This window comes from Pteronotus mesoamericanus, unplaced genomic scaffold (assembly GCF_021234165.1).
Source record: "Pteronotus mesoamericanus isolate MK-2021 breed Mesoamerican mustached bat unplaced genomic scaffold, CSHL_Meso_final contig_221, whole genome shotgun sequence".
NCBI lineage: Eukaryota > Metazoa > Chordata > Mammalia > Chiroptera > Mormoopidae > Pteronotus > Pteronotus mesoamericanus.
Window position 1 is genome coordinate 6,969,630 of NW_026555092.1, and position 72,089 is coordinate 7,041,718.

General features: G+C 39.1%; 2 protein-coding genes across 6 annotated transcripts; both read left to right on the forward strand.

The window, feature by feature from the left end:
• The first annotated feature begins 263 nt into the window (after positions 1–263).
• Positions 264–26,485, forward strand: GMEB1 (glucocorticoid modulatory element binding protein 1). 5 transcript variants are annotated; one of them, XM_054571853.1, is made up of 10 exons: positions 264–329; positions 7,491–7,648; positions 11,723–11,835; positions 12,551–12,675; positions 13,557–13,660; positions 16,915–17,072; positions 18,967–19,098; positions 20,081–20,218; positions 20,690–20,812; positions 24,241–26,485. In XM_054571853.1, the coding sequence occupies exons 2-10, from the start codon at positions 7,521–7,523 to the stop codon at positions 24,939–24,941; spliced, it is 1,722 nt and encodes a 573-aa protein (XP_054427828.1). In that variant the 5' UTR covers positions 264–329; positions 7,491–7,520; the 3' UTR covers positions 24,942–26,485. The 5 variants fall into 5 exon arrangements, with proteins under 5 accessions (XP_054427828.1, XP_054427833.1, XP_054427829.1 ...); XM_054571858.1 differs by having other exon boundaries at positions 11,753–11,835; XM_054571854.1 differs by having other exon boundaries at positions 7,494–7,648.
• Positions 26,486–42,590: 16,105 nt separating this feature from the next.
• YTHDF2 (YTH N6-methyladenosine RNA binding protein F2) lies at positions 42,591–48,980 on the forward strand. The gene is made up of 4 exons (XM_054571859.1): positions 42,591–42,799; positions 43,303–43,327; positions 43,881–43,960; positions 47,046–48,980. The coding sequence occupies exons 1-4, from the start codon at positions 42,773–42,775 to the stop codon at positions 48,702–48,704; spliced, it is 1,791 nt and encodes a 596-aa protein (XP_054427834.1). The 5' UTR covers positions 42,591–42,772; the 3' UTR covers positions 48,705–48,980.
• Positions 48,981–72,089: the final 23,109 nt, after the last annotated feature.

Consider the following 72,089-nt stretch of genomic DNA (forward strand, 5'->3'; position numbering starts at 1 on the left):
ATTAATTTAGGCCTCACTTCCTCATCCATGAAATAAAGGGAGAAGAGTTATTACGGTCTCTAGAGTCCTTCCCAACACTGACATTCCAGAGCAGAAGACCCCTACTCAGGTAAATGTTCACTCAAATCCCTCCGGTTGAGCTTCATCCTCCGCGGGCTCGGCAATAAGGACGCGTCCCCTTTAAGGCGCCAGCTCGCCAGAGGCGGCGGCCGGAAGTGTTGAAGTCCGGCCTGGCGGCGGCGGTGGCGGTAGCAGCCGTGGCGGCCTCTGCGCATGCTCCGTCGCCCGCCCGCCCTGGCCGCTCGCCGCCCGCCCGCCCGACGGAGACGGTGAGGAGGGGGAGGGGTGGGCGCGCGGGCGCGGGCGCGGGGTGGGGTGGGGGCGGGGGGGCGGACGCGGGGGCCGCGCGGCGGCCGGCGAGGGCGGGCGGGCGCACAGGGGGCGGGGGGCTGCTGCCTCCGCGGGCGCCTCCCCACGCCCTGTGCGTGCCGCCGCCGCCGCCGGGGAGCGAGCGGACGTCGCGGCGCCGCGGGGGGGGTGGGGGGACGCTGCCGCTGGGTCCGCCCGAGCAGCCGGGCCGCCCCCAGCGCGGCCGGCTGCGCCTCCCGAGCTCGGCCCCCGACCGAGGGCGGCGGGGGCCAGCGAGCCTAGCACTGGGGGGCCCCGGCGCCCCCGGGCTGAGGGGCCCGGAAGTCCTCGTCTGAGGGGCCAGGAGGGGCAGGAGCGACTCCTGACTGAGGACGCCCCGATGCCCAGGACCCTGGCGAGGGGTCCGGGGATCATGGGGTATCCCCAGAGGCGGGGTCTGGGGAGTGCCAGGCCCTTCAATGAGGAGCTGAGGCGAGGCCTGGGCCGCGCTGGGTTGGGGGACGGTGCGGGAGGGGGCGAAAGGTGAGGGAAGGCTGGATGCCGACCCGGGAGGAGACCCTCGGAGCCTTGGCGGGAGAGAGAGGAGAGAGTGGGTTCTGCTGAGGAAAGGAGGGTCCAAGCTTCACCTCAGGGGTGCGTTAGAGGCCTCGGACTTTGGGTCCAGGGAAAAGAGGCAGGGGCTTTTCCAAAGGCGTGGCGACAGGTTTGGGTGGTGGGAGCAGGGGACAAGGGAGAAGATCTCCAAGGAAAGCAAGCAGGCTCCTGCCTTCCTATAGATGAGGGGGCGGTGGGAACACACCTCAGAGCCTCCTGAAGTAGGAATAAGAGAGGTCCAAATCTGTGAGGAAATGAGAGATTATGAAAACCTAACAACAAGGTAATCTGATGTGTCAGAGGTGGGGACACCAAAGTTTCTGAGGACTGGAGAGAAAATATTTGAGGGGAGGAAGCTTAGAGTACCCTTAATCTCTGAAATGTCAGGGGTTGTTGACCAGGTGTCTTCTAATTGAGGGGCTGGGTAGACGAGGGGAGAATCTGATGTGAGGCGTCCTGGAGAGTAATCCACCAGATTAAGGTGTGTTCAGAGGAAGATGAATTAACCCTCTCGAGATGAGAGAAATCTCAAAACCACTTTATATAGCAGGTACAAAAGGAGCTTTGATTGGGGTATGTTTAGGAGAACCAGGAAGTGGGGTTTTCTCAACTTGGAAGATTAGAGAAAGGGATGAGCAGATAATTCTAGTCTTCTCAGAGGGATTCTTCCCCCCTCCCCCACCCCTTGCGGCTGCTAATGGTTACTGGGGTGCTTTTGGGGGGACTTTTTCATTCAATGTTTGGACAGTCCCCTAATTAACCTTTTATCTGTTATGTGTATTTAATGTCTACTGACGTGATGACTATTTCATTAATCAACCATTTATATTTACTTCAAGAAACATCCAATAGCGAACTTGTACACAACTTCCTTGCTTTAGTTTGGGAGCTATTTTGGTCTTGTCCTAAGCAGAAGTCCCCTAGATTCTAGTAGGATGACTCTTTAAAGAATGCTTTTACTCTGTTGCTTCCCCAAACTTCTGCCTAGTGATCTGCAATAGTGACTTATCCTGAACTTCATTTGCTCTGGCTGTTTCGCTCACAGTGGTCCTGTGTAGTCTTCTTGTTGGTTTCAATCACACCTGGCAGTTCTCTGGATCACCTACTAAATACATGTGAAGGAATAAAGAAGGAAGAAAAAAAGGAGTTTTGGCCTCAAGTTTTAACTTGGAAATTTGTTAACAATAGACTACACAGTCTACAAAAATTACACTACAGTGTGCAATACACAAGTACATTTTGGGATTAGAAAATTTCAGGATATTTTGTTGGTTTTTTTAAAAACATTGGAGAGAGAGGAAGCAAGGGAGTAGGGGGAGAGAAATACCGATTATTTTTTCTTCCACTTACTTATGCATTCATTGGTTGACTCTTTGTGCCCTGAGGATCCAACCCCTCAACCTTGGTGTATCGGGACGGGACGATGCTCCAACCACCTGAGCTACCTGGCCAGGGCAGGATATCTGGTATTTTTGTTATTCCTTATCAGCTACCAACTATCATGTCCCCATGATCATGTGACACTCATGCTTATACTTTGCCTTGTTTTCAGTATTAGTTTTTAGGACCAAAAAATGAATTTAATCCAGAGTAGGTCAGATACCATTTCTTTAGTTTTCCAATAGACTTTGTAAACAGTCATTAATTTGCTTTCAAGGTGTCTTCTTTTTTTGTCTTTGAAAGTAACTACAAAATTATTTTAACTTTTTATATAAATTTGATATCTCTTTTATGTGTATTCCCTTAGAATTACATGGAGTGTTGTGTGATTCCACGATGAATACTCTAAGGCCCTTTCCATAAAAATACCCGAAGGATCAACTAACTCTCTTGCCTCAGGAGTTTTTGTTGATATAAACAAGAGCCACTTTTCAGTTTACACTCAGCTCAAAGAGATGACCTTGCAGTTAGCCAGTGTAGTCTGAAGAGGTGGTTTTGGGTTACTTGCTAGGAATATGGTATTTAGGGTAATAAGAGATTCAACCCAAACTGGCTTCTCTAAAGAATGTCAACGTGGCATTCTTCTCCATGTTGATTGAATCAGACCTGTGTCTCCTGACACTGAGAGACATATTGTGGATAATTATAATTATCCTCTTTGATAAACTCTCAGAAAGTTAGAGAAGCAGCCAGAACATTCCTCTTGGGTGCCAAGATGTGGGAGGGTTGAGGAATAAAATGAGTTTCTATTGAGGAAAGTATTAATCAAGGTGTTAGTCAGCCACTTATTCAGAGTGTTGTAGAGAGGACTCAAATCATAGAGTAGAAGGTTGAAACTAGAAGCATCTTTCTAATTCTGCTTCTCTAACTTGTTAATTCACCTAAACTATTAATTTTTAAACATTTAAACCCCCTTTTGGGATAATAAATTCTGTAAGTTTGATACATGCTAAGTTATTACATCTTTTAAAAAAGATTTTATTTACTTTTAAAGAGAGGGGAGGGGGAGAGGGAGAGAAATATCGATGTGTGAGAGAAACATGGATAGGTTGCCTCTCACAGGCCCCCAAGCTCTCAACCAGGGGCCTGGCCTGCAACCCAGGCAAGTGTCCTGACCAGAAACTGAACTGATGACCTTTCAATTTGCAGGCGATGCCCAATCCACCAAACCACACTAGTCAGGGCAGGTATTAAATCTTTTAAATTTATTAAATATGTAATAGTAAGAGAATAGTGCTTGGGAAAAAAACGTGTCCAACATATACTAGTTTTGATTATTTTAATTTATCCTACATTTTTATAGTTTAAAGATATCTATTGGTTCAATTATTTAAGGACTCAGTGGTATATGTATGCTTCATCATATCCCTTTTTGGCTTTTTCTGGACCACGAGACCTAATTTTTTTTATTCTAGTGCCAGAAGCCAGCCAAACCAGTCCATTTGATTCTCTTTTTTTTCTGTTGTGCAATTACAGTTGTCCCAATTTTTCCTTACATTGCTCTCCCCTGCCTGGCCCCCCCCCGCCCCCCGCCCCATTCTCAGTCAATTCCCACCTAGTCGTCCTTGTCCTTCGGTCCTTTATACACGTGATTCTCTTATTTTTTCTTTCTAGTTTTAAACCTTTAATTTACAGAAGTTTGAATTGTGTACTGTTTTATCTTGCAGTTTTTTCCTCTAGTATGTGACAGTGTCATGCATCTCTTTCCCTTTTGTAGTTCCTTAAGAGCAGATACTGTCCCTTTTCATATCCAAGGATCCTAACTCTGCCAGATATGGATATATTTGTTGAACTAGCCATACTGATGGGCAATAAGCCAGGCAACTTAGCCTATCTACCTAAGCAAATTTATATCCCCTAAGTTAGAAATGTAGAAAATTCTACAAGTCTTAAGGGTAAGCTGAATCATTCATTACACAAAAATTTATTACACATCTGCTATGTGCCAGATTTTCTTAGAAAGTTTTAGATAGAAGTCTGATATTTGAAAGCTATTATACTCCTGTGTCCTGGGCAGTAAGCTAGGCACAGGGAAGCTGTTGACAAAGAAAAGCAATCCTTGCTATCCCAGGATGTTGCCTGGTGGGGAGAGGCTGACAAAATTGGATGATGGTAGTGATAAGGGTGCTGCAGAAACTGAGGGAACAAGGACACATGCTCAAATCTAGTCAAGGAAGTTATCAAAAGCCTTCCCAAGGAAGTGATGTATTAAAAAAGTCACGAAAATTTACTAGCCCAAGAGGAAGAAAAAGAGATTTTAGGCAGAGGAAATAAGTGTGAAGGCTCAGGTGAGAAAATGTGGTATGTTTGAGAAATTGGGAAAAATTCAATGATAGGACCCCACATTGTGAGAGGAAGAACTATGAGAAATGAGGCTAGCAGGAGGGGCAGAGGACAGATTTGGAGGATTTTGTAAGCCATGTTAAGGTGTGTGCATGTTATTCTAACAGCAAAGGTAATCTACTGAAGGATTTTTAAACGGAAATGGCTTGTGGCCTTTAGTGAGATTGCTTTGTAGATAATGAATTGGAGAGCAAGACCAGAGTTTAGGATACTGATGAGGCACACCTGGAAAAGTCCAGGTAACTGGTGGCTCAGAATATGGTGGTGACAGCACAGATGGAGAATGGGAGATGGTTAAAAGAGATGCATAGGTGATAGAATGGATAGGATTTGGTTGTTGATTGGCTTTAGAAAGAGAAAAAATGGGTAAAAAATAACTTCTTCCCTGACTGGCGTGGCTCAGTTGGGTGTCATCCCAAACCGAAAGGTCACCCATTGGATTCCTGGTCAGGGCACACACTTCGGTTGCAGGTTTGGTCCCTGGGTGGTGCATGTACGAAAGGCAATGGGTTAATGTTTCTCTCTAACATTGATGTTTCTGTCCCTCTCTCCGTTCCTTACTCTCACTAAAAAAATAAATAAAATCTTTAAAAAAAAATATAACTCCATTTCTGGCTTGAGAAAATATGTGGAGGCTAGCGCCATTTGCTGAGGCAGGAAATAGGAGCAAGTTTGAGAGGGAACATGAGTTCCATTTAAGGTGCCTACAACATATTTTAAGAGACTCTTGGATATAGAAAGTGTAAATTCAGGTACGAAGATTATGAGAATCATAAAGGGCAGAAGTATAAGTCAGACATGAGGAATTTTCAGTAGGTCAAGTAGAAAAATTGAACTAAGCTATGTAAGTGCCTATGATAAGCAGGCCTGTGACAGGTAAGATTTTTGGATAAGCGCCAATTGTCCTGATGTAGAGTACAGTGTAGTAATAAGGATAGATATCTGTTCAATTAACTACAATACAGGGCACAGAGTTATAAAACACTGGAGGACAGCTACAAACGAAGTAATGAGGTACTGCAGAAAAGAAAATCGTAAGTGGGCCCTAGCTGGTGTGGCTCAGTGGACTGAATGCCAGCCTGCGAACCAAAAGGTTGCCGGTTAGGTTCCCAGTGTAGGGCACATGCCTGGGTTGCAGGCCAGGTCCCCAGCAGTAGGCGCGTGAAAGGCAACCACACGTTGATGTTTTTGTCCCTCTCTTTCTCCCTCTCTTCCCCTCTCTAAAAATAAATAAATAAAATCTTAAAAGAAAAGAAAATCGTAAATGGTTTGGCAATGGCTATGTGGACGAGTGGGCTTTGAGCTGGGCCTGAAGGGAGGAGATGAGGGGGAAAGGAGTTATTTAGGCTTAAGGAATAACAACATACAGAAACCTGAAAGTACATTTTATATGTTCAGAATACAATGGGTGGTGGGTATGGCTGGAGTTTTAGATTCTTGGGGTATTGTAGTTACAGATAAGACTGGAAAAGTATTTTGGGGCCAAATAGGGAGGCTGAGTGCTATGCTTAAAGATATGTATTATAGGCAAACAAGTGCTGTGGCAGAGCTGAGATACAGTTTCAGTCATCTGACTACCAGTTACATATTCAAACTTGCATCCGTTGTGTGCCTATTCCATTCCATTCAGCATAGGCCTAGTCATTTTCACATTCATATCTAAGTAAATATAGTGCTGTTATTTCTGCTCTTTAGTGACTCTCTCCTTCCTTTTCAATTGTGAAGGTTTAACACTGCAGAATATCCTGTGGCTCTCTGAGTTTTCATTAAGATTGGGACAATGCTTTGAGTTACTTTAGAGTTGAGGAGCATGTGGTGCTGGACACTAGTTTCCTCACCAGCTTTGCAAGGGAGATGTCAAGTAAGATCATTTCTCCATTCAGTCTGAAGTAGAAAGGGATTAAGAAATTCTAGAGGTCATTCCTGGCTGGTGTGGCTCAGTGGATTGAGCACCAGCCTATGAACCAAAGGGTCATTGGTTTGATTCCCAGTCAGGCACATGCCTGGGTTGCAGGCCAGGTCCCTGGTAGGGGGCTCGTGAGAGGCAACCACACATTGATGTTTCTTTCCTTCTCTTTCTCTCTCTCTTCCCCTCGTTCTAAAAGTAAATAAAATCTTTTAAAAAGAAGTTCTAAAGGTCATACAATTGGATTCAGCATTTATTAAACAACTACACAGTGCAAGTCACCTTTTTCTTCCCAATCAGCTGAGTTCAGTTAGTCAGCAGGTACTTATTAAGTACTCACAAAGGACTAAGCAGTTGATGAGATGCAATGGCTGATTGCAAAGAAAATGGGTTCCTACTTTCTAGGAGCTCACTCTTTGGGCTGGAACTAGTGGTATGCTGTAAACCCGCTCTCTAGGGAAAAATATACCCTGATTTGTAGTGCTTGCTAATTTCTGTGGTGTATATACTCCCAGCATCAATGATTTTAAGCTAGCAACTTGATGTCACTAAACTTGGAGCTGGGAAGTGACATGCACAATTGGTTTTCAAGAGCTGGTAGAGCACAACACTGGATGAATTACTCATACTAAGAAAACCAACAATAGCAAGTGAATACTGAGGCATTTCTGGAAAGATCAGACCCTTTTTTTAGCCCCATGTCACATTCCCATCCTTTTCAGAGGGCCATAATCTCCAGGGTGCCTTTGGATTTGGTAGTTATTACCTGGTGTTCCTCTCCTATGGTTGCCATCTTTTTAAACCAGATTAAGTTACTGGTGCTTCTTGTTTCTGACAGCAGCTTCAGCTATCTGACTTCATGTGAAAGATGGCTAATGCGGAAGTGAGTGTCCCAGTGGGGGATGTGGTTGTGGTACCCACTGAAGGAAATGAAGGGGAGAACCCTGAAGACACTAAAACCCAAGTGATATTGCAGTTACAGCCTGTGCAACAAGGGTAAGTGACTAAAAATATGGATATTCTGGAAAACTTAGGAGGTTTAAAGAGTGAGGAAATTAAAACTTTATGGTTGCTTATCACAATGGAACACTCAACATTAGTCTCAGAGCTGGCCAAGTTTTCATCTCTATAACAATGTGTTGAGTGCTATATTGGTCATTTCAATACTTATTACAACAATTAGCTGTTTCCTTATATCTTCTCTTCTTCATTGTGAGTTCCTTGAGCATAAGTTACATGGTTCCCTCATTTTATTTATCCACACTATTTAGCACGGAGTCTTGGTATGTGTCAGAAGACAGTATATTTAGAGGTAGGTGAGATTAGGCAAGGCAACTATAAAAGTATTCCTATAGGAAGCTCTCTGGAATGTCATGGGTGGAAAAATGATCAACCCTAGTCTATCAAAAATAATATATAAACTACCTACTATTATACAATGTATTATAAAGATGTTGGAAGAAATATAGCCCATGGTTCCCATTATCATGGAACTTGCAGTCTAGCTGTGCAAACTGAAAAAATGTGTGTGCGTGTGTGTCTGTGTAGAGAGAGAGAGAGAGAGAGATCACTTAAATGGCAAAATCTAACAAGTGCTGAATGATATGGTTAGGAAGTGTTCTCAGTTCAGGTGATCACTATGAATTTGAAAAAAGAGATAAGTTTTAAAAACTGGTCTGTGGTCTTGAAGGTTAAATAAGAATTACATCTACAAAGAGAAAGGAGGGATAGTTTTTTTATCTCGGGGAATGTATCAAAGAGTTTTCATATGATTAGAAATGTTCTTGGGCAAATATATAATCAAATCCCAATCTACTAAATGATGTACCTTGTCTTAAACACCTCTGGAGAAACACAATCAACTTTCTTGGTAATTTTAAAAACATTTTAGCATAGAAAGTTTCAAATTTACACAAAAATAAAGAAAATTATAATGTAAGCACCCATCAGCCAGTTTCAACAATTATCAGCCCATGGCCAATCTTATTTCCTCTCTACATCCACCTACTCCTGAATTTTTTTGAAGCAAATCCCAGACATTAGTATGTATCTCTAAGATAAGGACTTTTTAGTTTTAAAAATATAACCACAGTTTGCTCACATTTCTGAATATTGTTAAGCATGAGGAAATATTCTAAGATCTTTAAGGGAAAGGTGATATATGATAAGTCCTGACATAGAGTTGATAGAGTGATTTAAATTTTTCATTAACTTTTTCATTATTTCTGCTACCTTTCCAAAGTGCTCCAGGGATCTTTTGAGATCTTGCTCCCCAGCATGTTGTCAATTTGGCTCCAATAAATTCTTATAAAAATAAAAATTTTTTAAAAAAAGTACTCCAGTTCTCAGTTGTCTTATCCCTACCAAAGACAGAAAAAGCTCTGTTGCTTAGAGAATTAATTTTTTTGAAGATTTAGTTCCACTTGTTTTTCTTTTGCCTGTCTCTTACTTTCCAAATGATATTGCCTTTTCTGGAAACCTCTCATTGCTTGATCAAAGATAGGCATCTTTGTACAACATATATTAACTCCCCAGTCCACTGTTTACGTTGAATTTAGTATATAAGCTCATGAATGAACATTTTGAAGTACTGCATTTTGAGGTGGCTGCCAATTGGTGCTCAGTTGATATCTCTAATTACTTTTTAATTATTTGAATATTTTATTTCTCATTTTATAAAAATGAGCAGGGAACAAAAACTCTGATACTAGTGAAGTACAGGTCTTACAAGTTTATTTTATTTATTTAGAGAAGAGGAGAGAGAGACAGAGACAAAGAGAGACATCAATTTGTTGTTCTACTTTTTATGCATGCTTTGGTTGATTCTTTTTTCTTAATTAATTAATTTATTTTTCCAACTACATTTGTCTCTGCCTTCCCACCACTCTCCCCTGCCCCCTCCTCCGTCTCCCTCCCTCAATCCTTCCCCACTTCGGTTTTGTACAGGAGTCCTTGCTATATGTTCCTTGACTTGCCCCTTCCCTTCCTTTTCCCCTGCCCACCCTCCCCTCCTTCCCTCTTGTCTCTGTTGGTTTCTTCTTCTTTCGGTGTTGCTGGTCCTATTTTCCTTGCCTCTTTCTTTTGTTGGTTAAGTTCTGCTTATAGGTGAGTTCATATGGTATTTGTCTTTCGCCCCCTGGCTTATTTCGCTTAGCATAATGCTCTAGTTTCATCCATGCTGTCGAGAAGTTTAGTAGTTCTTCTTTCTGTGGTTGATTCTTGTATGTGCTCTGATTGGGGATCAAACTTGCAACCTTGGCGTATTAGGACAACACCCTAACCAACTGAGCTACCCAGCCAGAGCTAGGTCCCATAAGTTTAATACACTTGGGACAAAGATGGAAAGCATCAGGTGTCAGTCTTGAGCCTCAGTCACACTTAACCTAACTGGCTTCAGGTTCAAATATGAAGGAAAGAAACAATCAAAGAACTTGCATGAATTGTTGGGACTATACTGGTAAAGATTATATCCAAAAGGCAAGAAATAGACGCTGGCCGTGTAGCTCAGTTTGTTCGAGCATCAAGCATCATCCCAATACACCAAGGTTGGGAGTCTAGTATAATTCCCAGGTTTCTGTCTTAGGCTTCAGTATTCTGGGTGGTGCCATCAACAAGGATGGAAAATATAGGAAGAAGAGTAGTTTGGGAGTTAAGAAAGGGAAGAGAACTTTCTTATCTTAGACATAATGAATTGAACAGTGTACTACGGGGGCATCCAAATGTCTCTATTTATTTAGCAGTTAACTGTCCTGGTATGAAATTCAGAAGGGAGGTCTGTGCTAGAGGTGTCATATGGGGGTGGATAATCACTGATGCAAGGGAGATTATTCAGGCAGTGCTTTCAAATAACAAGATGCAATAATGAACACATTAGGATTATTATAGGAATTAAAGGACATCATTGTATCATGTTAGGTTATCCGAGCACATTTCTCAGAAGGTGGAAACATTTTAGAGACACTTCCTTAAGTGGTACCTCTAGTTACTGCTAGTTACTTTGGGCATAGTCTATCTCTTATTTTTTTTAGTAAGTTCCATTCATGTCAATAGTTTGGTTATGGTGCCTTAAAAAATGCTATATCATAATGTATATCAATGTAATAGAAAATTTTTAAAAAATAATAAAAAGAAAAAAGTACTTAAAGTCCTGGCTGGTGTAGCTCAGTTGGTTGGAATATCATCCTATAAACTGAAAGGTTGCAGTTTTGATTCCTGGTCAGGGCACATGCCTGGGTTGTGGGTTTGATCCCCAGTTGGGGTGCTTATGGGAGGCAGCCAATTGATGTTTTTCTCACATCCATGTTTCCCTCTCTCTCTTACTCTCTCCCGTCTTCTCTCTCTATAGAATCAATAAATTTTAAAAAATATTTTTAAATACTGAAGTGCTTGCCCTGGCCTTGTGGTTGGGGTGTTGTCCCACACACCAAAAGGTTTGCAGGTTTGATTCCCAGTCAGGGTGTGTACCTGGACTGTGGGTTTAATCCCTGGTCAGGGTGTGTGTGGGAGGTGGCTGATCAATGTTTCTCTCTCACGTTGATGTTTTCCTCTTTTTCTCTCACTCTTTCTCCATCTCTCTCTCTCTAAAATGAGCATATCCTTGGGTAAGGATTAAAAAGTGAAAAATTAAAAAATGCTGAAGTGCTTAAAAATGCTTTAGTGCCTAGATTCCAACAAGGGTTATCAACTTCTGTGGTCATAAATTGCTTCTTGTCTTGAACTGCCCAGCAGTATTACTTTTCAGTCTTGTTAAGGTAATTCTATAATATGACTTAATCTTATACTTGAAGGAATACTTTATGTCATGAACTTTTAAAGTTATGAAGGGAAAAGTCTGATGTAAAATACAGTAGCAAGAGGAACTTTGCATTGAGGTGAGGAAAGTTATTAATTCATTTCCATGGTAGTAGCTGTTAAGCAGTTATGGGTAGCTTAGAGATTAAAAGTAATTGGGAACTAGTCAAAGCACTAACATACAGTTGTGAAGTATATTTATTTTGTTCCTTTTAAGATAAATTAAAATAATTCTTAACCCCCCTGCTGTGAATATTAATTTTTTCATGATTTATGTAGTTTGTTTATCGATGGACACTTTTACAACAGGATTTATGAAGCCGGGTCTGAGAACAATACGGCAGTTGTGGCAGTAGAAACTCACACAATACACAAAATTGAAGAAGGGATTGGTAAGTTTTTTGATACTCTGGTACATTTGACTTTAGTTAGTTTCCTTAGTTGGAATTTCTTGCCTTTGTGCCTTTTTCACCCTACCTAGTGTGCCCTATCAATACTGCAACCATCAATTTGATGATGGCACATCTAGAGACACCCCTGACTAAGGTGCCAGGGCTGTCAGTTGGTTGTTTAACATCAATTTGCTAGGGTTGATGAAAAGATTTTTCATCTATAAAAGTCCCACGAAGAAATTAGAGCCTCAGGGTTGATTGTTGTCATTAGGAAAGTTTTTGATGAAGAGTGATGTGGTGTTCACTGGAAGGCAGTCAGTGGAAAGAAACTCTGAAATTAAATAAACCCGAGTTTAAAGCCTACTTTCCCACTTAGCTATGTGCCCTCGGGGGGTGTGCCTTTAACTTTTGGAGTCCCACATTCAATATATAAAACGTAGAAAACAGTCACTGCCTCCCAGGATTATTACAAGAATAAAATAAGATTAAGCACATCAAAGCATATAGCACAGTGTCTGATGCATAGTGGGAGCTTAGTAAAAGCGGTATCATGCCTAACTTCTTCCAGAGGATTTCTAAACAATATCAGCCAGTGTAAACTGTTAGCCTTTGAGAGAAACCAGGAGACAAAGACATTTGAATTAATCTTTGGTGAAGAGTGTTTGATAAATAACTGGTTTTTTTTTTTTTAATTTTTTTATTTTTTTATTTTTAGATACAAGTACTATAGAAGCAAATGAGGACATGGAAATTGCCTACCCCATAACTTGTGGGGAGAGCAAAGCCATTCTTCTGTGGAAGAAGTTTGTATGTCCTGGAATAAATGTGAAGTGTGTCAAGGTAAATGTCTTTTTCCTTACTGGAACCTATTTTGGGATTCCTTGTTTTCAAAGGGCATGATTTCATTGCCTCTTCTTTTTCTTCCACCGTATCAATAATCTTAATTTTGTGGCTATAGTCCTATTGCATCATAGTAGACAAAAACAGCTTTGGAGTGAAACTGACCTGGATTCAAGTCCCACCAGAATACAAATTTCATGAGAGCTGAGAACCTGTATATTTTGTTCACCAGTATATCTCCAGCACTTAGAATGGTAGTTGGTATATTTATCAAAAAATACTCGTTGAATGAATGAATGGAGTCCCATCTTTGTTACTGGTTAGGTAGGTGACCTTGAGCAAGTTATTCAATCTTTAAGAACCTCATATATTAAAATATGAATAATCATATATGTCCCTATTGTTAACCACAGCTATAGCCATAGATAGTAGTCACCATCAGTGGCATCATCCTAGAATCAGTAAAGATTATGTAGTTTTGACGCTCTGCAGTGTTATTGGTTCTTACTGTATTTATTCCTTCTACCACATCCTGAAACTTATCATTAAGACTGGATACATTACTTCAGTTTATTTAAACAGCCTTTGTAACATTGGATCCAACCACCTGATTCAGAGCATAAATGGATTTTAAATGCTAATTAGTATATAATCTCTGATCTTCCCCATGTCATATGTAGCTTTGTATCAGGATAGGGCACTGTGCTCAGAGAAGGATCATGTTCTCTGGCACAATAGGGCAAGAGGCTGGATAATAAAAGGCTATGACTTAAGATGTCATCTGGGTATTTTTTGTATATAACAAGTAGAGTTATCTCTTTGTTTCCCTCTGCCTGCCTAAATTGACATTAGATTATTTTGGACTTTTCTTTTTACTTTAGTTCAATGATCAGTTGATCAGCCCCAAGCATTTTGTTCATCTGGCTGGCAAGTCCACCCTAAAGGACTGGAAGAGAGCCATTCGTTTGGGTGGAATTATGCTCAGGTGAGCTCTGATACTAAGAACATACCTTTCAACTGACTTTGGGGCACTTAATCATGGTAGAATCCAGAGAATTCAGTCTTTTTTCTTTAATTTGAAAATTATATTCTATCTGAAGGATTAGCCTAAGAAATTTATGTATTAGTTGGCCTTAATTAACTTGTCCTTTAAAAAACTCTGAGAGAAAGAAGAGTGAGTCAAATTTCACTCTTCCCAGCATCTAGGGCAAATGTTTCTGATGTTAGGATGTTGGGTAGGATCCTCTCTGGGCAGAGAAACTTGAGAGCAGATGATAGTCCTGCTTGAGATCACCAAGCATAGGAAGACCTAAGCCTGGTGCTGAGGAAGCATGACAGCCACAGAGAAGTGTAGGCTGACTGACAAATCCTGGGATAATCTGGTAAAAGTATAAGGTCCCTGTTAGGGAAAGTATCAATGATGCACAGTAAATGCAATCCTTGCTATCACTCTACCACAGAAATAAAATTCAGAATGTATAATATCCTCAACTCTCTCTCTTTATGCAGCAAGTTTACTATTGTATTTACTATTGTAATTTTTTCCCTCTGAAAATTAACATTAGTTGATTAAATTAGTACTCATTCTTTGAGCACTCGCCAATTGATAGAAAACTTCTGAGGTGTTTTTTTGTTTTTGTTTTTGTTTTTTAAAGAGAGAGGGGAAGGGAAGGAGAAAAATGAGGGAGAGAAATGTCGATGTGAGAGAAACATCAGTGGGTTGCCTCTCATACACAGCCCAACAGGGAACTGAACCCGCAAGTGAGGCATGTGCCATTACCAGGAATCAAACTGGTGACCTTTTGCTTTGTGGGATGATGCCCTACCAACTGAGCCACACTGGTCAGGTATATAAAATTTTTAAATGTGGTGAGGAATTAAAAGTTCCACAAAGAACATGTTTTGAGAGCCTCAAAAACATCTTATCCTGCCCTGCCTGGTGTGGCTCAGTGGATTAAGTGCTGGCCTGCAAACCAAAGGGTCACCAGTTCGATTCCCAGTTAGGGCACATGCCTGGGCTGCAGGCCAGGTCTCCAGTAAGAGGCAGGCAAGAGGCAATCACACATTGATGTTTCTTTCCCTCTTTTCCCCTCTGTCTAAAAATAAGTAAATAAAATCTTAAAAAAAAAAACAACAAAAAGATTCTTACCCTTTGTCTTCATTTCTTTCTTTTTAAAAAAGATTTATTTATTTTTAGAGAGAGGGGAGGGGAGGGAGAAGGAAAGGGAGAGAAATATCGTTGTGTGAAAGGTGCACTGATCTGTTGCCTCTTGTATGCCCCCACCCAGGGACCTGGCATGCAACCCAGGCATGTGCCCTGACTGGGAACCGAACCTATGACCTCTCAGTCCGCAGGCTGACACTCAACCCACTGAGCCACACCAGCTAGGGCTGTCTTCAATTCTTTTTAAGGAATCTGTCTTAAGAAAAATGTATAGTGCTTGTAGAGATTCAAGCATAAATATGTTGATTACAACGTTATTTATGATGAAAATTTAGTCTAATATACAGTCAAGGTATACTGAAGTAAATTATGGCTCATCTAAATATACGTGAGTATATACTATGGGATATAATGCAGTAATTAAAATATTTCTAGAGAGTTTTTACATGAAAAAATGATGATGATGTGATACAAGAAAGAAAACAAAAATTTTCTATTTAATCAAACTGTTAAATCACACTGTTAAATCAATTAAACAGTGTGATTTTACTTGTGTTAAAATGCACAAGCCGCCCTGGCTGGTGTGGTTCAGTGGATTGAGTGCTGGCCTGTGAACCGAAGGGTTGCAATTCAATTCCCAGCTAGGGGACATGCCTAAGTTGCAGGACTGGTCCCTGGTTGGGGGTGTGCAAGTGGCAACCAATCTATGTTTTTCTCGCACATTGATGTTTCTCTCCTTCTCTTTCTCCCTTCTTTCCTCTCTCTCTAAAAATAAATACATGATATCTTTAAAAACATAAAATATTCAAGCATGCGCACACACACACACATATGTACGTACGTATGTACGTGAAATTTAGTATATGAAAATGTGCCAGCCCTGACTAGTGTGGTTCAGTTGGGCATCAACCTGCACACCAAAAGGTCACCAGTTCTATTCTGAGTTAGGGCACATGCCTGGGTTGCAGCATCAGTCCCAGGTTGGGGTACGTATGAGAAGCGGCCAAAGGATGTTTTTTTCTGACATCAGTGTTTCCCTCTCTTCCTCCTATCTTCCCCTCTTTCTAAAAATAAAATAAAATCTTAAAAAAAGAAAAAAGGAAGAAAATATGCCAAAATGTTGATGTTATCTCTGTGTTGTAGGCTTTTTTTAAAGGCGCAGTTTTCTTTATAGTTTTCTGTATTTTTCACAAAAAAAATATTAATTTTTTTCACCACATATTATCTTTATAGTCAGAGACACATAATTTAAAAAATTTATTCCAGGTGATTCATATGTAGAAATCAGTAGTTGAATGAAATTGGGGAGGAATACCTTTAACTTTTATTTTTGTTGTTCTTGGCCTATTTTATTTGCCAGAAAAATAAGCATATACCAACTTTCCTCAAATTTAAAATGGAACAAGAATACCTACAAACATATTTAGTGAAAGACAAATAACAATATAACACAGTTTACTATAATTAAAATACTGCATGGTTTTGCCCATGGTCCATCATAACAATATCCTGTGAATCCAATTTTAAGTTCATTTTATAGTGGAGGTTTAGTATAATCAGCCTTGCTCTATGTTTATAGGAGAGTTGTTATCAATTTTTTTTTTTTAAGGAAAGAAGTTTTATGTCTCCAGAAGTTACAATAGATCTTGATGGTCTAGGAATACTAAGACATCAGAATCACATCACAAAATTCTAATTCCTTTGTGGCATTTCTTAGTTGTGCTGGGATATGAGGTAGTTTTTTTTCCCTTTTTGGGTTTGGTTTCAATAAGAGTCTATGGGGAAACTTAGCTATTGTCAGGAGTATGTAGCTAAAGCTTAGTGGTAACGGGATAAAAAAGAGAGTATTCATGAGTAGACTAGGGAGGGAGGAAGAGTACTTGTAAATGTCGGCAGGACCAATGAAAATTTTGTAGTCCCAATTAGAATTTTTGCAACCTAATAACTTTTAAAACTATTAGGCTTCACTAATCTACAAAATAGACTCAGCAACTTGTCTCTATTTGTCCCTGAGGCCTAGTTCCTTCTAGATGAAGTGTAGGCTGAACTGGTACTTCTTGTCTCCCTTTGTGCAGGAAAATGATGGACTCTGGACAGATTGATTTTTACCAACATGACAAAGTTTGCTCCAATACCTGCAGAAGCACCAAATTTGATCTCCTTATCAGCAGTGCAAGAGCTCCAGTGCCAGGACAGCAGACAAGTGTGGTGCAGACACCCACTCCGGCCGATGGTAGGGGGTAGGAAACCACCTGAAAACCCACTGTATTTTTCACTAGCACTTTCCCCTCATTTCTCCTTTGTGTTTCTTAATTGTACTTCTCATGAGTGGTGATGTCCCTGAAAGATATAGTAATCATGGGCGAGGTTCCATGCTTTAAAAACAGATCTTTGTTTTCTCCCAAATGATTCCTATTAGCCACCTTCCTTATTTCTTTCTTGCAATGCACGGTAAACATTAGAAAGATGGTTCAGTAACTATAGAGCATACTCAATGATCTTGCTTGGGTGCAACTTGGCATATTTTTGAAATTAGATTGCTTTGAAAATCTTTTGCTCTACTAGCGGTCAAAGCAGGAAGTTGGTTTAGAATGGTGAATGGTTTTTAATTGATAAACTGGGATGTACCAAAGACAATTTACCTTTGACTGGGATGGACTTTGGAGACTCTGCTATAAGGATCAAAGAGCTCTGTCTGGAAGTGTTCCAGATAACCAAGCTGAGGCTTCCTCACAAATAAGACAGAATGGGCAGACACTTAACTTCAGTATTGTTGAGTCTGGGACTAGGGCTTCCTGCCCATTTCTAGGAAAGATATAGCCATGTGAGATTATTAAGGGTTCAGTTAGTCCAGTTGGAGAATTAGTACAGCAAAGATTCTTAGACTATGTATCGGCACTTTGAGAAAACTTAAAAATATGCCTTACAGAATAGGAAAAATGATAAAGGATATAAGGGAAGTAATGTGCTTTAAAAATGCTTTCTTGGGGTTTCTTTTGGTCAGACCTAATATTCTGTAAATAACAACTGGGTGAGTAGAAGCCAAATCTTTTGGAACCTATGCTCCTTTCAGGAAAGTATAAAATATCTAGCAGTTTGAATTTTTGTTCATGTGACTCTTTCGCTTGAAAAGTGAAAAATGCTGTGAAATTGCTTACTTCCTTTTTATTTGTCCAAAACTTGTTTTTGATTACTTATATTGATACTACTTCGTTGCTTGATTATTGAAATCCCCCAGCTTGTAGTGTTCACACTTGTCTTTGTCTCAATCAGTTTGATTTTTTTCAATTCTCTTTGTTTACAGTTGACAGCAAAAGTTTTTTCTTCTGTGAATCTGCTATTGGTGGTCTCCTTATTTGATTTTTGGGGTCTCATTTTTCCTGCTTTCTCTTACATAGGCTGATAAGTTATAGCAAATTCAGATATTCTAGGTGGTTAGTATCAAACAGGCCTGTATTTAGTAGGGCTCTTGGCTAAGCACCATACTTTTCTCTTAAATTATTACTGGTCCTTTTCATCTTCACTAAGTCTGGGGCAGGTAGCCTGGCAGTTATCCCCACCTTCAGTCTCCTTCAAAAACATACCTACTCAAAAAGCAGATGGCTCTTTTAAAAAATATATATATATATTTTTAGAGATAGGGGAAGGGAAGGAGAAAGAAAGGGGAAGAAACATTGATATGTGAGAGATACATCAGTGAGTTGCCTATCATACGCCCCCAACTGGGGACCTGGCCCACAACCCAGGCATGTGCCCTGATTGGGAATGGAACCAGTGATCTTTACATTCTCAGGCTGGCACTCAATCCACTGACCCACACCAGCCAGGGCCAGATTGCTCTTTTGTGATTTTGTAAGTTACCTTTCTCTTTCTATTCAGAGTAAGAAGAAAACACTTTCTTTTGCAAGGCATGTTTTTTGTTTTTTGTTTGTTTGTTTTTTTTTAAGAAAATCCAGCATTCATCCTGGCTTTCTTAGGGTTCTAGTTTTTAATATAGGGATCTTCAGGCAAAAATCCAGAATGTTAAATAAAATAACAGGGCCTCTTTTGGCTGTGGATATGAGATGGAGGATAGCTATGACTTTTTCATAAAATTCACTGGCCTTCCTCTAATGGACTGCTTTTAGGTAACATCACACAGATTGCTATCTCAGAAGAGAGCATGGAAGAAGCAGGGCTGGAATGGAACTCAGCTCTCACTGCTGCTGTCACCATGGCCACAGAGGAGGGAGTGAAGAAAGACTCAGAGGAAATTTCAGGTACTTTTCTCTGGTGCTCAGACATCTTGTGGGGTTTTGTGAACTTATCACCATTATGATTATGGATACAAAAGACCTCTAAATTCTTTTGCTGTTTTTTCTCATACACATTAATACTAACTATAGCTGCAAACCTCTTTAATCCACGCAACAGCCCTTCAAAGTCACATTTACACGTGAAGAAATTGAGATTCAGAAAGTTTCAACAACTTGCCTAATACCACTCCAGCACATAACCCATAAGTATTAAAGCTGAATTCAGCTGAGTTTGACTCTGTTGTCCATGCTTTTCATCCTCTTATACTGCCTCCAACTTTGGTACATTTGTTAGACAAACCAAGCTGCAAGTGTTAGAAGAAAAAATTAGGTAGCAGCTGGTGTAGAAGATGGTGATAAATGATGATTCACTTAGTGGGGACCAGGAGAGGCTTCACATCATCCTCCATTCATTTATTCATTTAACAAATATTTATTGCTCCCTATTTTTAGTTGATACTCTTGCTAGATGCTAGGCAAGTAAATGGAAAGATATAGCCTCTGACTTCAGGGAGCTTATAACACTGCCTGTTCAACTGTTTTACTTTTTTTTTTTAAGTATATGATTAAGGCAAGTATATCTTTATTTTTTTAGTATATCTTTAATATCTTTATTACTTTTAAGATTAAATTATTTAAATAATATCTACTATTTAATTTAATATATTTAGTAGAGGAATGTACCTGTTCCTTGTGGCCAGAGCCATGACAAATTGTGGGCATGACAAACTGAGGCAATTATCCCAAGTTCCCAGTTTGCTAAAGAGGCCAAATAATTAGTTACCAACTTAGAGAAACAGCTACTATTCCAAAAGCTTCTTCCCTCTTCCCAGAAATGTCGTGACCAGGAATCCTTTCAAATTGAAATAATTTTGAATTTAATACATTGTAGAGATAAGTCTATGTAGCATCCCTTGTTTACCCTCTGTTATCTTTCTTGTACCAGAGGACACTTTGATGTTCTGGAAAGGAATAGCTGATGTAGGCCTGATGGAAGAGGTTGTATGCAACATACAGAAGGAAATAGAGGAACTACTCAGGGGGGTTCAGCAGCGGCTCATCCAGGCTCCCTTCCAGGTCACAGGTAAGTGCATTAATCCTAATAATATCAAGTCATTTATTAAACACTAACAACTGCAGGCAGGCAGATCTTATTATTTCACAAAAACACTGAGGGATAGGTATTATCCCCATTTTACAAAATAGTACACTAGAGCTCATAAAATGTAAGTTACTTGTTCAAAGTTCATAACTGGGTTTTGAACTCAGGTCTGGCCATGCTTTTTCCACAGGTAATTTTTGCCTTTATCAATGTGTCAGAAAAGTAATTCTCTCAATTCTCTCTCACTCATATATCTATTTAACATATTAGTATAGATATAACAGTTGAATCAAAATTGTTATACATGTGATCAATCTTTGTTAAAATTGTTTAAAAATACAATTAGAATAGTCCCATCATTTTCTGATTGTTCCATATTTATATATAGCACAATAGGGAGATGGTGGAACCTTTCTGTTTTAACTCAACAGACATGTCTTTTGTTTTAAATAGATGCCGCTGTTCTCAACAATGTGGCACATACGTTTGGCCTAATGGACACAGTTAAGAAGGTTTTGGACAACAGAAGGAACCAAATAGAGCAGGGAGAAGAGCAGTTTCTCTATACTCTGACAGGTATGTATGATTTATGTCTCTTCTTAGGTGATGTACTAATATCCTTAAGTCTTGCCATTTCTTTGTTGACTTCTGTTGGAACTGGCTTGCTTCTTTCTTTTCTTCTTTCTTCCCTCTACCCCAATTCCCTCTCTTTCTCTTTCTTTTTTTCTTTCAACTCACATAGTATCATATTTGGCTTTTTTTATACAAAGCCCCAGGTTGGGTGAAGTGGTGGGAAATAGATGAGGCACACAGGAAAAGAGAAAGGAGCCAGCATCCCAGTACTCCTTCTCTATCTTTTGCAGAATTAGGATGTCTGCTAGAATGCTCCATTAATCCAGAAATATTGATGGCAGAAGAAACAAATTGGCCTTTGTCTTTTTTACATTATTACTACTGAGTCTTTTGACAGATATACATTTAGCATATTCTCCATTATTTGTGGTAATAAATTATGAGCACAGGGATAACGTAATTATTTTTATCAAGTACTTTGTGCTCGTCTCCAAACTAGGTTTTAGATATATAGTATTGGCTTGCGTATTTCTCCACACCATGCTCCTCTCCTTTCTTGGAGAGTGAATAAAAACTTTACTTCCTAAAAAAAAAAGAAAAGAAAGGAAATATAGTGTTGAATACTGAGGGCCATCAAGGAACTCAAGGGAAAACAGACATGGAAATATAGTAAGTGCTAAAAGTAATCAGTTTTGTAACAGAGGCATATAGTGGGTATGGTAGAGAAACAAAAAGAATTATCACTTACACCTGGAAAGAATCAGGAGAGGCTTTTGAAGGAGGTAAAGCAGGTGAAGGATACAAAACAGGTCAGAGGTATGGAGTATCATCAGCATTTGAATGATGTATTGGGTTAGTCAAAAAGTCCATATGATTTTTTCTGTAAAATTACAGATACATTTTTCATTGTTATGACTTTATTGATTTGGATATTTTGAACATGTTAGCTATCTTCCTCATGGTATAACGTTGATTGTTCTCAACTAATATCTCAATTTGATTGCTATCAACTTCAACTGGTCTACCCGACTGTGGGGCATTACCCAGTGAGAAATCTCCAACATGAAACTTCACAAACCACTTTTGAAACATTCAGTCAGTCACAACACTTTCTCCATACTCTGCACAAATCTTTTCTTGTGTTTCAGTTTCATTTCTACCTTTCTTGAAATAATAAAGCATAATATGCCGAAAATGTTGTGTATTTTCTTCCATCTTCAGTATTAAAATGACTACACAAAAATTCACCAGTTTTGATAAGTTTTTTAAAAAATGCATGCTGATATGACAGCTGTAACAATATGATCTAACAATATTATTTTGAATGAAGTTAAAGACAACTAAGTGCTACTAGAGTCATCATACAGAAAAAGACCAAATGAACTTTTTGGCCAACCCCATAGAATATATTATAGTCAGTCATAAAGCTGAAAGGCAAGAAAGATGTTTCGTAAGAGGAGAACAATTTGGGTTGTTTTAAAGTCATTTTTATACACAGTTGTTTTTTTAAAAAATATTTATTTATTTTTAGAAAGAGGGGAAGGGAGGGAAAGAGGGAAACATCAATGTGTGGTTGCCTCTCGCATGCCCCCTGCTGGGGCCCGTCCTGCAACCCAGGCATGTGACCTGACCGGGAATCAAACCAGTGACCCTTTCATTCATAGGGTGGCACTCAATCCACTGAGCCACACCAGCCAGGGCTATATCCAGTTTGTATTTTAAACTCTGTTTACTAAGTGCTGTCAGAGACACCCTTTGCCAGTCGATCCTCCTAAGAATATTGTTATAGGCTGTTACCCCTATTTTACTGATGACCCATAGAGGAACAGAGACAATACATTATTTGCCTAGGACCACAAGAAGCCCAAAGTAGAACTCTTATTCATAATCCAGTGCTATCTGCTACCTTGAAACTTTACATTATGTGAAAAATAGTTTTTGTTAGGACAGTAGGCTTCTGGTTCCCTGTCCATATTATTTTTTTAGGTAGTTTTTATCATAGTATATGTAAGGTTTTGTTTTCGATTTTTTACTATGACATATTAATATTTTTCCAAGTTGCTACATAGTATTTCACCTAGACATTCTCCTACCTAGACATTTAAATTTTCTTTCTCTTTTTCTTTTTTTAAAAATTATTTACTTGTAGAGAGAGGGGAAGGGAGGGAGAATGAAAAGGAGAGAAATATCAATATGTGAGAGACACATCGATCAGTTGCCTCTTGCATGCCCCTAGCTGGGGAGCTGGTCTGCAACCCAGGCATGTAACCTGACTGGGAACCAATCCAGCAATCTCTCAGTTTGAAGGCCAGCACTTAATCCACTTAGCCACAACAGCTAGATATTTAAATTTCCAAACTTTTCTTCAGTAGCTTATTTTGTTACATTGGCCTTGTCTGAATATAGTGTTTTTTTCTTTAATTTTTACTTATTTATTTTAGAAAGAGAGAAAGGGGGAGAGAGAAACATCAATTTGTTGTTTCACTTATTTATGTATTCATTGGTTGATTCATGTATATACCCTTACTGGGAATCATACCTACAACTTTGGCATATGGGGATAACGCTCTAATCAACTGAGTACCCAACCAGGGCCTAACTTTTTCTTGTTATGTCCTTTTAAATTACTTCTCAGGACTAAGCTTGAGGTTATATAGTATTGATAATTTTTTTTATGGATTTCTTTGAATTATTGTCAAATTTCCAAGAAGATTATACCAATTTACATCACCAGTTTGAACTCGCCAACATTGGGTATTTATAATAGTACCTGATTTAACTTTTCAAAAATTCTTGTCCAGTGTGACTCAGTTGGTAGAGCATCATCCCATAAACCAAAAGACCGCAGGTTCAACTCCTGGTCAGGGCATACGTCTAGGTTGCGGGTTCGGTCTCAGTTGGGGTATGTACGAGATCAGTGTTTCTCACATTGATGTTTCTCTCTCTCCCTCCCTTCCCTTTTCTCTAAAATCAGTGAGCATGTCCTCAGGTGATGATTAAAAAATATCATCTAATCTGGTTTCTTTTTTTTAAAAAACAGGTTTTGGTGGGGTTTTCTTTGATTTTATTTATTTATTTTTAGAGAGGGGAAGAAGCGAGAAAGGGAGAGAAACACCACTGTGTAGTTGTCTCTTGAGCACCCCCTACTGGGGACCTGGCCTACAACCCAGGCGTGTACTCTGACTGGGAATCAAACCAGCAACCTCTCAGTTCGCAGGCCGGCACTCATTCCACTGAGCCACACCAGCGAGGGCTAGTCTGGTTTCTTATTAAAAACCATGAAGTGACTCTGCTGTGACTACATAGTGACAAGACCAGAACAAGACCCCAGGTCTCCTCCTCCTCATTTTACCACTCCCAAGATTATAGTTCCCTCCACCCAGTCTTTCTTTTTTTCTTTCTTTCTTCTTCTTCTTTTTTTTTTTTAATAGACTTGGAACGCCAGTTGGAAGAGCAGAAGAAGCAAGCTCAGGATCACAGGCTGAAATCCCAGACGGTTCAAAATGTGGTATTGATGCCTGTGAGCACTCCTAAGCCTCCAAAAAGGCCTCGGCTCCAGCGGCCAGCCTCCACCACTGTCCTGAGCCCTTCTCCTCCTGTCCAGCAGCCTCAGTTCACAGTCATCTCACCTATCACCATCACCCCAGTGGGTCAGTCGTTTTCCATGGGCAATATTCCAGTGGCTACCCTCAGCCAGGGCTCCAGTCCTGTGACTGTCCACACACTGCCTTCTGGCCCTCAGCTCTTCCGCTATGCCACAGTGGTCTCCTCTGCCAAGAGCAGCTCACCAGACACAGTGACCATTCACCCTTCATCCAGCTTGACGCTACTAAGCTCTACTGCCATGCAGGATGGGAGTACCCTGGGCAATATGACCACCATGGTGAGCCCTGTGGAGTTGGTGGCCATGGAGTCTGGCCTGACCTCGGCAATACAGGCTGTTGAAAGCACCTCAGAGGATGGGCAGACCATCATTGAGATTGACCCAGCCCCAGATCCAGAGGCTGAGGATACTGAGGGCAAAGCAGTCATTTTGGAGACAGAGCTGAGGACTGAGGAGAAAGTTGTGGCTGAGATGGAAGAACATCAGCATCAAGTCCACAATGTGGAAATTGTGGTCTTAGAGGATTAACTGGGGATATCGGGGCCAGGAGACATGTTTTGGTTTTAAATTGTAATTATTTGTTTACTTTTATCATTGTCCCACTCATTTCCACATAGGATCCTTTTTAAAAAAACAAAACAAAACAATATCTGGTTGCTCTAACTGAAAATGTTGGGTACCTTCCACCCCCTCATTGAAAAAATGGACAAAAAACAAGCTGCCCTTCCAGAAGTTGAGAGTAGGTCACGCAATGTCCTCATCCTCTTACACCAAGAAAGTTATTTCTTTCAGGGGAGGCATCAAGATAACCAGAAACCCCATCCTGAAAGCCCTTTCCAGGCTAGCCTACCTGTGTATGCATGTGGTTTTATTCCTGTAAAGATGCATTGACCAAACTCTGGAACACAGACCTGATACTGGAAGGCAACCCACTCACACATGGATGCAGAAGGATAGTTCATTTTGTATCCTGGATTGGGCCCTCAGAGGCCAGTGCAAAACTCTGAAACAAAAGGAAGTTGAACTCTGCTTGAAGGGGAACTCTGTTGCTTGGAGCAGCAGCTTAAAAAGGGAAGTGCTTTGGCCAGGATGGGGCAAAGAAATTATCTTATTTCCCGAAGTGCAACTGATACCTCTTGATATCTCTGAGGGTTACCACTATGGGTGCTAATTCGAGGAGAGGCCACTGATAAGTGGAAGGGTACAGTGCCATGGAGCAAGTAGCATCAGGAGAAATAGAAATCCAGGGATGTCACAGCTGTGCTTTGGGATTCAAGCCCACCTTGCCCCTAACTTTGTCAAAGCACTTACCTTTCTAAACTAGGATGAGTCCGTTCATTTGTAAACTGTGTGATACGGTGTAAGTTGCTCTTGGTCTATGGCTGTTGTGGTGGTTGGGCCTCCAAGACCATTATTTTTATTGCATGACTCCAGGAGCAGGGGAGTTCCTTATCCAGACCAGCTGCCCTTTTTGGTGGGGCCCTTTTTTGGCTTTGGAACCAAAAGCAGCCACTCATTTGGTGCTTCCTCTTGTTCTACCCTCCATCCCTCACTCTTAATGGCATCTGTCTCCTGGATCCCATACTTTTCAGCTTTTTGGCTGATTTGGAGAACAGTGACAGTTGCCTGCCTTCATCCCCTTTTAGATTCATTTATACCACAGATATTTCTGTGATATTGAACTCATAAAAAAACTTTAGTTGGCAGGAAGACTAAATACCCCCAGCCTATCCTGAGGTCGAGGGGATGTCTCCTCCTGAGCGAGCTGGACTCCCTGGGAAAGAAGCATTGTCTGCAACATTATATTATAGGAAATGTACCAGGAATGTCAACAATAATGTCTTTGGAGTAGGGGGGTGTATCTTATTTTCTTTCTTTTTTTTAATGTTGTTTGTATATTTAGAGCTGGGCCATTTTCTGTGCTGTGATTCCTTTTTTACCATCTTCAGTGTTTGGGGCAAGAGTGGACCCTGGTTTTTATTTCTTTTGGTTGCATTGTTTACTGCACTAGGAAAAATACAGGGGAACCACAGACAGTTTAAAAGAAAAATAGGTCAAAAAGAAAGCACACACCTTAGGAGTGGGAGTTTTTGTTTTGTTTTTTTTAATTAAAAGCAAAACTTTGACCTGTAGTTTCCTTTTTTTTTTTTTTTGTAAGAAGCCACCCACTTGAAGCCATGTTTCTTCCAACAGATATTGGAAACCCTGTTGTCAAGCAAGTGAAAACAGTTGTGCTGTCCCTCAGATGGCTGTATATAGCTGGCAAAGCCCTCTAATTTGGGAGGGTCAATCATAAAAGCCTTAAGGGTGAGATTTTTGAACCCCATACTGTTGTGGTTTTCAGCTTTAAAATTGGGGTTTTATTTTTCTTTTCAAAATATTTAATAGATGTAGCAATCAGCTTAGAACAAACCTTTAGCCCTTGATGTATCTTTAGTGAGGAAAGTGGCTTTTATTTCTTGCTTCTTTAGGTTTCCTGTTGGTACATAAACAAATCCAATAATTCTGTCTAAAGCTAAAACTGTTAATTAAAACTAGAAAGGCATATCATCCCTAATGTGGTTTTTAGGGACACTTTTCTCTTTCCCAGAGACAATATGCCCAATTCAGAACAGAGGAGGAGAATATCTACATGCTAGCTCAGGTTCCTTTCTTCCCTCCATCAGAGCTGTTGGTAGTATTTTAAGGTAGTATGAGCATCATGCTTCCAAAGTCAAGAGATATCCTCCTCCTAAGGGCAGAGCCTGATTACTTTTACTTTCTGAATATTCCAGCTGGTGGAAATACACAAGCTTTGTTGTTTTCCTGGTCTTCCAATAGCCTGTCATTATTACTAGATGTTATGGCACCCATTGTTGAGTTGGGGGCTTCCCTTACAAGTCTGGTCTACATGATCTTAAATGGGGTGAGATATATGCAAGCCATTCATCTGTGTGCAAGCATTTGCAATGAATCATTCCTCAGGCTGACTTGGCAGTAGCCATCTTTCTGTTTGTTCATTCAATAAACATTTATAAGTATGATCTATGTGCCAGGCTTTGTGCTAGGCACTGGCAGTACAGAGGTGAAAACACATTACCTGCACTCAAAAGGTTCATACTCTAGAGACTATCTGGAATTTATATTTGAATATAATAGGTTTCCTTTGTAATCCTATGTATTTTATTTCTTGCATTGAAAAACATTCCGAGAATTGGTCCAATAGGTTTCAGCAGTCTATGAAAGGCACAAAAAGGTTAAGCCCTTCTCTAGTGAGTTACTGAAAGAGACCATCATATTGGAATAAATGCAGTGATAGAGCTTTTGGATGGGAGTTAAGAAAACAAAGGGCCCAGGCTGGGTAGCTTAGCTGGTTAGAGCATTGTCCTGATATGCCAAACTTGTGGGTTCAACCCCTGGTCAGGACACATACAAGAATCAACCAATGAATGCATAAGTAAGTGTAACAACAAGTTGATATTTCTTCCTTTCTCTCTCTCTTAAATCAATCAATCAATAAGTTGGGGGCAGGGAGAGAAAACAAAGGATCAAGCACCTCCAGTTTTGGAGGCAGGGGTCAGCAAATAAGGGAGTACTTTCTGAAGGTGTGACCCAAGCTGATTTAGGAAGAGACCATTTTGGCTAGGTTTTAGGGGGTTATTTTATATTCCATTTTCAAGTAGTCAGGTTTATTTATACAAGAGGGAAAAAAATCCTTAGTCTTGCTGCTTTTGCCTCCAGAGCCAAGAAGTCAGCAGCATGGGCAGTTTCTCTTACGAGTAACCCCACTGGAGAAAGCCAAGTCATGTGTCAGCTTCTCTGGGTTTCAATCAGATGAATCCAGCACAGGACGAGTTTAGCTGATGGATGGTAAATGCCCAAACCTTCTTGTCATGTGGAATCTACAAAGGCCTCAGAGTCAGCTGTACAAGTGTCTCACCTTGGCCAAGTCCATGTTTGGCCCCCACCTTGTTCTTTTCCCCACTTCAGTTTCCTTCCATGCCTCCCCACCCCCACAAAACAACAAAAAGTGCTCCAAGTTTTTCTGAAGTAAAAAATGGACAATACTTCAGAATTCAAAGCCAGTTCACTGCAGTTTTTTGTTTGTTTGTTTGTTTGTTTTACACCTTTGCCTACATTAGGGAAGAACGAATGTTAATCCAAATACCTTGGAAGTTAATACTCTGTTCAGTTGGTATGATACTATTTAGTGGTGGCGTTTTATCCCATTTTCATAAAAGGCACTAAAGGTAAATTTGTATGGTAGGAAGTATTGGTAACTACATTTGATTATAAAAACAGCAAAATCAAGCATAAAATATGAGATTACAAGTTAATTGAGTTATAACTGGTCCAGGTCAAGGAGGTCGGAAGGATAAAGACAAGGTTGAATTCTGAAAATAGGCATGAGGATGTGATTCATTTTGGGCCATACTTGTGAGGAAATAGTCCTTTCTGAGAAAAAAGTCAGATGCTAGGCCTGTCCCTGCATTTTCCAATAACTTGTCTAGTACAATTCCCTCACACTTAGGATACCTCCTCCCTGGGAAATTCTTGTGCAGTCTGCAATGCACTACAATAAACACCAAGGTTGAGCTAGACAAGGAACTGCACAAGATCAGTTATGCTAGATTTGGACTTTCTTTGCCCCTGGAATTTCTCTTCTTAGGGCAATCTTAATTGAGTCCTTTCCAGGTTTCCGTCTTAATTTTGGAACATCTTTCTTTGTCCTGAGCTATGCAATTTGACTTCCTCTGAAAGGTTCTACTTTCCTCCAGCTTCCTTATCCATACTCCTATTTCCCTAGCCAAATCACATTTAGTTCCCAATTCTGCCTTGTCAGTAACCCAACTCTAGATCATCATTTCTCATGGCACCCCAAGGACCCAAACTCAGCATACATCCAGAGATGGCTGTCTTTACTACCTAAAACAGCCCTTTTCATTCCATCAATCACCTGAATTGAAGCACATTTGGGATGTGCATATGCAGTGACTGTAGGTAAGTTCCCCAGCACACATAGATTCTAAAACCTGTCTTTTATACCTGATTGATTTTCTACCTATGGTTGGTCACCTAGGCTAAGTCATGCCTGTTTCCTGGATAAATTCCCTTCCTCCTTTCCTTCCTCCCTTCCTTGATTTTCCAGAGAGAGAGAGAGAAACATCAATTTGTTGTTCCACTTATTTTTTCACTTTTTAAAATATATTGTGTTGATTATGCTATTGTCCCAATTTTTCCCCCTTTGCCCACCTCCACCCGGTACCCCCATTCCCTCCAGCAATCCCCCCTTCCTTAGTTCATGTCCGTGGGTCATGCATATAAGTTCTTTGCTACTCCATTTCCTATACTGTTCTTTAACATCCTCCTGTCTATTTTGTACCTTCCATTTTTTACTTAATCCCTGAAACTTTTCCCCCTTTCTCTCCCTTTTGCCTCCCAACTGATAACCTTCTGAATGATCCATATCTATGATTCTGTTTCTGTTCTGCTTGTTTGCTTAGTTTGTTTTTCTTAGATTAAGTTGTCGATAGTTGTGAATTTATTGCTATTTAATGTTCATAGATTTGGTCTTTTTTTAATATATAATTTGCTTTAACATTTTATATAATAATGGCTTGGTGATGATGAACTCCTTTAGTTTTACCTTGTCAGGGAAGCAGTTTTTCTCCCCTTCAATTCTAAATGATAGTTTTGCTGGATAGAGTAATCTAGGTTGTAGGTCCTTGCTTTTCATCACTTTGAATACTTCTTACCAGTCCCTTCTAGGTGCAAAGTTTCTTTTGAGAAATCAGCTGAAAGTCTTATGGGAACTCCTTTGTAGATAACTATCTGCTTTTCTCTTGCCACTTTTAAGATTCTCTCTTTATATTTAACCTTTGGCATTTTAATTATGGTGTGTCTTTTAAAAAAGATTTTATTTTATTTTTTTTAGAGAGAGGGGAAGAGAGGGAGAAAGAGAGGGGGAGAAACATCAATGTGTGGTTGCTTCTCATGCACCCCTTACTGGGGACCTGGCCTGCAGCCCAGGGATGTGCCCTGAGTGGGAATCGAACCAGCAACCCTTTGCTTCACAGTCTGGCACTGAATCCACTGAGTCACACCAGCCAGGGATAATTATGGTGTGTCTTGCTGTAGTCCGCTTTGGGTCCATCTTGTTTGGGACTCTCTGTGCTTCTTGGACTTGTATGTCTATTTCCTTCACCAAATTAAGGAAGTTTTCTTTCATTATTTTTACAAATAAGTTTTCAATTTCTTTCTCTTCCTCTTTTCCTTCTGTCACCCCTATGATTTGGATATTGGTACATTTGAAGATGTCCCAGAGGCTCCTTAGCCTATCCTTGTTTTTTTGAATTCATTTTTCTTCTTGCTATTCTAATTGAATTTTCTTTCTTTCTTGTGTTCCAAATTGTTTATTTGATTCTCAGCTTCATCCTCTCCTCTGTTGGTTCCCTGTAGATTTTTCTTTATTACACTTAATGTAACCTTCATTTCTGTCTGAGTCTTTTTTTATGCTGCTGAAGTACCCAGTGAGTTCCTTGAATATCCTAATAACCAGTGTTTTGAACTCTGCATCTAATAGGTTGCTTATCTTCATTTCATATCGTTCTTTTTCTGGAGTTTTGTTCTTTCATGTGAGCCATATTTCTTTGTCTCCTCATTTTGGCAGCCTGTGTTTGTTTCTGTATATTAGGTAGAACTGCTTTGACTCCCTGTTTTAGTAACGTGGCCTATGGTAGAAAGGCGCACCCATCTGGATGAACGTAGTTTCTTAAAATCCTTGGTTGTCCAACTTCCATACAGCTTGATTTTCTGACGTTTCTGGATGATACCTGTTTTGTAGTCTAGTTACAATTTTTGTCATAGTTGTGTAAGGAGGCGAGGCATGTTTACCTATGCCTCTGTCTTGACTGAAAGTCCAATCCTCACGTGGAAGTGCCATTCTCCTGAGCAGGTCCTGTTGTTCCATTTATTTATGCATTCATTTGTTGCTTCTTGTATTGTATATGCCCTGACAGGAGATCGAACTCTCAACCTAGGCATATCAGGATGATGCTCTAACCAAATGAGCTACCTGACCAGGGCCTGGATAAATTATATAAGCCCAGTATGATTACTACTGCCTCTTCCTGCTACGTCTTATGAACCTCTCAGCCTAAAGACATCTAGTGCCCTCTCAATCTAAAGTAGACCAGACCCTTCCTTGAAGTTGATTCTAGGTTTTCCTCCTGTACCTTAACTGATAGTTATGGCTTATAATGTGGTATATATGGGTTTATTTTTTTAGTTTGAGGACAAGAATGAACTATTGTATTAGATTACATATAAGTGTAAGTTTGAGGCTGGCTAATGACCCGGAAGATAAAGTTCCTTACTGGGCTTTGTAAGAGCTTCTCCCTAAGGAAAGCATACTCAGGGGACGTTTATCTGCATTTGAAAGCATAAGTTTTTTTTTGTTTTAATTATCTTCTTTCATGTTTTCTCTAAAGAAATCTATGTATTATAGAACAAACTAGAATTCCACAGTCCTGACTCAGCCTGAAGACTTACTTTGGACCATGTTTTTGTTTGTTTTAACATTTTATTGAAGTATAAATGCATACAGGAAAGTCACAAATCACTGTATAATTATACACTTAACAAACTGAACACACCCATAAAATCAGCTTCTAGATCAAGAAAAAAAAGTTACCACCACCTCACCCAGGCAAGGTAACCACTGCCTAGTTCTCTAACACCATTGCTTAGTTTTACCTGTTTTCGAACTCTTTTGTTACTGCCTTTTTTTTCACTCAACATTATATTGTAAGATTCACCCATAATGTGAAATTGTAGTTGGTTCCTTCTCATTGCTGTGTAGAAACTGTTACTGTGCCACAGCTGATCCACTTTTTTTTTCTTATTGATCTTAGAGAGAGGGAAAGATAGAGAACATTGGTTTGTTCCACCAATTGATGCATTCATTGGTTGAAAATTCTATGTACCCTGACCACGGACTCAACCTAAAAACCTTGGCACATCCAAATAATGCTCTAACCAACTGAGCTACCCAGCCAGGGACAGCTGGTCGATTCTAATGATGGGCACTTGGGTAGTTTCCAGCTTGGTGCTACTATAAAACATTCTTGCTCATGTCTTTTTTTTTTAATTCTTACCGGAGGATATATTTATTGATTTTAGAGAGAAGAGGAGAAGAAATGTGAGAGAGAAACACCAATATGTTGCCTTGCACCCATTCCAGGAATTGAATCTGAGCCTAAATAGGTGCCCTGACTGGGAATCAAACTCACAACGCTTTGGTGTATGAGATGATGCTCTAACCAACTGAGCCATCTGGCCAGGGCTCTTGCACATGTCTTGATGACATATATATATATATATATATATATATATATATATATATATATGTTTTTATGCCAATATAGACTTTCAAAATTAGGACAATTCACATGAAAAATACAAGATGCAGTTTAAACACACACACACAGTTCATACACACACACACACACACACACACACACACACACACACACACACACACACACACACACACCCCCGGCTCTGGCCAGGTAGCTCAGCTGGTTAGAGGGTTGCCTCAAAATGTCAATGTTGTGGGTTTGATCCCCAGTCAGGGTGTATACAAGAATCATCCAATCAATGAATAAGTAAGTGAAACAACAAATTGATGTTTCTCTCTCTCTCCCACCCCCTTTCTCTCTCTCTAAAATCAATAAATAAAAATTAAAGCCCTGGCTAGGTGGCCTAGTTGGTTGGAGTGTTGCTCGGTACATTAAACCCAGTTGCGGGTTTGATCCTTGGTCAGGACTGGTATGGGAGGCAACTGATTGATATTTCTTTCCCATATCTATCTCTCTCACATTTATGTTTTTATTGTCTCTTTCTCTCTCTCCCTTTCTCTCTTTGTAAAAATCAATAAACATATCCTCAGTTGAGGATTTAAAAAAACAGGAAAGGAAAGAGAAGAAAAAAAAAGCAAGACCTGATAACACTGGCTTCACATTTCCTCATAGCAACACTGAACTAGAATCAGGGCCTATCTTAGGTGGGATATAGCTTCTTTACAGACCCCGTCCCTCCATATTATGTATTACAAACCTAGGTCTACTTATTATACTAGATTTTTTAAAAAATTCAGTAATCTATTAGGGCACTCCCTAGATAACTGCAAAGCTTATTTCTCCACTTCCTTCAAGTCCCTGTTCACACAATACCTTGTCAGAGAGGACTCTCCTGACCACCCACACTATAAAACAATGACAACTCTCCCCTGCACTATGCTTCCTATTTTCCTTTACCCTGCTTTATTTTTCTCCATTTTACTAGTCACCTGACATACATTTATTTTTTACCCCCCAACTAGAATGGAAGTTCCATGAAGACAGGGACCCTTCTTATTTCTTAGTCACTGCTGTTTCTACAGTGCCTAGAACAGTGCCCGATATGTAGTAGAGCTTGACAGATGTTTGATGCAATTGTAATCATAGTAATAATAACAACAAATGCTTATTGAAGGGAAACTAGGTACCAAGCAAGCATTGTTCTAAGCACTTTACATATATTAATCCATTTGAGCCTCACAATTCTATGAAGTGGGTAGCATTATTTATTATTTACTTCATTTTACAATGAGGAAACTAATATATTTATCTTCTAATTTACATAATAGATACATCTGAAGCACAGTGTACCCATCAAATTAATTAGTCTTTAAATGTAGTAGAGAAGCTTAATACTTAAAAGGAACCCTTCAACGAATCATTTTATAATGAGAATGTTTTATTTGATAACATGTTTAGTTACTCCTTAAGTTGTTTTTTTAAATTTTTATTATTTATTTATGTTCAGAGAGAGGGGAAGGGAGGGAGAAAGAGAGGAAGAGAAACATCGATGTATGAGAGATACATAGATCAGTTGCCTCTTGCATGCCCCTCACTGGGGACCTGGCCCATAACCTAGGCATGTGCCCTGGCTGGGAATTGAACTGGAGACCTTTTGGTTCACAGGCCGGCGTTCAATCCACTGAGCCACACCAGCCAGTGCTTAAGTTGTTTTCTTTACATTCAACTTCTAGCATATTAAAATTTTTAGTTTTAGGATTGGGCTTAGGTCATGATACAATTAGTTGTAATTTCAGAGATCTGGGGCAGTGGAAACTGATCAGATTTTGCTATCTGATGGGCAGGAAGTCCTACTCAGCATCTCTCAAGAGTACTGGAGCTTGAAAAAGTCCACTTACCTGATGAAGGATTTTAGAACCTAGATCATCTGTCTGCCTGTCACATGAAGTACTGATTTATTACTTTGTTAATGGCCCTGGTTAGAATTTCATTTTATTCCTGCTTTTACTTTCATTAGTATTTATGCTAAATAAATTTATTTATTTTATGCTAAATTTATTTTAAGTTTTTGTTTCTTCAATTTCTTCTGGGATATCTTTTCCTTCTGCGCAACCTCTTCTTCTGGTTTAGGAACAATCTGCTCTTTTTAAGTAAGGATCATCTCAGTGTGTCATGGAGAGCTCATGTATGGGTTAGTATGCCCAGGAGCTCTGCAAGTTCTGTGCTGCATCTTGAGAGCTTTGTTCACCTGGATGTGTTCAATGACCAGAGAATTTACATCTAAACCCTTAAGTTCAGCATTACTCTCTGCATTAAAAAAAAAATTATTGATGAAAGAGACTGATTTGCTGTTCCATTTATTTATGCATTCATTGGTTGATTCTTATATGTGCACTGACCATGGATTGATGCAACCTTGGTGTACTGGGATGACACTCTGACAAACTGAGCTACCTGGCCAGGGCCTTACTCTCTGCATATTTAAGCATGTGCAGCAAAAATTCAGCACTCTTTTTGGTCAACTGACTCTATGTCCGGTCCCACTGTTTGGCCTGGGCACATCTACCAACTCCACCATTGTAACAATGGAATGGCATGCATTGTTTCTATAAAGTGACATCCTTCATATCCTTGACAGCTTTTTGAATATGCATACCCTTGATGGCCTGGGCAGTTTCAGGAGTGTTCCTAAAGTGAACACAGAGATTTGAACCTCCTGATTTGCATGATTTTGTGGGGTTTTCTGGGCCAATTGAATAGCAAAGCACTTTCAGAGGTCACCTCTGGTAGCTTTCCAGAAGAGCAGAACTTAATTTCTTTGCTAAACCTAACCCCATGTGCCAGTTGTTACACAGGGAATTTACTCCGTAGAACATTGATAGTATTATAAAGGCTTTGCCAACTGAGCAAAAAACAAACATTCTCTGGCTCCAGGAACAAAAATGGAACTACTATGCCTCAGAAATGCTATGTTAACACTTTCACTGACTGGGACATTCAGAGAAAATTGCACATGACCTCTCATATTCTTGCCTTGTTTAAGTTTTCTGTAGCTACCACCCCAGGACCAAAAGAGAATTTTTACATTTATCTGTAAACATTGTCACAAATAGTTTAGACACATTCATTGGTTTATCTATTTTTTTCTTGGTACAGATTAAAGTTGTATTAGTTCTTCCAAGACTCCCTAACTGCCTTTCCCTTTGGCACTATTTCCAGAAATCTTGTTTATACTTCATTTTTCTCTCCAGTTTGTTTTCTTAGATTGAGATTATAATCTAAACTGTTCCTTAGCACAAGGCTACTTGGACTTTCAGACTCCATGTATCAATAAAAGAGACGCCCCACCCAAAGTCTTAGTAACCAACATGAGGTTTCCAACATTATATTTTACCAAATAAGGTATATATATTTTATTTATATATTTTTATTATATATTTATTACATACATTTTAAAGATTTTTTTTACTTATTTATTTTTAAGGAGGAAGGGAAGGAGAAAGAGAGGGAGAGAAACATCAGTGTGTGGTTACCTGTCATGTGCCGCCTACTGGGGACCTGGCCCGTAACCAAGGCATGTATCCTGAGTGGGAATAGAACCAGAGACCTCTTGCTTCACAGGCTAGCACTCAATCCACCGAACCACACCAGCCAGGGCCAAATAAGAATATATTTTTTAATGGCCAACCCTTAGCATCATTTGAAAGGAAAGGGCATTTTTTAAAAAGATTTAATTTACTTATTTTTAGAGAGAGGGGAAGGGAAGGAGAAAAAGAGGGAGAGAAACACAAGGGAGAGAAACATTGATCGGTTGCCTCCCACACCCCCCCAACTGGGGACCTGGCCTACAACCTAGGCATGTGCTCCAGCAAGGAACCAAACCCATCACCTTCTGGTTCACAGGCTGGTGGCCAGTCCACTGAGCCACACCAGCCAGTGCAGAAAGGGCATTTAAAAATATATGTATATTGATTTGAGAGAGAGTAATATCGATTTGATGTTCCACTTATTTATGCATTAATTGGTTGATTCTTGTATGTAACCTGACAGGAGATCAAACCTGCAACCTTGGCACATCAGGATGATGCTCTAACCAACTGAACTACCCAGCCAGGGCAAGAAAGGACATTTTTACATCAAAAAGGTAGGAGAACCCTGGCTGGTGTGGCTCAGTGGATTGAGTGCTGGCCTGTGAACCAAAGGATCACTGGTTTGATTCCCAGTCACAGCACATGCCTGGGTTGTAGGCCAGGTTCCCAGTAGTGGGCACGTGACAGGCAACCACACATTGATGCTTCTTTCCCTCTTTTTCTCTCTCCCTTTCCCTCTCTCTAAAAATAAATAAATAAAATCTCCAAAAAAAGAAAGGTAGGAGAGAAATAATCTCAGAATAAAGAACAGGTCTCTACATTGAATAAGTTTAGCTTTATGAAAAACTCATTAGATTACCATTATTTTTCTCATTACCTGGAGGACTGCTAAAAAATTCTGCTCTTACCTCTTAGACTCTGAGTTGAATTTTCAAGTTTCCTTTATTGCTGGCTCCTTCTTGGTTCTTATTCTTTTTTGCCATTAATGTCTCTAACAGCTGCTCTTGGATATACACAGCTGTGAATTCCTAGTGTTTTAAGGCCACCTAGCCCAACTGTCTTTTCTTCCTTTAGTCTGTTCTCATGTTGCTCTTTTCACATCTCCACTCAGTGATTCATAAAACACATCTGCACTTTACTTATTTAAATTTTTATTTATTGATTTTAGAGAGAGGAAGGAAAGGGAGGGACAGAAACATTGATTCGTTGTTTCACTTATTTATGCATTCATCGGTTGTTTCCTGTATGTGTCCTGACCAGGGATCAAAACTACAACTTTGGTATATCAAGATGATATGCCAATCAACTGAGCTACCTAAATGTATTTAAAGTACAGTACATTTGTGCTTTAAAAAAATCATTAACTTTTCTTGGGATTTCCACATTTTCTTTTAACATTCAGTTAAGCTAGTTAAGTCTACACATGTAACTTTTTAACACTAATGAGCCCACCAGGTTTTCAATAGAAAAATAGGGATTAACAATACTAGGCAGAATTTTGAAAATGGATGAGATATTTAAATTAATTCAGCAAGCATTTATGTACCATTGGATTATAATGATTAATAATAAAAATGTTCTTTGCCCTGAAGCAGCCATAGATTTATTGGAAAGGCAATATGTAGTCCGGGGGTTGGTTATCTTAAGCTAGGGTCCATGGGATGGATGGGCTTGGGGCAGGGGGTGTTTAATAAGATTCTAAACAAACATTTGGGTGTATATGCATTTTTCTGAGAAGATTCATTACTGCTCTCATTAGATTCTCAACAGAGTCCTAGACTTTCAAAACAGAAAGAAATATTGATGTAAACAGATACATTTAGTATACCAAAATAAGTTACTATAATGCCAATATCATGAGTGAACAAAAAATCGAGCACCCTTTTTCTGCTTCGGGGGAGAATAAATCTTTGCTGATCACAGTGTTGTCATCAGAAGTTGGGAGTGGGGGGAGATGACAAGGACAGTTGAGGCAGAAAGAACAACATATACAAAATTAGGGGTTCCAGAAAAAAAAAAATGTGTATTGGGGGGAAAATTCAGTGTGGCTGGAACCTAAAGTACACAGTGAGAAATACACAGGGCCAGAGATGGCAAGCTTTGTACACTGTGTGGACTAGAGAGAGCCAGGAGAGATCTTTAAAAATAAGTTTTTACGCTGTCGGTTCTATGACATGTGTAAGTATTTCTAAAGGAAGGTCTCTTCTATTCCTGCCTTACTAAGAGGGTGATGGGCAATGAGATCTTCTGTTCCTGAAGAGTATATGAAATCTGTCCTCCTTTCCTACTTCTTTTCTCTCCTTTATTTCTACTGCCCCAAGAAAAAGCTTTTTGGTTTCCACCTTCCAGAAATCTAAAATTGTGGAAACTAGAAGTAAACTTAGAAGTTATTTTGGTCCAACTTCCTTATTTTACAGTCTTGGAAATAGACTGAATGAAGAAATTATCTATTTTCCTTGTTTGTTCTTTTATCTCTCCAATTTGGTGCTGGGCCTTTTGTTCTTCTCCTCTCTTCTGCAGAAATCTTATGGGCTCCTTTGGCTTCAACTAACATCCCTATACCCAAAACTCCATGATTTGTACTCTCAGCCCTGTCATTCTCTTTTTGCCCCAAACCTTTTAATTGTCTACAGAATACTTCTGTCTGACTTTTATCTTCTGAAACCCAGAATGACCAAAGATAAATTTTTTAAAGGATTTTTAGAGACAGGGAAAGGAGGGAGAATGAGAGGGAGAGAATCACTGATGCATGAGAGACACATTGGTCCATTGCCTCTCACATGCATGCCCCCCAACCAAGGACCTGGCCTGCAACTCATGCATGTACCCTCTCCAGGAATTGAACTGGCGACCTTTCGCTTTGTGGGACAATGCCCAAATCAACGAGTTACACCAGTCAGGGCCAAAGATAAATTTATAATTATTCCCCACCCCTACAAGTCTCCTTCAGTTTTCCCCATATTAGAAAATGGCACCTCATCCACCCAATTGCTCAAATCAAACCAGGTATCATCCTTGGGCTTGATACCTTCTTCTTTTTTAACACCCCCTAATCCAATCAATCAACAAATCACTAAGACCTCTCATTTTACCTCCTAAAATGTCCATTTCTCACTGTTGTCATTGCCAGTATATTAGACCATTATCTTTTGCCTTGACTTATTGCAATACTCTTCTGATTCCTACTCTTCTCTTTTCTCCCTAAACCTATTTCCTACACTGCAATCAGAGTTCATGAGTTAACAACATCTTAAAACATAAATCTGAGAATGCTATGCTCCTATTAACCTTTTACTAGCTGATCATCATTTGTAGTTAATATATAAGTTTCCTATTTTTCTCCTTTCTGTCCAATTCTCCAGTCTTATCTGGTGCCACACTCTCTCTCTCTCTCAGTCATGTGGCCCTCTTTTAGTTCCTCACCAGTGCCAAGCTCTTTCTCTGCTTGGGGCCTTTGCACCTATTGTTCCCTCACTCCCTTCCCTCACCTACTTGTTATTCTTCAGGCTTTAGCTGAAGGTTACCACCTCAGGAAAAACTTCCTTTGCCCCCCACACTCCCCAGGACAGGTTTCTCTGTGCTTTCTCATTGCACTTTGCACAACCGTAATTGAATAATTATTTGCTTACAGTCAGTTCCCCTGACTAGTCTATAAGCTTCAAGGGAAAGTAAACTCTTAAGATATTCTCTCCAGCACATTGTCTGGTCCTCAATAAATACCGGTTGAAAGAGGGATTGAATGGTTTATCTACCCAGTTGCAGAGTTGAAACTAGAACACAGACCCATTAGTAGTACAGTTTTGTTTTCTCAAACCATGGGGGTCACATAAGATGATACCCCACACTCCAGACTTCCTCTTCCTCTTTACAGTGACTAAATACATCAGCCTTTTGTGTTCTGTTCAGAGGCCTATTAAAGCCAATCTGGTGAACTAAAATCCAGGTTTAGAGACTACCTTTCTCCCTAAGAATAGCAACTCCCAGATGACAGAAAGTAATCCCAAAGAAACTAATCCCAATTTCATCATTGGAGCCAGGGAATTTTCACTACCATGACTTAATGGAATTATAGGAAAGGAATCTACAATGTACTGAACTTGCTTTAATGTCTTCCTTTTATTATTTATTTTTAATTTTTATTGAGAGAGAGATCGATTTGTTGTTCTACTTATTTATGTATTAATCGGTTGCTTCTTGTATGTGCCCTGGCCAGGGATGGAACCCCACAACCTTGGCTTATCAGGACGATGCTCCAGCCAGGCTAGCTGACCAGGGCTATTTAATGTCTTTAAAAAAAAAACAACAAAAACTTTATCTCCACAACAAGCCTTTTAAGAAGATATTATTATCCTCCTTTTCCATTCATCAAATGACAAGTTTAGTAATTTACCTAGTATTGCAAATCTGGTGGGGAGGCCATTATTTAGTCCCTCCCGCTCCCAGATCAGTTCTCCTTTTATCAAACCATGTTGCTTTCTAGGGTAAGTGTAGGTAACTGTTTACAGTTTAAATATAAATCTGGACTGTGAGGTTAACTGGCTGAGTATCATTTTATTATTGTTATTCCTCACCCAAAGATATATTTATTCATTTTTAAAGAGGAGGGGAGAGAGAAACATTGATAGGTTGCTTCCTGTACAGACTGGGAATTGAACCTGCACACTTTTGGTGCATGGGACAGTGCTCCAACCAGCTGAGACACTCCGCCAGGACCTGGCTGAGTATCCTTAAAGAAGGCTTACTGAGTATTTTATTCCTCTGATGGGATCTATTGTCTATGACTTGACATTTTTCTGTCTTTTTCCAGAAGTCCATCACATTTGATGCCTGACCTTATTTGTTCCACCATAAATGAGATTATGGGAGAAAAAAATGAATTGAGCACTTGACACACAATTATGATGCAAAATCCAATGTGTTGTTATCATTTATTTTACTAGTGAGTCCTCCAAAGCCTTCTGTATCCAGGGAATGGATGGTATCAGGTTGGTACTTAACAGTGCATTATTTATCTCTTTACTACTATTCGCAATACCAAAAGCTATTAGGAGACAGGCCGTCCTAGGATCAAATATCCCTGCATGTGTTGGGTTTGCCTCTGATCAAAAATGTTTTTGCCCATCCTTTGATCACCTCTGGATTCTGCTTCTTGAAAACAGGCTTTCTCTTGGGGGCAGAGGGACACTATTATGTGTGTGTGTGTGTGTGTGTGTGTGTGTGTCAGTTACATCTACTTACAGCTTTGTGACCTTGGACACAGTACTTAAATTCTGTTTCCTTGTAAAATGTAGTGACTAATAGGTATTTTGAAGATGTTGAAAACCTTTAATAAGGCTTTGAAAGTACCCAACAACAAAACCTAACACAGAGCAGGTATTCAAGTAGCATTAATTTCCTTTCTTCCTCAGATAAGGACATTTCCTTTTGAAGTCCATAGACTTACAGATTCCCTGGACTTGTTCAAAGTACACGAAGAATTTTGTGTAGGTGTGTGAGTGGGTTCTTCGTGGAAATAAGGGCCACAATTTAACAATTTATTACGGGGGCGAGTGACTAACCTAAAAAATTGCAGATTCTCCTCCCTGTAATACCAAAGGGCAACTATCTTTTGCAGGGGACCAAATTTCTGTGGATGTTTTTGTTCTCTGGGCACTTTTCTTTCTTTTTTTTCTTTTTTCTTTTTTTTTCCCCAGTACGCTGTCACAGGAGGAAAACTGGGCACCTGGGGAGGGTGTGTCTTTCTGAGGTAGGGCCCGCATGAAGTTTCCCTGGGGGCTCTGAGACCCTTTTCGGGTTCCTCCCCGCATGGGGGTGGGGTGCCATCTGCAGCTGGGAAGGTTTATTTTAAGGTGTCTGGGGCTTCGGGGGTCTCTTCCTCACTGAAAGACTGGTTTTTGTGGATTTACTGAAGCTAAAGTTACTCTCTGCAGGTGTAAGTTAAAAACCTCGTGGCGCGACCCAGCCGTCTCCACCCTCGTAGGCCCCAGCCCTGAGACGGTGGGGGCGGGGAGCAAGTGCGAGCCGCTTCCGCTCCTCCAGCCCACCAGAGGGCACTGCAGCCCCGCCTCGTCCTTTTCGACGTGCTTTGCGCCGGGCCCCTTCCGCGTGGGTGAGTGAATGTGAGAGTCAGCGTCGCGCCGCGCTCGCCGTCCGCCTCCGCCGCTCGGAGCTCTTATTTCGGCTGCTAGGGGCGGGCGCGCGCGCGCGTAAAGGCATAGAGACGGGCGTTGCGTTCTGGGGCTAGAGCGTCGCCGAGTCGGAGCCGGAGCCCGAGCCGCGCGCTGTGTCTCCGCTGCGTCCGCCGAGGGCCCGAGTGTCAGGGACAAAAGCCGCCGTCGCGCCGCCCGCTCCCGCCGCCGGAGCTTATCCTCCGCCGCCGACGCTCTGAAGAGAGTCCGCCGCCGTCGCTACCTGTGAGGATCCGAGAGCCATGTCGGCTAGCAGCCTCTTGGAGCAGGTACAGGCCCGGCCCGCATGCCTCGGCCATTGTGTGAGGAGAGAGGGAGCCCGACTAGGCCCGGGCCTGCCGCCCCCGGTCGGGCCAAGCTGAGGCGGCGCCTCTCGCGGGCCGGGTTTCGGGCCTCTCAGGCCGGCCGCGCCCTGCGCCTCGCCCTCAGCCCGCTCTTCCCGCTTCTTCCCGGTTCTCGGCGTCCAACGCCCGCTTCGGTTTTCTTCCTCAGTGGGCCTCGTTTTTGTCCCTTGTTCCTTTCCCCTTTCTTGAAGCCCTGGTCCCCTCGCGTTGCTTCTGGCGAGTCCCCTATCTTTCTCCCCGCGAGCCCCGGCGGCCTAGCGCTTTTCCCCGCCTCCCGTTTACAGAGCCTCCCCCTCTCACTACCATTCCTGACGCCTACCCTCAGGCCTGCTCCTTTATTCCCTTCTCGGGCCCGGCTTTAATTTGTCTTCCCTTTCCCATTTCTTCTCGGACAACTTGCTGCTCGGCGACGTTCCCTGCGCCCGCAGAGACCAAAAGGTCAAGGAAACAAAGGTGAGCTCAGCTCCGCGGGTGGCCCCGGGCCGGGAGGGGGACCCCGAGTAGTGGGGGCGGGGTCTCCGGGAAGCGCCCAAAGGCGCGGATCTTTCGCAAGCCCTTGGTTCGCAGGTGCCTCACACTTAAGTATTTGACCCTTTCGGCGTGTTCTTGCAGCTGGCGATCAGCTTTTTAGCGAACAAGGAGTAATTCATTAAGGGTGGGGGTGGAATCGGTTTTGAAATGTCTCAGGTCCTTAGTTTCCTGTATGTCTTAGGAGGCCTTTGTTTTTCATCCTCGTGGATCACACTCTGGAAGTACTCACATGTGACCGGGGTTGGAGGGGGGGCGGGAGGGCATTGAAATCTAGAGGAGCCAATAAAATAACCTTTTTAGATCAACTTGCTCTGGGTGGAGGGAGACATTTTTACTGACTAATACTACTTAGCATTTACTCTCATTCTTATCCTTTCGAAATTCAAAGTTAATTGCTCTAGTTCGGATATATTTGATTAATTTGGGAGGGAGATTGTATGATTGAGACACTCGTAATTTTAATTTTTTCTTTTAGTACAAAATGGATCTGTACATCAAAAGGATGGATTAAACGATGATGATTTTGAACCTTACTTGAGTCCACAGGCAAGACCCGTGAGTACCTAACCATTTACATGCCTGGTCAAAGGGTGTATACTATTACCATTTTTTTCTCTTCCCTATGAATAAAGTCGCATTTTCGGAGGTGACTTTTTTACTGGTAGTCAGGATGTTATAAGAAGTTGTTACAAATGTTAATAGACTGTTCAGATTCCCACCTTTTGTCAGCAAACATATTGTTCTGAGACTAGTTCTGAGTGACATTTTACAGTATACTAATGTTAACACCTGTTTGAATAATTCTTCCTCCTTACCAGGAATATACAATACAAAATTTAATCCTTTCTAGTTTAAATATTCTGAATTTTCATCCCCAAAACCACTTTCTTTTCTGAAAATTGGATTCATATGTGATAGAAAAAACTAATTAAAAAATCATCTTAAATTTATTCTGTGATGCAGAACTTGGTGTTCTTCCTCTCCTCTGGTCATTTAAGTTAGTGAGGTCTTAGAACTATTTTGGAGTTACATACTTGTTTTTCAAGTTGAACGCGTGTGTGTGTGTGTGTGTGTGTGTGTGTACACACACACATACACACACACACACATATATAGCGACCAACTTTGTATACACCTTTGGATTCTCACGTAAGGGAACTATAGGATTTACAAAGTGGAGTTAAAAGAAGATAAAGTACTGTTTGGTACAAATTAACATCAAGAATGAGGTTTTTGCAATGTAATCTATCTTCTAATGTGAAGATAGCTGCTTAGAGGTACATGATCTGTACATACAGAAACTTATTTAGTGTGGCATTTCTTTTTATAAACATCTTCTGTCCCAAAGACCTAGTTACAGAGTGGTAGCAAATACAACTCCCAGACTCATAAACCAGAAGGAAAACGGGCCATAACTCAACCAAAGGATCCTAAAAGAACCACCTTATGGAACATTTATATAAATTCTGAACAGATGCTGCATGATAGGTGTAATAGCGTAGAATAACTTCATGTATTAGCATATGTCCATACTTGGGTGTAATTCTTTCATAAAACTTTTAGATTCTTTATGTAAAATTTTCTGCATTGAATGTATAGAAACCATTTAAGTAAATGATTGGAAAAAAGTTTTTTGTAGAAAATAACCAGTTAATCAGGAAAAGTAGGGAAGGAAGTAGAGGAATGAACTATTAATAGGTTCCTGCTATTGAAGTAGTTTGGTTACATAATCATTATAACAGGGAGAGTTGGAGCATTTGGAAATATAATTCTAGGTAGTTCTTGTGAAACATTGTGTAATTGAGATTTTTGAGCTCAGGGGCATGTGGGAACTTGCTGGTTCAGGTGCTATATAATGGCATAACCTGCGATATTAAGTGCATTTGTTTTCTTTCTTAGGTAAGCTAAAGCTTACATGTCTTTATTTTAAAAATATTGGGGGAAAATAGAAATCTGGTTGAAGAGACAACCTGAGAATCTTTGTCCATTTTAATTTACCTTCAGGAGTAATGCATCTACTTTTTAATCAGTTTTTCATCTTTTTATGTTGGAATAATCCTTCAGGCCTAAACCAGTCTTTATAGATTGAATTTTTATACATAATAGATTTGGGTTTATTAAGATATTAACACTATCTTTGAGAAATACCTGTAATTTTAAGAGAAGTCTGTGTGAAAAGACAGGGTTTTTTGGGGGGGGGGGGGTTGTTTGTTTTTTTTAAAGGAAAATTCAATTTGGCAGAGAAAAAGCACCACCATTTTACACATTAGTGGAAACATTAATCTTCAGGAGATGTGTTTTAGTGGCTAGGGAGAAGTCCTCTTAGCTTTGGTAATACAAACTTAAGGCCAAAGATAATGGTGGTCATCTAAGTCTCTTAAGAATAAAACTCCGTATTTTGACTGGTCAGTGGCTTCTTATATGCCAGAGGTATTTTGAAGTGAGAGTGAGACCAATTTTACGTATCTCTAACTTCTCATTTGAGGGAATATTCTGTGAGCCATAGGATTTATTTAAAAAGTAAAAATACTTTCAGCACAAACTAAAGTAAGATCAAGAATGATTGAGGTTTTTGCTGTGCGGTCTCCCTTCTAACGTGGAATGGTTGCATGTGAGTGTATATTTCTGGTTATTCTTGACAATGATTCCTTTTTTAAAAGTAATGGACTGTGTGGTGTCTTTAGAATTACACTCCTGTTTTTAGTGGAAAAGTTAGTTGTGCGTTTTAGCTTACAGCCATTTGTTTTATACGAGAAGCAGAACAGGTAGCAACCTTTTTTCTAGTTTTAAATTCTGTGTAGGCTACTGTATATTTTCTTTCCAGGTTATAATTAAATAGTGACATCTGTTGACGTTCCCAGCTGGTTTGCCAAGAGGCGCTACTACTGTAAATGATACGTAGTGAACCTTGGTTTTTGTTTTTTTACATAATAAAAACTTACTTGACACATACCAAAATGTCTTAAAATCATGTATTTTTATATTTTGATAATTGAAAATAAATTCATGCACCAGTATTTTAACATAGCAAAGATTTATGAACATATATAAAGCCATGCCATATAAATGCTTACTAATAAGATTTAAGAAGTTTTCTTGACACACAGACACTATGTTCTTTAAAAACACTGGTAGATCTTGCTTTTTGGTTTATGGTTGAGGAATGCCTGCACAGATTTTCAGGATAAAATTTGAAATTTCCAGTTTTGTTTGTCTTATTGTAGTATCCATTATAGTATGTTTTTAATAGGAAACTTTTGAACACTCCCGTGTTTTGGCAAAATTCCCTCTCAAATCCAAAGGTACTGGTTTTAATAAAACCATCACCTGAACACTTACAAAGCAAAACTAACTTGTTAAGAGGCTGGATTTTTCTCTTCTGAATTGTGGTGCTAAAGTTAAGGTCCACATTAACTATGTGTAAGTTAAACTTTAAATGTTTAAATACTACAATTATTAAACCAGAATTTCTTACAATATAACAAGTTTATGGGACAAGATCATCTGGAGTGGTCACTCTCCTTTTTCATGATAATGGATGAAATGGTTTAATTGTTTGAATAATTGAGAGAAGAAATGTCCTGATTGTTTTCTTTATATTTGTGTGGTGTTGATTTGCTTTTTTTTTCTCCTTCCACAGAATAATGCATATACTGCCATGTCAGATTCCTATTTACCCAGTTACTACAGTCCCTCTATTGGCTTCTCCTATTCTTTGGGTGAAGCTGCTTGGTCTACAGGGGGTGACACAGCGATGCCCTATCTAACATCTTATGGACAACTGAGCAACGGAGAGCCTCATTTCCTACCAGATGCAATGTTTGGACAACCAGGAGCCCTTGGTAGCACTCCATTTCTTGGTCAGCATGGTTTTAATTTCTTTCCCAGTGGTATTGACTTCTCAGCTTGGGGAAATAACAGTTCTCAGGGACAGTCTACTCAGAGCTCTGGATACAGTAGCAATTATGCTTATGCACCTAGCTCCTTAGGTGGAGCCATGATTGATGGACAGTCAGCTTTTGCCAGTGAGACCCTCAATAAAGCTCCTGGCATGAATACTATAGACCAAGGGATGGCAGCACTGAAGTTGGGTAGCACAGAAGTTGCGAGCAGTGTTCCAAAAGTTGTAGGCTCTGCTGTTGGTAGTGGGTCCATTACTAGTAACATCGTGGCTTCTAATAGTTTGCCTCCAGCTACCATTGCTCCTCCAAAACCAGCATCTTGGGCTGATATAGCTAGCAAGCCTGCTAAACAACAACCTAAGTTGAAGACGAAGAATGGCATTGCAGGGTCAAGTCTTCCACCACCCCCAATAAAGCATAACATGGATATTGGAACTTGGGATAACAAGGGTCCTGTGGCAAAAGCCCCCTCACAGGCTTTGGTTCAGAATATAGGTCAGCAGCCAACCCAGGGGTCTCCCCAGCCTGTAGGTCAGCAGGCTAACACTAGCCCACCAGTGGCTCAGGCATCAGTAGGGCAACAGACACAGCCATTGCCCCCACCGCCACCACAGCCTGCCCAGCTGTCAGTCCAGCAGCAGGCAGCTCAGCCAACCCGCTGGGTAGCACCTCGGAACCGTGGCAGTGGGTTTGGTCATAATGGGGTGGATGGTAATGGAGTGGGACAGTCTCAGGCTGGATCTGGATCTACTCCTTCAGAACCTCACCCAGTGTTGGAGAAGCTACGGTCCATTAATAATTATAACCCCAAGGATTTTGACTGGAATCTGAAACATGGCCGGGTTTTCATCATTAAGAGCTACTCTGAGGACGATATTCACCGTTCCATTAAGTATAATATCTGGTGCAGCACAGAGCACGGTAACAAGAGACTGGATGCTGCTTATCGCTCCATGAACGGGAAAGGCCCCGTTTACTTACTTTTCAGTGTCAACGGCAGTGGACACTTCTGTGGCGTTGCAGAAATGAAATCAGCTGTGGACTACAACACATGTGCAGGTGTATGGTCCCAGGACAAATGGAAGGGGCGTTTTGATGTCCGGTGGATTTTTGTGAAGGACGTTCCCAATAGCCAGCTGCGACACATTCGCCTAGAGAACAACGAGAATAAACCAGTGACCAACTCCAGGGACACTCAGGAAGTGCCTCTGGAAAAGGCTAAGCAGGTGTTGAAAATCATAGCCAGCTACAAGCACACCACTTCCATTTTTGATGACTTCTCACACTATGAGAAACGCCAAGAGGAAGAAGAAAGTGTTAAAAAGGTAACCAGCTTACCGTTAAGACTTAGGGAAGGGGGGAAGGAACTAGAGAGAACAGGAGAGGTATTATATTGAATAATAAAAGCTCTGTAAATAACACAAGTATCACATAACTAGTTCAGTCTTTTATGGGAGTGTGATTGATCTACTCTCTGAACCTTAGTGTGAAGAAATGTGGGAACATTAATGGCGGACACAAATGTAGGCTTAAAGGAAAAAAATAATATAGAGAAAATGAATTATATGATGCAGAAAGAGGTGGAGAGTGAGTCTGAAAGAAAGTGAAAGGGATTGATTGAAGTGATAAAACCGAGGAAATTAAAGTAGGAAAAGATTGAGGCTGTAATCAGGCAGAGAAAAAAAGATACAGGTTCTCTTGGAATTAACTTTTGGCCTGATGGGTACTGTCGTCGTGTCGCCCCCCCCCCCGGCCCCCCCCCCCCCCCCCGCTGCCCCAAGAGTTGGTGTGTCACCAAGCCTTGACATCATCTTTTAGCCTGCCTTCTGTCACCTGGCAGCATTAAGAGAACGTTCTTAAGAATGTTCTTGCTTCTATCCCTTAGTGTTCTTACTTTTCAAAACCTTTTTCCCGTTGGAAAAATAAAATGTTTATTATATAGAACTTGGAAAATGGATCATTAGAAAAGGCTGACCTCTTGCTTTTAATATTTTGTTGTATTCCTAAAGAGTCACTTTCTCATGTTCTCTTTGTAACAAGTAGGAATCTTGGGTAGAGTTGAATTTATTTGAGAGTTGGTAATGCTTGGTCCTTGTGTGTGGAGTGGAATGTAAACTTCAAGACCATAAGAGAATGATAAAATACTGGTTGGGGCAGATCATATTTTATCTAGGACTTAGACATATTTACATGTAGGAAATAGAAGGATTATGGGCAGGGAGGAAATTTTTTAAAAATATGTAAATAATTGAGAGAATCCTGAGTGGTTAGTCTCATGTAAAGTAAAAATCAAAACCAGGGGTAGGGAGGTAGAAGAGGGTATGGGGGGATAAATAGTGACATGAAATTTCGCTTGGGGTGGTAAATACACAATACAGTATACAGAAAATGTATTACAGAATTGTATACTTGAAACCTATGTAATTTTATTAACCAATGTCACCCCCAATAAATTTAGTAAAAAAGAAAAACAAAACCTAATAAGCTTATGTAAATATATTTTCATTAAGTTATGAATTCATAGAGATCTTATATATTAGATGTAGGATCTGAGACATTCGTTATGGCTCTATAAAAACTTATTCCTTTGAGCAGTGGGAGGAGGGTCTTTGGTAGAGTTTTCACCTCCATAACACGGGACCAGAGGTTCATAGTTGTTCAAAGTAGGATGGTCACAACCTTACATTACAGTCTAGCATGTACAGACAAATAAATGGAGATACACTAATCAATGATGCTAAAAGTATTGGGGGTATAGAGCCAGATTACTGAAAAGTTGGCTCTGAAAAGAAACTCTCCTTTTAGTCCTTTAAACTCCTCTCTTTCCCAGAGTTTTAACAGTTTAACATAAAATCTTCCATAATCTTGTAGAAAAAGATAGTTTAGAGGTTATTTTTGCCAGACATCTGAAAAACTATAAAGATGTCTTCACAGGCTCCTGTTGCTAGAAGTACAAGGAAGGAGGATGTGACCTTTAGGTACCATGTAGTGGCATGGCAGATTTTTAACGTGTGTGAGAGGCGTCCAAGTACTTGATAATCTGTCTCATATTATCAATATGCTTTCTTTCATTTGCAAGGTTCTGTCTTACATCTTGTGATTAAAAGCAGAAAGGAAGAGATAGGAATATTTTTAGGAATGCACATTGTAGATGCTAACATAAACAGTACTTAACTATATTAGAATTGTGGGGAGACAGGTTTAAAAATGAAGTAGCAAATTTGAGGACTGTCATATAAACTTTTAATCAAGTATGCATTTGTATTAAAATCACTTAAGTGGTTTAGTACATGATAACTGAACTTCATAAGTAGATATAAGATTCATATTTTGGAATCGACCAGTCCTATGATATTTTCATAAAGTGAGTATAATATTTATGATCTTTATTAACTGATGGATTTTTCTTAAAACTATTCCGTAAAGACCTTTGAGGATTTTCATTGTTCTCAGGCAGGTGAACAAAACCACCAAGGGGGAAAAAAGTTTCAATTATTGTTCTGTCAGGTTACTTTTTAGTTTACCTTCTGTAAGAAAAGCTTGCTGAGCTTTCAGGAAGGTCCCTGTGATTTCCTCTAAACTCAGTTAACATTTGTCACTATTAGCTTATTTCTCTATTCCTTACTGTTATCCTTAATATCCTTACATAAGTGACTGTAAACTTTCCAGTCTTTATTAGGTTTCCAAGACAAAACAGGTTTTATGGGAATGGGACTGATAGCTTATTGAGGCAGCAGAGAGACCTCCTTAGGTTGGGTGTTGTGTATGTGTGTGCACTTTTGTATTTATAAGGCTCCAAAAAATCTTCATGCCAAATGGATGGACATGGTAACTCAGCACATAGGGAAATACTTAAACTTCATCCTGAAAATGATGTCACAGCTGTTCCAAAGTTTTGAGATTGGTCATGTTCTTGGCAGAACACAGTGAAGCAGAATTATAGCTATTTTTGCCCAGTATCATAACTGACTTGTTCTCTCACATGATATAATTCGATATCGTAGAACCTTCATGCATTAGAGCTGTCTGGCTTGAAACTTCTGACATCGTAGACATATGGTCTACTCTGTTGTATACTTGAGATACAGTTTGTAGCCTGCATTTGCTTAGAACCATTCCCTATATTCTCCAGTGACATCACTTTTGATGACTTCATAGTATTTGATCATAGATCCAACGTAAATTATCCTTTCCTAATTTTTGAATATGTCAGCTTCTTAATATTTTTTTCCAGCTAAAATAGCACTGTAGTGAACATTCTGTGATGTAAATATTGATTTATTTCTGTCCTTTAGTGTTACTACTGGGTCAAAGGATGTATGCTTTTTGAAGGTTCGGCTGTGTATATATTGCCATATGAGCTTTTTTCTTGGAAAAAAATGAGAGAATTAATGTTAGCTGTTCAGATGAAAACAACAGTGAGTTAACTCCCTTTGCCTCAACTTTGGAATAGTCTGGGATTATTTGAAATAGTGATAATGTTTTTTTATAAACCTCGTAATAGTTGGTTTAGTTTGTCTTAAATTTCTAGCTTTTTTTAGGTCAATTTTTTTTTTTATTGTTCAAATACTAAATTTGTAGCCTTTTAACTATAGGTAAAAATAAGAATAGTAGAGGGGACTAGGAACTGCATAATGCTCGTAAAGCCTAGCCCAATGTTAATCAGGCACTTGGGTACATAATATTTTTCGGGTAACTGGAAAGCTAATGGCAGAGTGGGGAGAAGGATCTAGAGAATATGTAATTGGTGACAAAAACTCAAGGAGGGTATGTGTGTGTATGTGTATGTATATATTTAAAATACTTTGAGTTAGAGAAAAATGGGGAGAGAGAAACATCAATTGGTTGCCCTTACTGGGATTCAAACCCACAACCTTTTGGTGTATGGGATGATGTTCCAACCAGTCAGGGCTCAAGGTGTATATTTTTTAAAAATTCCTTGCTATTCAGTGAGAATAGCAGGATTTCATAAAAACCTCTAAAATTTTCAAGCAGAATACTTAAGAATGGTGCCTTGGAGTGTGTTCAAATGTACTTAAATTTTATTAATACTGTTTAAGATGAAGCTTTTTATCTTTTTTTTTTTTTTTTTTTTGTTTATAACAACTTTGGGTGCTAGACCATAGATTTTCTAGTGTCCATGAAGGAGCCTTATGTTAGTGATAGGTAACAGCATAAAACAGAAAGTGTTTTCTCAAGGTATACACAAGGTGCTAATTTGGAAGCTTAAAGATTGCCTAACCCAGCCTGGGGTGTGGGTGGATTGGTCATAGAGGAAATCCTAGAAGAAGTGATGGTCTCTCAGCTAAACCTTGAGAGATGTTTAGAAATTAGAAAAGTATTTTGGGAAGAGTGAACAGAAGTTCAGAACAGCACAAGTTCTGTGACACTGTAGAAAATGAACAGGAATTTCTGTACAGTTCAAGAAAAGTTAATTGGTATTTGTGGATTGTGTTTCTCAAGAGGGAAGTTTGAGATTAGATTAGTAAAAGGGAGTTGAATGAACTGTGTATGCAATTAGTTTGATACAGAAGGAATTATATGACAGGTACAAAGTTGGTTTTAAAAAGTGTAGGAGCTAAGCCCTCACCAGTGTGGCTCAGTTGGTTGGGCATTGTCCCACAAAGCCAAAGGTCCCTAATTTGATTCCTGGTCAGGGCATATGCCTGGGTTGCGGGTTCGGTCCCCTTTGGGGCATGTGTCAGTGTTTCCTTCTCTTTTTGTCTCCCCTCGCCTCTTTCTAAAATAGATGATTGATGGGTAGATTAAAAAAGTACTAAAGCTTAAAAGAATGAGGAGTAAAGTCTAATTGTAATTAGTATGAAAGTGATCCTTGCATGGAGGGTGATGGGGAACCTAGTTAGAAGTAAAGGTGTACCTCCCTGGCTGGTGTGGCTCAGTGGATTGCGTGCTGGCCTGTGAACCGAAAGGTTGCTGGTTCGATTCCCAGTCAGGGCACATTCCTGGGTTGTGGGCCAGATCCCCAATAGGAGGTTCATGAGAGGCAACCACACATTGATGTTTCTTTCCTTCTATTTCTCCCTCCCTTCTCTTCTCTAAAAAATAAATAAATCTTTTTTTAAAAAAAGTAAAGGAGTACCAGTATATGGTAAGTACAGGTATCATTACTGAATACATCTCACTTCTTCCTGTAATATCTTTCATAATGTTATCTTATTTGTCATCATAATGTCCTTTAGTGTTTGGCAGAATATTTAGCTTACAAGAAGTAACTTAGAAGGGGAACATAATAGCTGTTATCAAATGCTTTTAAAAACTCTGGTAGGTTTATTCTGTATACCAAAGATAGCACTAGAACCAATGCATAGAGCTTACAGGGAGGGAGATTTTTGTAAATAAAAAGGGAGAATTTTCTAAAAATGGAGTTCTTGGTCACAGGAGCGTTTCAAGAAGAGGCTAAAAGATCTTTTACTAGATATCTTGTAGGGAGGATTTATACATGGATTAATCTAGATCAGAGAAACCAAGGATAGGAGAGGGTTAGCTGGCTCAAGATAATATTTCAGGTTCATAGGAAAGGAATTGATGCCACTAAACAGGTCTTTGGGAAAGTTATTGTTTCTGGTTTATAATTTCTGACCCAAATACTTTTGACTACATGTAACAAATAAGGACTAAAGGATAGAGGATATGGATGGCAAAAACCATTGCTGGATTTCCAGTGAATCTTAGTAATGATTAGGTATATGGGTAGTTGTTTTTTAATGTATTTACTTTCTAAGTATTACTGAAAAAATTGTTACCTAGAAAGTACTAAAGACTTATTAAAGTAACTTAAATGTGATCATTGGAGAGATGTTTTCTTTTTTAAAAAGCCAGTTTTCCTATTATGTTAGCACAAATAATGTTTATTAGGAAGTATGTTTTCTTCTTAGCCATTTTCCCTCCTTCTAACCCTTTAATTTGGTTATTTTGCCCCTTGCTGAGGAACATTTGAAGTAATCACCTTGATTCCATTTTTTTACTTTAGAAAATATTTAAAAATAGCCAAGTTTTAGTGATACTAAAGTTAGAGAGGAAGAGAACATCTCTTCAGCCAATTGTAGTGTTTTCTTATTAAGTTCTTAGGAAATAACCATGGGTATTGTTTCTTTCCATTTAGCATTTCCCTAGTCTACTGCTGTTTTAAATTGCCTCTTCACAACTGGTTAGTGGACATCCTGTTTAAATTGGGATGGCAAACCTGAACTTTCTGTAAAATTCTAGGGCTGTCTATGCCTACTTCTGTCTTGCAGATAAATTTGCTTGTCTTTCTGCCAAAAAGGTTGAGGAAATTCTGTTTGTATTACTCATCACTTTCCTTGCTTTGTGGCTGATAAAATGCCTTCAGCCTCCTTAAAGGAGGTCTAGAAAATAGATGACACTGAATTTGGATCTTTATGAACCATGTCCTTTTTTTGTATCCATCTTTCAACAAGTGTTTCTGTTAATTGCTGGATTAGAACAAATAATCAAGGCACTGTCTTTGCCTTAGGATCAGACAGTATTAGGACGACAACAAAATGAATTAAATATGGGATAAGAACTGTAATAGAGAGTTAAGAAATGTTTTGGCTTTCTGGAAAAGAGTGATAAATTTGGGGAAATTAAAAAAGGCTTTGTGGAGGAAACAACATTTGAACCATAGCAAATAGAATGAGTAATCATTCAAATGATAGCATAGTGGTTGGCATGTAATAAGTGCTTGGCACATAGTGCACATTAAAGTTAAGCTAATATATAATCCTCATATTTCAGATGAGGAAGCAGGCTCAAAGAATTATTTATACAAGGTCTCATAGCTAATAAGTGGGGGGATTGGTATTTGCTGAAACTGGCTAATTGCAGGCCAGCTGTTCAGCTTTTAAGAATTTTAGGCTCAGTTCTAATGTCATCCTGGACACCAAAAAGGTTGTGGGTTCGATCCCAGGTCAGGGCATGTGCCTAGGTGGCAGGTTTGATCCCTGGTTGAGTCACATACAGGAGACAGCCTGTTTCTTCCTAACATTGATGTTTCTTTCAGTCCTGGCTGGTATCGCTTAGTTGGTTGAACATTGTCCTGCAAACTGAAAGGTTGAGGGTTCGATTCGTAGTCAGGGCACACGCCCAGGTTGCAGGTTTGGTCCCCAGTTGGGGTATGTGCAAGAGGCAACTGATGTTTTGTCTCACATCAATGTTGTTTTTTCCTCTTTGTCCTTTCCCCTTTCTCTGAAATCAATTTTAAAAAAAAACTGGCAAGCTGGGTGTTAAACACAGTCATCATGAAACAAATTACATAAACAACATTAAATACATTGTATTAAAAGGTATTATAAATTATTTGCAATATAAATTAGAATTAAACTACATAAACTAAAAATACCATTACTATTTCCATTAAACCATAATAATTCAAATTCATTACTCTTGAAGTAATTTACATCTACTGTAGTCAATACAATATATAAAACTGCTATTACACATCTTTTCTCAACCTCACATTCAGTGATACCACATTGGTATTTGAAACCAGCCATGTTATTTACACCATGGAAATTGGCAAGTGCTATGTACAAATCAGGACTTGATTTTTGTTGATTGTCTGGACTTACAGCGATGGAGAAAATATTGATGCAAATTAAACTGAAGTGTGTCATGTTGGTAGCTCTGATATGTTTTGAGAAACCCAAAAATTTAAGGAAATTTAAAAGCATCCAGCTTAGCAAAGAAGTTGCTCACATCATTGATGAACCAGTGAAGTTGACACATCTTTGTTTTCTCACTTTTGTTTTTAAAAACAAAAAGAAAAATGTGCTGGAATTATACCTGAAGTGCCAGAGTCTATCTAGCCCCAGTGCATGGACCACTGTGTGATATGGAGTTCGCCAGATAGAAGAATGAGGAGAAGGGCATTCTAGGGAGAGTAGACAGCATGTTGAAAAACATGGTCTTGTGAGTGCCTAGGTTATGTTTTCAGAATAATGAGAAGTTTAATGTGGAAAAGAATGGTAAGTGATAAAGCTGAACCAGGTTGGTTGGGCCCAGTATATAAAGGACTTTGGATTTTATCCTGTACTTTTAGTTGGATTGTAGATGGAAAGTAGTTAATTTGGAGTGGCAGTTAGGAGGCTGGGGAGGATGAAATACTTCCCAGCATTGACTTTGTTAAGTGCTTGCATAGTCTGTCTTCAATCCTCACACCAGTCCTGGGAGGCAGTATCCCATATTTACAATTAATCGGGTTAGCAACTTACCTAAATTAATCTATTTAATGAAGAGAGATAGGTGTAAGTGGACCAAAGATCATTTAAGATGGTTTTATAATAGTTTGGGAGAAAAAGACAGGGCCTGAAACAAGACAGTGAAGATGAGGAAGTTGGAGTTGAAGAATGTGGTAGTTGTATTTTCCATATCTTATTTTAAAAAAATTAAATAATATGGAATGAGCCAGCAGATGAGGGTTGGAAACTTGTTGACTTTTGTAAATGGTGTTTGAGGTGCCTCCTGGGCAGTATGGTGATATTAGGATCTGGAGCTCAGGAAAGATTGTTGATAGAAAGTAGGGCGTTTTTCAGTCCTTAGTATATAGATAAAGGCAGGGAAGATTTTAAGATTATTCAAGAATATTGGTAATAAAAATAGTGGCTCTAATTATTGAACACTGTACATCTTTTAGCATACAGCTGTTCTGAATATTTTACATATGTAAGTTTTCATTTACTTTTCATATCATGGCTAGGTAGATGCAACTATCTCAGTTTTACTGATAAAGACTCTGAAGCACAGAAAAAAAAATAGTAACTTTGCAAAGTCACACAAGCTAAGAAAGCAGAGCTGGTGTTTCTACTTCAGCATTGTGGTTCTAGAACAACCATGCAATGAGAGAAGAAGACCAAAGAAAGAGCTCCCAGAAATCACGATACTTAAAGGAGGGTTAAGGAGGTAGCAAGTGAAAGATAATTGACACAGTAGTCTTGAGTTTTAGAAAGACTAAGAAGTAGAAGTGGGTAAAGAGGGGATAAATGGTGATGGAAGACTTGGCTTGCGGTGGTGAACACACAATACAGTATAAAGATGATGTATTATAGAACTGTAGACCTGAAACCTATATAACTTGATTAACCAATGTCACCCCAATAAATTCATTTAAAAAAACCCTAAAAAACAAAGTAAGCTCTGGATTGCTGTGGCTCAATGGATTCAGTGCCGGCCTGTGAACCAAAGGGTCTCTGGTTCAATTCCCAGTCAGGGCCCACACCTGGGTTGCAGGCCAGGTCCCCAGTAGAGGGGTGTACAAGAGGCAACCACACATTGATGTTTCCCTCCCTCTCTCTAAAAATAAATAAAATCTTTAAAAAAAATTAACAAATAAAACAAGCAGAAAAAGAAAGTAAGGAAAAGATTATATCTTGAATAGAATTTCAAGCAGTGAGGTGGTATAAACAGTTTATTCAAACTGCAGAGAGACAGCAGATGAGGACTGCAAATGCCAGTGGCTATCTGTTGAATAAAAGTAACATGTGAGTGCTTTGTTTTTGGTGCCTGAAGATTTTCGTCTTCACTCATCACTTAATAGCCTCTGCATTTGTTGTTTCTATTATTGTTCTAACATCTCCCTACCCATAGTCTTTTAAGGTGTCCTCTTTCAAGCCTTAAAGAGATTTAGTGAAGACCAGCTTTTATTTAGTTAATATGGGATATTTTGGTAAATTAGACCATATAAAAATGTCTTAAATAATTAGATATTTAAAATGGCAATATTCTGTTTTTGAGATGCTTAAAAATTGATCTGGGGGATTGCTGTTTCTCCACATTTAAATATTTTGAGTCAGGGGTTAGCTAGCAACTCTAGAATCATTTAGTACATACTCTGAATAGTTTAAACCAAGAATTATTCAGATGTAAGTCATTCTGCTTACATGCCAGAACTAAAGATTAGTCCTCTAACAGTCTTCAAACTTTAGCAGTGGAATTCCCCCTCTCCCCATCCCAGTGAAACAAAAACCTTACTCAGAACTCAGTGAATGGTTGACTTTATATGCTTAGACTCCTTTCCCCCCTGGAAGATCCCCCAAGCATCTCCCTGTTGAAGCATAATTTGAAACTTGCTGGATGACAAATTTTTTCATTTAATTTTTTAATATTTCTTAATTTTTAAAGTTTTATTTATTTTTCGAGAGAGGAGAAGGGAGGGAGAAAAGAGAGGGAGAGAAACATCAGTGTGTGGTTACCTCTTACCTGCCCCCAGCTGGGGACCTGGCCTGCAACCCAGGCATGTGCCCTGACTGGAAATCGAACCGGCAACCTTTTAGGTCGCAGGCCGGCACTGAGTACATTGAACCACACTGGCCAGGGCTGGATGACATAAATTTTTTAAAATAGAGGAGTGGTATGTAGAAGTAGAGGTGGAAAATCTGTTTTGAAATTGAAGATACGTAGAGATTCTGCAGCTTCAGCATCTCATGTAGGTGTGTTGGTTTGCTTAATCTGGAGGGAGGAGGGTGAGGAAGAAATACATCTTACAGGAGGTGGGGAGTCTATAGCATTGGCTTTGACTGTCCTAGTGTAAGGGACATAATGACAAGGGACTCTTTAGCTGCTCAGGAGTTTCACGTAGAGAAGAAAAAGCTGTTTGCTGAAATAAGACAAAAATTATCTCTCTCACCCTTGACTGCTGCAAGTCATAAATGGGCAAGGAGAAAGGCTCTTGGGTGTGGTATAGTTAGCTCAGATTATTTCTTCTGCCTTTATCCACAGAAGGAGGTAATACAGTTTAAATTTGCGTGTTGCTGTTACCTCCCCTGGACCAAATTCTTCTAGATATAACAACTAGCTTAATAAATAGTTCCCCTGATGATTTTTTGCCCCTTGCTGAATAAACAATTCCTCATTGAACTGATTTAAGTCCAGTTAGGCATTGGGAGAAGATACCAAGTTATGAGATGATATCATAAATGACACATTGTAAGACAGTGTATTTTGAAGTGCTAATTTTATAGTATGAGACCCAGATGCAGATGAAGAATCGTAAGACCAGTTAGGATGGAATCAAGACATTTTTATGGAAGACTGGGTTTAAGTTTGAGTTGGGTCTGAAGGATGGATAGGAAAATAGTGTAAAGATAAAATGGCTAACTCTGAAGTTTGAACTATTGGATATGGAGGGGAAAGGGAAGAGCCAGGTAGTTACTCTTTATAACTCATTTGCACTTAACTGCTATTGTAATAATCTGGTGGTTCTTACGAGGTAATTAGTACTCTTCTACCTATGTCAGAGTCAAACATTTGGCTATATCACTTGTGTAATCATGAAGCCATTTAGAAACGGTGGGCTTACATAAGCTTTTGGCTTTGTGTGAACTTTTTTGGTAATCGGTATGGATAGCACATAAAACTTTTAAAATGGTTACATGTAAATTTATTTGCACTTTAAATTTTGTATTCCCAAATTTTGTGTTTGCGTTGTAAAATATAACAAAATTATAAAAAGTGTAGACAATGAAAGAAAAATCATCCATAATTTCTCTACTCATTTTGGCATTATTCTCCTTTACTTACACACGTGATTTATACAGTTATTATGTTCTGTAGATATTTTATCCTGCTTTTTCTCCGTATTCAGGTATTTACCCATATCTAGCCATTTTTGGACATCTGTATATTAGGTACTTTTCTTATTTTTAATCCTTTAACTCTGTAAAAAAATTAAGATTATTTTCATTTTACAGGTAGGGAACTGAGGAATAAGGACTTTGGTATGAACAGCAGGTTAGGGTTATTCAAAAAGGAATATAATGTAAATGAAAGTTACTAGAAAAGGACTAACTTTCTCAAGACATAGGTTGTAGAAGAGCTAGAATTTGTTTTTCCTCAAAGCTTTTTTTATTCTTAAACCTTGCTGTGTCTTCACATTTATCATCTACAGTAGATAACAATGTTCTATTACCTACTGATGCCAGTAGCCAGTCAACCTATTTGTGAATATATGAAGAGAGCATAATTAATTGAGCACTTGGGTTTAATCCAAGTCAGTCATCACAAGCATCAAAATAGAGTTAATTGGATCTATTCTACCTAACCTTGTGAAAGTTGCTCTCAAGGCAGCAGGAGTAGGAGGAACGCAAATGGTTCTGGATAATGTTATAAAATTGAGTGGGTAGGATTTAGTCTACCCCACCACTCTCATTTTTTACACAAACTGCAAGATTATCTCACTTTAGTGGCAGAGCTAGAACTGGAACCCAGACAAGTTCTTGGGTAATTCAGTCATTTATGGCGTTACTTGTAGTTCTTAAGCCTGCAAAGGGATGAGGAGGGGAACAGGGTGGAGCATTTCAGAGTATATACTTCAAAAAATGGTAACAATGATTTAAAAGAAACTTTGAGTCATCTGAAAAGTATTTATAAAAATACTGATAACTGGGCTCTGCTCCCAGACTTACTAAATTTTATCTTTTTTAGTAAGCTCCCTAGGTATTTCTTACATGATTAGAAATGACTGAAGACAGGTTACTTAACAGTTTGTACAAGTTATCATCTGGGAGTAACTTACACTGCAGATTCTTGTCTTCTCAATGAATGAATGAGCATCTCTGGAGGTGAGGCCTTGGAATCTGCATTCTATCAGCTCTGTAGGTGATTCACTTGTATTTAAAGTTTGAAAACTAGATTATGTATGTCATTAAGTCATCAGATTCTTCAGTAACTTGGACTGGTACTTAATTGTGCTGCTGGTTTTCCATTTTGGGGTCTAACTCTTAGAACAGACTTAACAGGACACAAGTGCAGGATGTTCATGCTGGGAGTAGTGAGGATTTGACAAGTTATAAACCATATTTTTCTAATTGTATTCTGAAGTGTTTTTAGAAATTGATTTTATTGTGAAATTAGTTTTAGTTTAAATGTAGTTCTTACTGGAGAGCCAAGGAGTGATTTAGAGAATAGTCAAACCTGTCAAACCATTTTATTTGGTTTGAAACTGGTGTTTTCTCATTTGTATTTAGTTAAGCTGAAAGATGTTAATGCATCTTTTTTTCTTATTTTTATTTTTAAAAGTATTTTATTTAGTCCTAGCTGGTGTGGCTTAGTAGATTGAGCACCGGCCTGCAAACCAAAGGGTTGACTGTTTGATAAAATATATAAATAAAATAAAATCTTTATAAAAATATTTTATTTTTTGGGAGGAGAGGAAGGGATGGAGAAAGGGAGAGAAACATCAATGTGTGGTTGCCTCTCACGCGCCCCCTACTGGGGACCTGACTGGCAACACCGGCCTGTCTCCCTACACTGGGAATTGAACCCGTGACCCTTTGGTTCGCAGGCTGGCACTCAGTCCACTGAACCACACTAGCCAGGGCGCGTGCGTGCATGAGTGAGTGCGTGAGTGAAGATTTTATTTTTAGAGAGAGGGGATATTGGGGAGAAAGAGGGAGAGAAGCATTAATGTGAGAGACAGACATCGATGGGTTGTGTCCACCTGGGGACTGAACCCACAACCCAGACATGTGCCCTGACGGAAAATTGAATTAGTGACCTTTTGATTTGCAGGAAGAAGCCCAACAAAGCCACACTGGTGAGGGCTATGTATCTCTCTCATTCTTTGTTCTGTTACTAGTCAGACTTACTGTTCAGGTACTGAAAAGAGTGGATTATCCAGGTTTTTTACTTCTGACCCTTTTAGTGAAATGTATATAGGAGTTCAGCTACAAATTAACAGTTTTGGAAAGAATTGGATAGTAGGAAAAGTTATTAGTTAATGCATTTACTTCATTTTGGTGTTCCTACTTCACTTCCCAGAATGTCATTCTAACTAGCTGTCTATTTTTGCACCTAGAAAAATTCAAAAGGGGGATGAGAAGAAGTTTTTAATAAACTATTATAGTCCTCCTTTAAATTGAAGAACTGATGGACATATTTTTATTCCTTCACCTATGGAAGGCAGAATATTATATATAATTAAGTCTTTCTGTCAGTTGACTCTAACTTTTGTTAATGGCATCAGAGACTGTAAATATTGATTCCATAAGCCATATAAAGCAATGAAAGTGATTTTAATATTATATTTTTCCATGTTAGCCTATATAAGTATTCTCATTTTTTAGCCAGGGGTACTGAAATTTGTGTTCTTTTCCATCAAGGTCCATAAGGACATAGGAAATACTAATTGAGGGCCATATAAGTAAATCTAATTTGAGGTTTGGGGGGGAACAGCAGATTTTAAAGTTAATAAAATTATACCCCCAAAATAAATATCAATATGCCTCAGTTGTGTTTTATGGCCTGCTTAGAAGTAGATGAAGAGTGGTAGTAGACATGAGAAAAATTAAACAGGAAAAAAGTATATAACAAAAAATATGTTGACTCTTTAGGCTATAAAGTTTTGGGGAAGTCAGAAATTATACCTTGAATATGCCAAGGTTGCGGATTTGATCAGAACACATACAAGAAGCAACCATTGAATGTATGACTAAATGGAATAACGAATTGATGTTACTCTCTTTCAAGTCAGTAAAAAAATGAAGTTGTAAATATATAGTAAAAAGTTACATGTTGATTTTGAACCGACTGCATGGGGGTGGGGGTTGGTTCCTCTAAACCACCTGTGTTCATGGGTCAGCTGTGTACATATGACAGGAAGAGATTTCAAATGTGCAGACTTTTGAGTAACATTGCCACCTTGTGGCTTCTAGGGTATTTCCTCTAGAGACAGACGTTTTGTATTTTATAATTATAGATAAAAAATGGGGAGGTGGAGTGGGTGGATAGTAGAGGTATTAATCTCTAAGGACCAGATATTGAGGCTAGAAACTTCTTCCCCAGTTAGAATTTCTCATATTTTAAAATTCATCTTTATTTCTTAAGATTATTTCCTTAGTCTCTTTACTCTTCTTTTTGAGGCTATGGGCTGATTCCAAGATCAGGATGAGTGTCCTACTAGAAATTTTAGAATGGGATGTGAATTCAGTAAAATCTTGCCCTGCTATTTCTCCCTCTTTGTTTATTGCCATCACAGCATCCTCAAACACTAGGAACACATACATCTTCCCTTCTTTTTAGCATTTGGGCTGTTTGTTACCTAGGACATAACAATTTTCGTATTTGTGCTTGATGATCTTACACTTAGCTCTTTGCAACTGTGAGCAGCCAGTCTATGGTAGGAGCTTAACCTGGACTGGCTGCTTTGGCCTGTTCCTACTACGGAGATCACTGTTAGCTGCCTCGCACATGGCTCCAACAGTACTAGTTTAAAAAACAGGCAGGCTCCACATGACAGCACTGTGGGGGAAAACCAGCTTGCCACACTTATTTCCCCTGCTACGATGATGAGTCAATACCATCTTCATGTATAAAAGCTGAGTGTCCAACATACACAAATTATGTTGTGCTCATGGCAGTTTTGGCTGGAACTTGGACCCATCGATGATCCAAGTTTGCTTTTATGTGGTGATCTGCTCTTTTCCCTTTACTATATATCCATCATCGTTCTCATCCCCCTCCCCTTCCCCCCACCCTCCTGCTTTATGTTTATTAAATATTACCAGGGTAGGACTGCTTGATTAGAAATGTCAGTAAATACAGCTGATCTCTAGGTGAAGCCCTTTGATTGTAAATTGTCAGAGTATTTAGTAGAATTGTTCTCAGTGGTAACAGGAATTTTGTGAAAGTAAGTCTGCTATAAGAGAAGTCTTTCAGTAGAAGCCTGCAAGGTTTTAATGCCCAAAAGTGGTTGAAAATAACCATCCTGTGTTAGAATGTTCTCTGTATTCTTTTCTCATTCTAAAAGACTTGTAAAAAATAATTACTAGGCACTTTATTTTTTTTTTGCTAAGATATACTTGTGTTTTATGACTTCTGTTGTAGGTTTGAGGAAATAACACATTTTAAGGTTTTATGAATTAAGGTGACTTTTTATGTCTAAAAACTTTTTATTGATTTTTGGAGAGGAAGGGGTAGGGAGAAAGAGAAACATTGATACCGATTTGTTGTTCCACTTACCTGTGCATTCATTGGTAGATTCTTGTATTTGTCCTGACCAGGGATTGAATCCTCAACCTTGATGTATAGAGACGGTGCTCTAATCAACTGAGCTACCTGGCCAGGGCTCATAACTTTTTTTTAAGGTAACTTCTTAATGTAGCCAATTTCTGCAGAAGAATTAATTGAAAACTTATACCCCCATTTTATTAATCTTTTACTTGGAAATAATTTTAAACTTAGAGAAATGTCAAGAATACTACGAAGAACTCCCATATACTATTCATCCAGGTTTAACTAAGGTCATGTTTTCAACATTTGCTTTTTGGAGGTATGTGTTTAATTTTTTTCTGAACCATTTGAGAGTTAATTCGAGACATTATGCCCTTTTCTCCTAAATATTGCTGTGTTGTTTCTAAGAACATAGCACTTAATAACCATAGTGCATTTATCAAAATCAGGACATTCAGCACTGACACAATACTATTATCTAGGCAATACATCTTATTCATATTTTACCAGTAGACTTAATGTTTTTGATAGCAGTTATTTTTGCGGTCCAGGTTCCAGTACAGGATCTTTTAGTTTTCGTATCTTTTTAGTTTCTTAATTTGCAGTGGTTATACACATACCCACATCCTGCCCTCTTTTGTTTTTGTTTTTGACATTGACATTTCTGAAGAGTATATGCCATTTATTTTTGTAGAATGTCTTTCAATTTGCCTAAGATTTTCTTACTAGGTATATTCAGAATATGCTTCTCTGGCAGGAATACTACACATAAGTAACTTTTGTCCCCAGTGCATCACACTAGGGAGGTTTAAGATGTGTTTATGCCATTATTGGTAATGTTAACTTTGATCACTTGATTAAGGGGTTCACCAGGGTCTTCACTGTGAACCTATTTTTTAAAAAGTAGGAAAATAGTTTGAGACTGTATAAATGCCTTATTTTATATCCTCATCATATTTTCACCCTTTAATTTTAGCATCCATTGCTAATTCTTACCTACTTCATATATTACTATGATAGTTGTATACTTATCATTAAGGTTATATAATGTTCAAATTGCCACAGATTTGGGCAATGGGAGGCCCTTCAAGGAGGTACTGCTGATCCCTGTTTTAAGTCTTTTATCTTTTGAATGAAAATAATATTTACTAATCTAATTTAGCATTTAAAATCTTTTGAATCATCTATAGTTTTTTAATTGGTGCTAAATTTTACTTTCAAGATAGTATGATATGAATACTTCAGTATCTTTATAATCTCTGGGATGAATGTTATCTTTATTTATAAATAAAGAAGTTTATTCTTTTGTGTATACATCAAAACTGTACAGTAGTCCCCTATTAGCTGTGGTTTTGTTTTCCATGGTTTCAGTTATCCGTGGCCAGCTACAGACCAAACATACTAAATGAACAATTCTAGAAACAAAAATTCATGTTTCACATTGTGTGCCACTGTTCTGAGTAGTGTGATGAAATCTCATGCTGTCCCACTTCTTCCTGGAGGGCATATGAATCATCCCTTTGTTCAGGGTATACACACTGTGTATACTAATACCCAACACACACGTTAGCCACTTAATAGCTGACTTGATTATGAATTGACTGTCAAAGCATGGATGATCCCAGTGGGTTTTGCGTATATTAAATGAAACAAGTCAGTCAGAGAAAGACAAATACCATATGATTTCACTTAGAGGTGGAATCTAAAGAACAAAATAAAAGAAAAACAAAATTGAACAGACTGATGGTTCCCAGAAGGGAGAGGAGGGATGGGGGACTAAGTGAAAAAGGTAAAGTGATTAAGAAGTACAGATTAGCAGTTACAAAATAGTCACAGGAGAAGTGCAGCATAGGGAATAACTGTATGGTGCCACGTGGATACTGGAAGTAATTGGGGTGGGGGACTTGTACATCTGAAACTAATACAAAATAATATTGGATATTAACTGTAATAGAAAAATAAAGTTTAAAAAAGTCAGCCATCATTGTATTACAGTGCTTGTGTTTTAGTCACCCTTACTTAATAGTGGCCCGAAAGTGCAAGAACAGTGATGCTGACAATTCGGATATGTCAAAGAAAAGTCATAAAGTGTTTCCTTTGAGTGAAAAGTACCTGTGTGAAGGAGAATATGTAGTATATATAGGGTTTCAAGAGCAATTGAGTCAGCTTGCTGAACTGTACCAATGTGATGTTTTCTTGATGTTGAGCAAGAGATTAAGGTGGCTAATGCCATTTGTATGTAATTTGCATAATTTAAAAGTAAACCTGGCATACAATTTTACATTAGGGTACAGGTTGTACTTGCCTTTTTGGTATCATTGTATAGTTAAGATTCATAAATAGTTTTATGTTCGAGGCAGAATTGAACACAGGTAGTTGTGGACTTGGTAGCATATTAAAAGAGGAACAAATATTTGTTTAAAAATGAGTTGATGCAGTATGTGCTTTATACAGTGCTTTTTTGAATTTCTTCTAAATACTCTGAATGGCTGTTACTAAGCTTGTTGATGAACTTAAAATATAAGTGTGTTTCTTAGGCAAAAATGGATTTGGCAAAGCCTAGGTTTTTTTTTTTTAATCCATACTGTTTGGGGCACATAAGTTTATTTGTACTCCCGGGGTTATATTACATTAAAATAAGAGATAATAGGCAAGCTCTTTTTTCCAGTTTTATTGAAATACAATTAACACATATAACATTAGTTTAAGGTATACAAAATAATGATTGCCTATATAGAGAGAAGTGATTACCACAATGTTAACATCCGTCACCTGATACAATCACGATGTTTTGTGTATGATCAGAACCAGAATTTTATTTAAAAGTTGATTGTAGCCTATTATTCCTTGCTAATCTCATAAGTAGTTTGTGAATGAGGTTAGTTGAAGACGTGTTCTTTGCTTTCAAGAAGGCTTTTGATTGAGTTGGGACATTTTATATGAAACAAGACAATGCAATTTAATTTTCAATTGTGGATGCAGATTTGGAAGGACATTGAAAGCTGCAGGGGATAAGGAAGTCTCAAAGAAGGGGACAGTGTTTTGAACTTTATCTTGAAGGACAGAAGATCAGACATTCTTGGCTTGAAGAGTAATAAAAGCATAGGAAAAAAATTTAATCAAACACACCAGAGTCCACATTTCCTGAAGCCACAAGGTGTAGGTCTTGGTCATTAATAGAAGAGAGGTGAGATAAATGGTGTCCCTCCAAGTTATGAACAACAAAACCAGGTATATGAATTTAAAGTTGATATGAGAAGCAAGGTGCTGTTGAAAGTTTGACTTTGGTCAACTTTAGAGATCTTTTTGAATTGTTATTTTTCTATTAACAATATATTATCAAAACTTTGGAGGAACATATAGATTGGGGGGGAGGGCGGGCAGTACTGTAGCCTAGGAACATTAAAACTTCTGAGCCCTGGCTGGGTTGCTCAGTTGAAGCGTTGCTCCCATGTGCTGGGGTTACAGGTTTGATCCCCAGTTGGGACACATAAAGGAGTCAACCAGTGAATGCATGGATAGGTAAAGCAACAAGTATGCTTTTCTTTGGTTTGTGTTTCTCTTTCTCTCTCTCTCTCTCTCTCTCTCTCCCCCCCCCCCCCCCCCCACCCAATCCCCCAGACCCACTACTTCCACTCACTAAAAATCAGTAAATTAAAATAATTTGCCCTGGCTGGTGTGGCTCAGTGGGTTAAATGCCGGCCTACAAACCAAAGGGTCGCTGGTTCGATTCCCATTCCGGGGGTACGCAAGAGGCTACCACACATTGATGTTTCTTTCCACCTCTTCCTTCCTTTCTCTCTAAAAATAAATAAATAAAATCTTTAAACAGTTATTTTTGAGATCTCTCTTATGTATGACTAAACTTTTATTTATTATTCTTGAATTGAGGTTGATTTCCAGAGATAGTGTATGGGTGAGTTATTAAAATTATTTTATTAAATATGAAATTTCAAAATGATTTACTTAAACAATATTCCAGATTGTGGTACGTTGATGAGTTTATTCCTGTGAAGTGGGACATCACAAAAAAGAGAGCTGCTCTTCCTGAATAATCTACTGTTTTGTTTTTTTTAAAAGATTTTATTTACTTTTAGAGAGAAGGGAAGGGAGGGAGAGAAACATCTGTGCAATCATTGATTGGTTGCCTCTCACATGTCCCCAGCTGGGGGGGACCTGGCCTGCAGCCCAGGCATGTGCCCTGCCTGGGAATCAAACTGGTGGCCTTTCGGTTTGCAGGCAGGTATTCAGTCCACTGAGCCACACTAGCCAGGGCTTTACTATTTTTTGTATCCATGGAGCAATTTTATTTTAGGGGAGTCACTTCATCACAAAGTATCACTTAACTTTGTTGACTTTAACATAAGTATTTGTAATAGCATGGTGTAGAAAAACCTGTATAACCCTAGGTTTGAATATTAGTTTGGCAACCTTGGTTAAGTGTCTTTTTCTGAAATTTTGTTTTCTTACCTCTGAAGCAGGAATAACATAGTCTTTGTGGGGTGTTACAAAGATTATTATTTACAGTGCCTAAAACATGGAAGCCCATTAAGTGCTAGTTGCTGTTCCCTTTAGTAGGAATCATATTTAACTTTAGAACCATAGTTAGCATAGTGTAAAGGGAGCCAGTAACTCTACCCAAGTTAGATTGATGAGTCAATTGTAAGTTGAGGCCTGTCCTACTAACCAGTTAGCTTTTAAAGGGCATGTTGATTAAGTCATTTTAAAAAATTTCAGTACATGAGTAGTATGTGACATGGAAAGCAGTTTAGATTTATGAAAGGCTTATAAAGAATGATTCTTAATAAGAAATGAGCGTTTTTCCCTGGCTGGTGTGGCTCAGTGGATTGAGTGCCAGCCTGCAAACCAAAAAGTTGCAGGTTCAGTTCCCAGTCAGGGCCCATTCCCTGGGTTGTAGGCCAGGTCCTCGGTAGGGGGCATGTGAGAAGCAGTGATTTGATGTTTCTCTCCCTCTCGTTCGCCCTATCTGAAAATAAATAAATCTTTAAAAAAAAAAAATGAGTGTTTAGATTTATTTCAGGGAAAACTTCAGTATTGCAGTGAGTTTTCAAAATCCATCTCTGAGGGGATTTTACAATCACTCTAGGGGAAGAGGATAATTTTCTTGGTGCTGGAGACTAAGAGCTTTTTCTATATGTCAGCTTATTAATTCCCACACAGCTCTATGAGAGATATGTATCCTCACTTTACAAAAAATGGAAATGGAGGCATATAAATATGTCCAAGGCTCTGGAACTAGAATGGGATGACTCTAGAACTGTTTGGTCTTTTTCAGTATACTATACTTACATATGCTGCTTCTATTAGGTTCATATTTTGGGGGAGAGAAGTAAAAGTTTTTATTGGTGGGGAATATTCTGTCTAGCACAAGTAACTAAGTTTTTATTGAGTTATTCTGTGAAGTTTTAATTCTTAAGTATTTTCAGATAAGTATTAACTAACCATTTCAATTTATTTTTAACCTTTAGGAACGTCAAGGTCGTGGAAAATAGAAGGCAGTTCTGCACAGACCACAGCAACGGTTGCATCTGCATATCCTAAGAGGAAAAAAATGACCTTCAAGAGAATTAGGACTTTTTTCTTAATTTCATTGACTTCAGAGACGATTGCAGACTTGCAGTTTAAGTATTGGAATTTCACAAAAGACATAGGACTTAACTGGAAAATGAAAAAAAAAGAAAAAGAAAAAACTAAAAAAATCCCTCTAGGTAGTTTAGGTGAAAAATGTCCCTTTTATTTTGGCTTTGGTTGTGATTTCAGAGCATAATGCTTTGGGTTTTTTTTTGTCTTTTTACTATGTTTTTCGGATTTTAAAGTCCGTAAGTGCATACAGTTTTCTCTAATTTTTAAACCCTTTCCTCCCCCCATTTTGACATTTGCACTTGGAGAACACCTGAGTTTCAGAGGTATGGACCTCCAACCCAGAAAGTGGGAAATTTGGTTTTTCCCTTCCGAACTGGAAGAACATGTTTATGAAGAATTTTTGCCTTGGAGAATTTAACAGTGTTATCCAAGGTTGTGTCTTTAAGGGTGGTTCATTTTCTCTGACCCTTTGTTACTCAAAGTAAAGTACTAGGAGTCCTAAGAAATGTTCTGTTCTTGTACATTATACTGATTAAGTCAGGATTAATTTTATTTCACAGCTAAGAACAGTGGTAAAAACTTGTTTACAGAAATGCATTTTGGAAGAGAAAAATATTGTAAAACGTGTAGTGAATGTTTCTTCAGTTTTCTTGTTCAGCCAATGAGGAAAGGGCATTGCCTTTCTTTTTACCATTAATCACTTCTCAATAAACGTGAGATCCTGTTGAGCATCACTTTTAGTACCATTTATTAGTATTATTTGAGTCTGGTATATTTTATGTAAGATTTGGAGTATAAGGAGTTTGAAGAAATGAAACAGCAACTATTTTAAGAAAGTCTGCTGAGATGAAATAGTTCAGGTTTGCTTTTATGCCCAGGGCTAGATAACCATGACCTCTGCAAAGCAAGACGGGCCAAAGTTACAATGCTTTATTTCTTCATAATTCCCAGAAAAGGTAGAGCCACTGCTAAGTCATTCAATAAATATTTGATTGTGATTTTTATTAGGTGCCAGTCACTGTGCTTACCCTGTAGACACCTGGTCACATAATTGTGTGAGAAGTAGATTGAGCCCGGTATCAAGGATATAAGTGTTTAATCTGAAATACAGCTTATTTAGACAGAATTCCACATGGATGCTGGTCCAAGAATAAGAAATTCCCGGGGTTTGGATCTTTGTGAACCATGTAATCATAATGGTATTTGATTTATCCCTGTTCATTTTCTTAGGTTTGGGGCTTCTCTGCCTTAAATATTTTTACCCCTTAAAATGTCCCCGTGTTGGGGAGTTAACTGTGTGAAAACTTTTATAATAAGAAAGGGTTTTGAAAATGGGTTTTAATACTGTTGGATAGTGTTTTGCCTTCAAATGACTTACTCATCCTAGTGTACACAGCCCGGGCTACCAAATCAGGGGTGTGATAAAATTATTAACTGCTGGCTTGTAATTGGCATTATAGCTGACACTTGAGGTTGAGAACTTTCCCCTGCATATCTGAGGCACAGTACAATATACTTAGATACTCTAATTTTCCAAGTTTTTTGAAATAGTTTCCCTGAAATTGAGGAGTTATTTTGTGCTTTCATCAGTTTGAAGGTGCCCAGGCTCCAAATTAGAAGTGTATCTGTATTTTCAATTTTAGTTGTTATTGTTGTGGCTCTTAAAGGACTCCCTTGGCCTGTTTAATATTTCACCTTCAAAAAGGAAAATATCCTGAGAAAAACAAATACAAAAGCAGTTTTACCTAGATTTTCTTACCTTGTCTTGAAGTTGGTTGTAAGATCATTCAGGAAACTATTTTGCAATTTCAAATGTTAGTTTACTTTAAGTTGATGCTTCTCAGTCTTTCTTTTCATGTCACATAGAAAATACTATCATGGCTTTGGGTGCAAACTGGAGCCCCTAACAAAGCTGCTTTACCTAGCTCTTCCTGAGTGTTTGGGTTGCTAGGTGGCAGTGAGGGTGTGTGTCAGGATGTTGGATTGGATATTTGAAAAAAATCCCCAAAACCATATTGGCATTTTCTGTAGTATAAAAAATTAGATTGTTGTTCACCCTTAAGAGTTTGGCCCAAAAGTTGGTTTGGTGAAGACCCAAAAATGCAGCTAAATTAGCTTTCTTATTTGCTAATGACAATTTTTGTCCGTGGAAGTTGTTCACTTTTGACTATTTGTCCTCCGTAGTTTGTTGTTGTCATTTGTGAATGTAAAAC

Bases quoted from the DNA above. Each gene is read 5' to 3' on its own strand.
- YTHDF2 (XM_054571859.1), top strand. From the start codon at position 42,773: ATGTCGGCTAGCAGCCTCTTGGAGCAG. The intron at 42,800-43,302 runs GTACAGGCCCGG...CTGCGCCCGCAG, and splicing joins CTAGCAGCCTCTTGGAGCAG to AGACCAAAAGGTCAAGGAAA. The intron at 43,328-43,880 runs GTGAGCTCAGCT...TTTTTCTTTTAG, and splicing joins AAAAGGTCAAGGAAACAAAG to TACAAAATGGATCTGTACAT.
- GMEB1 (XM_054571853.1), top strand. From the start codon at position 7,521: ATGGCTAATGCGGAAGTGAGTGTCCCAGTGGGGGATGTGGTTGTGGTA. The intron at 17,073-18,966 runs GTAGGGGGTAGG...GACTGCTTTTAG, and splicing joins GACACCCACTCCGGCCGATG to GTAACATCACACAGATTGCT. The intron at 19,099-20,080 runs GTACTTTTCTCT...TTCTTGTACCAG, and splicing joins AGACTCAGAGGAAATTTCAG to AGGACACTTTGATGTTCTGG.